The sequence below is a fragment of the Hordeum vulgare genome, chromosome 2H, assembly GCF_904849725.1.
Source record: "Hordeum vulgare subsp. vulgare chromosome 2H, MorexV3_pseudomolecules_assembly, whole genome shotgun sequence".
Taxonomy (NCBI): Eukaryota; Viridiplantae; Streptophyta; class Magnoliopsida; order Poales; family Poaceae; genus Hordeum; species Hordeum vulgare.
In genome coordinates this window covers 649,402,393-649,474,481 of record NC_058519.1, presented here as the reverse complement: position 1 = coordinate 649,474,481, position 72,089 = coordinate 649,402,393, and the positions used below count along the sequence as shown (strand labels likewise).

The 72,089-nt window shown below is 44.8% G+C and overlaps 3 protein-coding genes and 1 long non-coding RNA gene across 4 annotated transcripts; 1 reads left to right on the top strand and 3 right to left on the bottom strand.

Annotated features, from left to right (window-relative positions):
- Window positions 1–36,077: 36,077 nt before the first annotated feature.
- On the bottom strand, window positions 36,078–42,226 carry LOC123428381 (uracil-DNA glycosylase, mitochondrial). Its single transcript, XM_045112579.1, has 7 exons — window positions 41,977–42,226; window positions 41,665–41,885; window positions 40,681–40,839; window positions 39,644–39,674; window positions 37,487–37,622; window positions 37,259–37,342; window positions 36,078–36,584 (listed from the first exon to the last, which is right to left on the bottom strand). Exons 1-7 carry the CDS (start codon window positions 42,209–42,211, stop codon window positions 36,518–36,520), a joined length of 933 nt encoding a protein of 310 aa, XP_044968514.1. The 5' UTR covers window positions 42,212–42,226; the 3' UTR covers window positions 36,078–36,517.
- Window positions 42,227–48,124: 5,898 nt separating this feature from the next.
- On the bottom strand, window positions 48,125–49,768 carry LOC123428383. The gene is made up of 3 exons (XR_006622536.1): window positions 49,188–49,768; window positions 48,872–48,958; window positions 48,125–48,322 (listed from the first exon to the last, which is right to left on the bottom strand). It is a non-coding gene; the product is annotated as an uncharacterized LOC123428383 (long non-coding RNA).
- A 1,474-nt stretch (window positions 49,769–51,242) lies between these two features.
- LOC123428382 (mavicyanin-like) lies at window positions 51,243–52,163 on the bottom strand. Its single transcript, XM_045112581.1, has 2 exons — window positions 51,777–52,163; window positions 51,243–51,685 (listed from the first exon to the last, which is right to left on the bottom strand). Exons 1-2 carry the CDS (start codon window positions 51,949–51,951, stop codon window positions 51,369–51,371), a joined length of 492 nt encoding a protein of 163 aa, XP_044968516.1. The 5' UTR covers window positions 51,952–52,163; the 3' UTR covers window positions 51,243–51,368.
- A 2,915-nt stretch (window positions 52,164–55,078) lies between these two features.
- On the top strand, window positions 55,079–57,589 carry LOC123431216 (pentatricopeptide repeat-containing protein At1g18485-like). The gene has a single exon (XM_045115043.1). The coding sequence runs from the start codon at window positions 55,079–55,081 to the stop codon at window positions 57,413–57,415; it is 2,337 nt and encodes a 778-aa protein (XP_044970978.1). The 3' UTR covers window positions 57,416–57,589.
- Window positions 57,590–72,089: the final 14,500 nt, after the last annotated feature.

Below are 72,089 nucleotides of genomic sequence, written 5' to 3'. Positions count from 1 at the left end.
GGGATCAAGTGATCCCATGGTATGGTAAGCATTGTCCATTACGTGTTTGTGTACTAACCCATGGTCTTTGTGAGACTCCTATGTGGGGGTTAGGTGTGCTTCCATGGACTTGCGTCAAAAGGAAGATCTCATACAACTCATGAAGGATGACGTCAAGTGGTGATCGTCATCAAGATTGTGGTGTGCAAGTTCAAGTGGATCAGCATGAATATATCATTGAAACTATTGTTAATGATCATGTGTTAATAAGGACAAGCTCATGTGCTAACAAGGACAAGATCAAGATAAGCATTCCTGAGCACTACATGCTTGATTCTTGTGGATGTTCACATGGTGGACAAATGAAGATGAATACATAAGCTAGGCTTTCCACATTGTGTATGGGAAAGCTACTTGAAGACTGCATCATGTCTTGCTTTCAACTTGGGCCAAGAAGAAACAACAACATCAAGCTCAAGTGAAAGGGCTAACTCAAAGGTATCAGTCCCTTTGACGTTAGTGGTGCGGAGTGATGATCAGCGAATAAAAGTATACACTCAAGTATGGATCATCGGTACCCCTTTTACAATTCTTGAGTCTTTAGGGATCCCGCACTATTAAGAGGGGATCACAGGTTTTGCGATGAACTTGCTCAAACTACATCTCCACTATTCTGCTCAGACCACATATTCTCTACTCTGTTCCTATCTCAAAACAGGTCTATTGCCTCGGACTTCCGGCTCCCTCCGGACGTCCGAGGGCCGGACGACCAACATGCGTCGGAAATCCAGAGCCCCCCACCAGAAGTATTTGAGTCATATAACTCAGAATTCCGGCTCCCTCCGGACATCCGAGGGCCGGACGTCCGACCAGCTTCGGAAATCCGGAGCCCTGCACCAGAAGAACATGAGCTCTATAACTCAGATTTCCGGCTCCCTCCGGACGTCCGAGGGCCGGACGTCCGTCCCCTTTCGGAAATCCGGAACCTCCCACCAGAAGAAGTTGAGTCGAATAACTCGGATTTCCGGCTCCCTCCGGACGTCCGAGGGCCAGACGTCCGGTCGCTGTTCAATTCACAGTGTTTCCAGTCATAGCTACAGCCCTCGGACGACCGACCCCTGTCGGACGTCCGACCCCTTGCAAACGCCCGGACTTCCGAGAACTGCGGGACGTCCGGACCCTGTGTGACTTAAAGTGTCCCCAACGGCTGTTTTTCTCTCCCCACTATAAATACCCCCCTCCCACTTCGTGAGAGGGTGCCCAACACAGCCTTATCCTCATAAGAACACATTTCTACCTCACACACATTTTCTCACACCAAATCTTAGATCCCAAGAGCATTTGTGAGCCCCTTTGAGAGTTGTTCCAATCAAAAGATAGATCGTCTCCCTCTCCTCCTCTCAACCCAAGCTATTTGAGATTTGAGCAAGTTTTGAGCATTCCCCGTGATCTTGTTACTCTTGGAGGTTGGAGACTCCTAGGCGGTAGGAGTTCTTCGGAGAGGAATCAATCTGTGTGATTTCCCCCGGAAAAGTTTGTGAGGGTTTGGAAGCCACCTCAAAGGCTTACCAATAGTGGTTGAGAAACGCCTTCGTGGTGTTATCTCAAAGGGAGAATGGGGTGAGCCTTCGTGGTAACATCCACCTCTCTAACGGTGACTAGCTTCCCTCCAAGGAAGTGAACATCGGGATACATCTTCGTCTATGTGACCTTGGTTATCCTTAACCCTAACTCCTTACTTGTGGTTTACTTGTGTTACTTGAGCATACATACATTGCATATTGTTTGTGCTCATTATATTGTGTTGGCTATTTCTTGTACAAGATTAATCATTCAAGCATACCCTCTATATCCACACGTTCACACTTACAGCTTTTGATATATCATGTGATATAGTGTGATCTAGTATCTTGTGTCGTTCACCTACTTGTCACGTGATATAGCTCAAGTAAGTTTGTGTAACTTACTTGTTCTTGTTAGTAACTATATTGTGTCCATCTTTGTAGATCGTGTTGTTGATACACGTTGCAGTGCCTAGTGCATTTAGGATTTGTGCTTGACAAGTACCCTCTTAGTTTATTTCCGCATTAGGTTCAAGCCAAATCCAAAGAAGTTTTTAAATAGCCTATTCACCCCCCCCCTCTAGGCGTCATCATGGTCTTTTCAATTGGTATCAGAGCTAGGTCTCTCTTTAATTAGGTTTCACGACCTAGAGAGTATCGATGTCGACTATTGGATTAGTGCATAATGGCACCTTTGACTTTGATGGCACAAATTTTACCCTATGGAGAATCTGTATGCTTCATCACTTTCGGGCCATGGGCCCAAATACTTTACGAATTGTTCTTGTAGGGATTGCCGACAAAAAGGATGATGCATCTTCATCTACTAATGAAATGTATCTTGATTGTGAGGATTTTCTTGCCATTCATCGAACCATAAGTCCTGAAGTGTTTAAGTCTATCTCGACTTGCAAGTCAGCTCATGAAGTTTGGACTAAACTTGAAGATATATATGGTGGGTCCAATCTTGATGAAGACGATATTATGATGAAGGAGTTGGTGCATGAGCTCTTCACTCTTTTCGATCATAAAGAGTCCACCACTACTTCCATATCAGATTGCTTGCACACCTCAGCATCTTCAATCTCACAAGGTAATGACATGGTGAGTGAAGAAATATATGTTGATGAAAATGTCATAGCCTCTATGGACATGAGCATATCTAGCACCACACATAGTGTAAATTATTGTGCTGATAGGTCATGCATTTCACCTAAAGATCCCTCGACAAATGTCTATGGTGATATGCCTGCTCTCCCGTGTCCTCTTGATCAAAATATCTGGTTTCTCCCTAGTTGTTCTATGACTAATCATTTAGGGGAAATCAAGAAATATGAAGTACTTTTGACTAATGAAGAATCTGATTCACCAAAAGAATCATCATCAACTCCTCCAGTTCACATGTGCGTCATGGCAAGAGGTAATAATGAGGTATCATCTTCCCTGTGCAATAACGATGATATTTGTGATGAGGATGATGATGATGACTTGACTGAAAATATCTATGTGATGAGTAAAATTCTTCATAAAGCTAAAAATAACGCTCTTCAAAGGTTCCAAGATGTTGTTGCTTACTTTGAAAATTGTAATGATTCACTTAATCATGAACAAGCTAAAAGTGAACAACTTGAACATGAACTTGAGAAGAGTCATCAAGCATGTAGAGACTTAATATCTTCAAAAGGAGAGATTGAAGTTACTCATGATAAACTTAAAAGGGATTTTGAGGTCCTTCTCCTTGAATGCAAGAATGTCAAGGGAGAGCTCGTCAAAACCTCTAAGATCTATGAGGAGCTTCAATCTACTCATGAGAAGTCTCTAATCGCTACTTACTCCTCTCATATTGTTGATGATACTTGTACATCTAACCCTATCTCTTTTGATGTATCAACATTGAAGGAGAATGTTGAGCTACGTGCTCAACTTGATTTACTAACTAGCAATTATGGGAAGTTGGAAGAAAACCATGTAATGCTCACAAGCTCTCATGCCGATCTTCTAACATCCCATAATGTGCAAAATTTAGCTCATGAGGCTATCATCACCAAGGTAACATCAAGTGAGCATCATGTGGACAATGGCACTACTTCTAGTCAAAGTACTATATTTCCATGTACTAGTCCTCGTAATTCGTCTACTCATAATGTTGCTACCTCGTGTGATGAATTACTTTCCTTGCCTTGTTGCTCTAACATTGAAGCTTACACTTCCTCTAGTACTTGCATTGATACTAACCGTGCAGAGGAAATCGAACAACTCAAGGCCCAAGTCACTTCTTTGAAGAAAGACTTGGAACAGTGTCATGAAGGGATTTTCACACTCAACAACGTCCTGTGTGAGCAAATATCTCTGAATGACAAAAAATGATGTTGGAGTAAACTCAAACAAGAACAAGAGGGGCCTAGAACAAGTCAAGAATTCGGCCAAAATCATTTGCTTCAAGTGCAAAGTTAAAGGGCACCATGTTAGATCTTGCCCTCTCAAGACGAAGTCTCAAAGTCACAAGCAACAAGGGAAGCGGCCACAAACTCAATCACATATTCAGCTACAAGTTGAAGGAGGGCCTCTTCCCAATAATACCCAAGCCAACACTCCCCGAGGTGAAAAATCAACTGGGAAGAAAGCAAAGGGTAGATGTTGCTACTTATGTCGTGAGAAGGGTCACGTCGCTTCGTCTTGCACAAGAGGTAACTTATCCAACCCAATCACTATTGGTGATATCTATTCATTTGGGAAGGATAAGGTTGGCAATGTGTTTGCCAAGTTTGTTGGTACCCAAAATGGTGTCAAGAAAAGAACCATTTGGGTTGCCAAGCCTATTGTGATTAACCTCTTAGGACCCAACGTAGTTGGGGACCAACAAGCTCAAACTTGATCAGTAGGTGACTATGGAGGACATTAGAGATTTGGATACATAATGAAGAATTAAGGGGTCTTCATCATTCATATTATCTCAAGCCAAGTCAGTTGGATTATCGAGTTTCTATCTTATATCCAATGTGCCTTCTTACGGTAACTTATACTTAAACTGTTTACATTGTTAGGTGCTTGCCCCTTTGCATGTTGTGGTTTTGTACCTTGCATGCGTTTGTATATGTTGTGCTTCCAACTTGCTTAACTTGAGTAATCGAGTATGTGTATGTTGGTTTGCATATCATGTACATGTGAGTCTTGTATTGAGCCTTTTGCATCTTGTTTGTATTTTTGTTGGCTCTTGTGAGAGACTAATGGATTATCCCATTGTGGGGGAGTGATGTGCTTTGCACACCTCACAATCCTATAAATGTGTATACATGGGGAATACCACTTAGTTTTGATATTTCAAGATTATCTAGTTTCTATGTGGTATGTCTTACTCATGAGAAATTCAAATTCTATATGGTCCATTAATTATCTCTTGTTGGTTTCAATTTGCCACTTTTTAATATTGTTGGTTTATCACATTATGGGGGAGTAATATGCTATGTGCATATTACGAACCTAAAAAATGTGTACATTTGAGGTGTTGCCACTTAGTGTTGATATTGTAAATTATCTTGTTCCTAGGTGGCATGTTAGCTCTACAAGTGTCATTTGCTTGCGTTTTATGGGTAAAGATGGTCTTGGATATATTTGCGATCTACCAATGAGTATCACTTCCAAAATACTTCTTGTCCTTGACAATTGGTATTCCCATCATGTGATAGGAATTGCTAATCGTCTTTACATTGGATTTTGTGTTTCGTTTGTCTTCCTTGCCTCTTATGGATCTATTTTAACATGTCTAGTGTTTTTATAGATATAGAGAACGTGATGATCCCATCGTGTGCATTTTGTATTTAAATGCAAATTCTATATAATGCACGTCCCTTGGGGGAGCTATCCTATTTTCTTTAGAACACTCTCTTTATTCACCCATCATAAAATCTTTTGATCCCCATCAAGTGTGTGTTGATGGGAGGCAAGTCTTTCTCTTTATGATGCTTTGTGCCATCATGAAAATTTGTAGAGGGCTTGGTTTGTTGGAACCTAGCTCTCTTTTGGAAATTAGATACCTCGTGTTTGTTTTCCTTCAATTGGTTTCTTGTTTCCTTTTATTTGGCATGTGTCAATGGATATCTCATTCCTTGAGGTATCTTTTAGTTGATATCCTTCAAATGATATTTCTTTTTTGTTTAGGATCTTTTTATCACTTGATACCTTGTCTTTTGGTGACTTATCAACTTTGTGTTGAGTTGATTCTTGAGAGTCTTGAGCATGCATATCTACTATATACAACTTCTTTTGCTTGCTTTCCTTCTTTGACCCAATATATAAGGGAAACTCCACCTTGTCATAAATTGGCTAAAGTGTGCATGAAATTCAAATTCATATCTATATTCACATATGTATGTGGAGTTTGTCCTATGTATTGCTGGTTTTCTAACTCTTTGGTCCCAATGAGTTTGGGCACCATTTTGTTTGTTTTGCTGTTCCAGGAACAACTAGAGATGCATTGGATGCTCGGCTCACCTATAAGGAAGGTGTTGAGGCCATGTGATTATTGGAGCCAAGTTAGGATGATCAAAGAACAACTATCTACTACATCAATCCAATGTTGTCTCGGTAACAAGTATCCACTTCATGCATTCTTTTCTTGCAAAGGCCCCAACCAGTCTTTTCTTTTCCAGGTTGCATCATGGCATGAATCTCTTGATTCGTTCTTGAAGTACTTGTTTGCTTTCTCAAAGCATCCGAACGATGATGTCTTACTACTAGTTGGGATTTCTTTGATGTTCGTATGTTGGAAGTTCATATTGTACAATAAGAAAATATTAGGCCATGTGCTATGCTTCCAAGCAAAAGATCTCATTGATATATTTATGACTTCCTTTTGGATATCTAGTTTGTTCCTTCTTGTAACCATTTCGTGTGTACATCCTTCTTTGTGGATATATATCATCATGATTGTCTTCTACTTAGAATCTTTTTACACATGAGAGAAGTTACATCTCTAATTGATATCCTCTTTTCTTTCACATCCATCGTTACATTTCCTTTTTCAGTTTTTGGTGGCTTCATGAAAGGATTGGTTTTGAGTGTGTATCTTATTTTCCTACATCTTGATGCACTCTTTGGCCGTGAAGATTATTTTTCCTCATGCTTGTCTTGATGAGGGTTTTGCCATTTCAATTAGTACCCCTCCTCTTGACAAGGTTCTTACTTCCTATCTTCACAATGGGTTGTCACAAGCGTTGGTTCTTATTTTGTTTATTAGTAAGCTTGTGAACCCATTTTCTAGTATGTGTGTGTGGGAATGATATGTCTTACACTTTGTATCTCATTTCATCAAGACTATGTTGATGAGTAATGCTCATCCTTATATTAGTCTTCTCAAGTGCTTTGCCATGACTCACACACATTACTTTGGTTGAGCCTATTCTCAAGTTGCTTCTTTTACATGTTGCTCAACCATTTGTTTTGTGAAATTGATATGCTTATTGTCTCATCTATCTTCTTGCACTCGTTGTGTGCTTTTATAAATTCTGGGGGAGCAACGATCCTATTTTATGCACCTGTGTCAAATACAAAAATCTTGTATTAGTGCACAAATCATGGGGAGCTTCTCTAGTTTTTGATAAAACACTATGTTGCCTTTATCATAATATCTTTTATTCATGTGGTTCGAAGGACCATATGATTGTTTGTTCCATCTGGAATCTTTTGATTGCTTGCCTCTATCTTTGTATGTCTTTGTGGCATACGATCCTTTTATCTGCAATCTTTGGGTCCTCAATATAGTTTGTTTTCCTCCAACTACTTATCATTGTATTTGTGTATTTTTCTGCACTCATTTGCTGAGAAGTACACACTTTTTGGAGGACCACCTACTATATTGGCTTTCTAAACTTTTCGTCCATTTTGGCAATCGATGCCAATGGGGGAGAAGTTTAGAGAGTTTACTTTGGATATGTTTAGAGGGTTTTGCTTTTATTGCATAAGCATTTACATCTTGCACACATGCATTATTACCTTGTATGTGTGCGCTTGGTTATGCTTATTTCCTTATATAAACTCTCTTGAAGTGGTTGTCTTCAATTACCAAAATGGGGGAGATTGTTAGAGCATATATCTCCATATGTGGTTTTGGTAATTGATGACAATTCCTATGGACTAATGGTTGCCTTAAGTTATATTTATAGGATTTGTCCATAGGCACTTCTTGAAGTCCATCTGTTGGGTTCAAGGAGTTTATATGATGACCAAGATGGTATTCAAGGTATTATCCAAAGAATGGTCATAGAGACAGTAGGTTGATCAAGATCTCAGACAAAGAGTAAATCAAGATGATCAACACACAAAACGTATAAGATGTACCGAGAGGGATCAAGTGATCCCATGGTATGGTAAGCATTGTCCATTATGTGTTTGTGTACTAACCCATGGTCTTTGTGAGACTCCTATGTGGGGGGTAGGTGTGCTTCCATGGACTTGCGTCAAAAGGAAGATCTCATACAACTCATGAAGGATGACGTCAAGTGGTGATCGTCATCAAGATTGTGGTGTGCAAGTTCAAGTGGATCAGCACGAATATATCATTGAAACTATTGTTAATGATCATGTGTTAATAAGGACAAGCTCATGTGCTAACAAGGACAAGATCAAGATAAGCATTCCTGAGCACTACATGCTTGATTATTGTGGATGTTCACATGGTGGACAAATGAAGATGAATACATAAGCTAGGCTTTCCACATTGTGTATGGGAAAGCTACTTGAAGACTGCATCATGTCTTGCTTTCAACTTGGGCCAAGAAGAAACAACAACATCAAGCTCAAGTGAAAGGGCTAACTCAAAGGTATCAGTCCCTTTGACGTTAGTGGTGCGGAGTGATGATCAGCGAATAAAAGTATACACTCAAGTATGGATCATCGGTACCCCTTTTACAATTCTTGAGTCTTTAGGGATCCCACACTATTAAGAGGGGATCACAGGTTTTGCGATGAACTTGCTCAAACTACATCTCCACTGTTCTGCTCAGACCACATATTCTCTACTCTGTTCCTATCTCAAAACAGGTCTATTGCCTCGGACTTCCGGCTCCCTCCGGACATCCGAGGGCCGGACGACCAACAGGCGTCGGAAATCCAGAGCCCCCCACCAGAAGTATTTGAGTCATATAACTCAGAATTCCGGCTCCCTCCGGACATCCGAGGGCCGGACGTCCGACCAGCTTCGGAAATCCGGAGCCCTGCACCAGAAGAACATGAGCTCTATAACTCGGATTTCCGGCTCCCTCCGGACGTCCGAGGGCCGGACGTCCGTCCCCTTTCGGAAATCCGGAACCTCCCACCAGAAGAAGTTGAGTCGAATAACTCAGATTTCCGGCCTTCTCCGGACGTCCGGTCGCTGTTCAATTCACAGTGTTTGTAGTCATAGCTACAGCCCTCGGACGACCGACCCCTGTCGGACGTCCGACCCCTTCCGAACGCTCGGACTTCCGAGAACTGCCGGACGTCCGGACCCTGTGTGACTTAAAGTGTCCCCAACGGCTGTTTTTCTCTCCCCACTATAAATACCCCCTCCCACTTCGTGAGAGGGTGCCCAACACAGCCTTATCCTCATAAGAACACATTTCTACCTCACACACATTTGCTCACACCAAATCTTAGATGCCAAGAGCATTTGTGAGCCCCTTTGAGAGTTGTTCCAATCAAAAGATAGATCGTCTCCCTCTCCTCCTCTCAACCCAAGCTATTTGAGATTTGAGCAAGTTTTGAGCATTCCCCGTGATCTTGTTACTCTTGGAGGTTGGAGACTCCTAGGCGGTAGGAGTTCTTCGGAGAGGAATCAATCTGTGTGATTTCCCCCGGAAAAGTTTGTGAGGGTTTGGAAGCCACCTCAAAGGCTTACCACTAGTGGTTGAGAAACGCCTTCGTGGTGTTATCTCAAAGGGAGAATAGGGTGAGCCTTCGTGGCGTTGGTGTGCCTTCGTGGTAACATCCACCTCTCTAACGGTGACTAGCTTCCCTCCAAGGAAGTGAACATCGGGATACATTTTCGTCTCAGTGACCTTGGTTATCCTTAACCCTAACTCCTTACTTGTGGTTTACTTGTGTTACTTGAGCATACATACATTGCATATTGTTTGTGCTCATTATATTGTGTTGGCTATTTCTTGTACAAGATTAATCATTCAAGCATACCCTCTATATCCACATGTTCACACTTACAGCTTTTGATATATCGTGTGATATAGTGTGATCTAGTATCTTGTGTCGTTCACCTACTTGTCATGTGATATAGCTCAAGTAAGTTTGTGTAACTTACTTGTGCTTGTTAGTAACTGTATTGTGTCCATCTTTGTAGATCGAGTTGTTGATACACGTTGTAGTGGCTAGTGCATTTAGGATTTGTGCTTGACAAGTACCCTCTTAGTTTATTTCCGCATTAGGTTCAACCCAAATCCGAAGAAGTTTTTAAATAGCCTATTCACCCACCCACCCCCCCCCCTTCTAGGAGTCATCGAGGTCTTTTCAGTGGGAGGCACCCTTATAAAGCAGGTCGCAAGATACAAGATAGACCTAGAACAAGGCTAACACCTCTCTACGGCCCGACAGGAGACTCATGGCTCCACGTCCATGCCCCCAATGTTGGAAATATGCCCTAGAGGCAATAATAATTAGTTATTATTATATTTCTTTGTTCATGATAATCGTTTATTATCCATGCTATAATTGTATTGATTGGAAACACAATACTTGTGTGGATACATAGACAAAACACTGTCCCTAGTAAGCCTCTAGTTGACTAGCTCGTTGATCAAAGATGGTCAAGGTTTCCTGGCCATAGGCAAGTGTTGTTAGTTGATAACGGGATCACATCATTAGGAGAATCATGTGATGGACTAGACCCAAACTAATAGACGTAGCATGTTGATCGTGTCATTTTGTTGCTACTGTTTTCTGCATGTCAAGTATTTGTTCCTATGACCATGAGATCATATAACTCACTTACACTGGAGGAATGCTTTGTGTGTATCAAACGTCGCAACGTAACTGGGTGACTATAAAGATGCTCTACAGGTATCTCCGAAGGTGTTCGTTGAGTTAGTATGGATCGAGACTCGAATTTGTTACTCCGTATGACGGAGAGGTATCTCGGGGCCCACTCGGTAATACAACATCACACACAAGCCTTGCAAGCTATGTGACTTAGTTTAAGTTGCGGGATCTTGTATTACGGAACGAGTAAAGAGACTTGCCGGTAAACGAGATTGAAATAGGTATGCGGATACTGACGATCAAATCTCGGGCAAGTAACATACCGAAGGACAAAGGGAATGACATACGGGATTATATGAATCCTTGGCACTGAGGTTCAAACGATAAGATCTTCGTAGAATATGTAGGATCCAATATGGGCATCCAGGTCCCGTTATTGGATATTGACCGAGGAGTCACTCGGGTCATGTCTACAAAGTTCTCGAGCCCGCAGGGTCTGCACACTTAAGGTTCGACGTTGTTTTATGCGTATTTGAGTTATATGGTTGGTTACCGAATGTTGTTCGGAGTCCTGGATGAGATCATGGACGTCACGAGTGTTTCCGGAATGGTCCGGAAACAAAGATTGATATATAGGATGACCTCATTTGGTTACCGGAAGGTTTTCGTGCATTACCGGAAAAGTTTCGGGCTCATCGGTAGTGTACTGGGAGTGCCGGGAGGGGTGCCGGGGACCATCAGGAGGGGTGTCACGCCCCAAGGGGTCTCATGGGCTATGGGAAGAGATAAACCAGCCCCTAGTGGGCTGGAATAAGTTCCCACTAAGGCCCATAAGGTTTGAGAAGGAAAAAACACAAGGTGGAAAGAGTTTCCAAGTGGGAAGGTGGAATCCTACTCCAAGTAGGATTGGAGTAGGACTCCTCCACCTCCAATTTCGGCCAAACCTTTAGGTTTTGAGGCTGCCTCCTCCCCTCCCTCCCTCCTATATATAGTGGGGTTTTAGGGCTGATTTGAGACAACTTTTGCCACGGCAGCCCGACCACATACCTCCACGATTTTACCTCTAGATCGCGTTTCCGCGGAGCTCGGGCGGAGCCCTGCTGAGATTAGATCACCACCAACCTCCGGAGCGCCGTCACGCTGCCGGAGAACTCATCTACCTCTCCGTCTCTCTTGCTGGATCAAGAAGGCCGAGATCATCGTCGAGCTGTACGTGTGCTGAACGCGGAGGTGTCGTCCGTTCGGCACTAGATCGGAGCGGATCGTGGGACGGTTCGTGGGACGGTTCGCGGGGCGGATCGAGGGACGTGACGACGTTCCACTACATCAACCGCGTTTCTTAACGCTTCTGCTGTGCAATCTACAAGGGTACGTAGATCGGAAATCCCCTCTTGTAGATGGACATCACCATGATAGGTCTTCGTGCGCGTAGGAAATTTTTTGTTTACCATGCGACGTTCCCCATCACCCAAGAGGATGACGACATAGAGTGATGCCGCTGCAAAGTCCGAGCAGACACAGGTTTGCACCTAGAGCCATGACAGGACAAGACCCACGATGATGTCTTCACGAAGCAAGTCATACCCATGGACCCCATCAGCACCAGAAACGTGAGATTTGGCTCGGATACTCACCACCACCACCACCACATCGAGGTCGTGTCGCTACTACACCCTTGTCGCTAAGGTCGTGCAAATCATGATTCTGAATCGGATCGAAGCTCCAACGATAGGATCACAAATTTTAGAATCTCGGTTATCAAAATCGAAAAAATGTAGATTCTACTCAGTAAATTCGTAGAAAGAGAGTGGATAGTTTAGATCCTAAAGTCATAGAATCATACAATAAAATCACAATTGTGAGAACCTTGCTTGACGCCCACACGGCCAAGAGGTGAAATCACCACCGCTACCACGAAGACTGCTAGAAAGCCAACCATGAAGCCTGCCATCCAAGACCACCACCCCGACATACGTGTCACGAGACATTGTACACCACACACTTCATAGTGCATTCAACCACGCTAGGGCGAGCAGAGACACCCCCTCCACTCCTAGCCTGGCATCAACCATGGAGTTTGGGTGAGCGCCTCCACATGTAGGAGGCACCCACTCATGCGTTCCCGATCAATCTTGGTGGACCAGGAGGGATACAACTCTGTAGCTGACATGCTACCATTGTTGAGCAAGTCCCTTACCATGGACAATCAAGCTCGCACGCCACCATGTCCGTGGTCACCGAAGTCTATCCATTTGATGACACAAGTTACGAGCCGCCAGAGCAGCCATGGCCGCATCGATGACCTATGCAACCACCTATGGCAACCCAGCTGGACCTCGACCTCACCGCACGGACGCATAAAGTCGTGGTTTTGTCATGGCATATGCCCACGTGAAAGGATTAAGTTGTGAGGCCATCACAACTAGGTGGTAACTTGAACAGGGTTGGTCGGAATCGTTAGACACGAGTTTTACCCAGGTTCGGCCCCTTGCAATGGAGGTAGAAGCCTACATCATGCTTGATTGCTATTGATGATGATGATGATCTCGATTACAAGGGCGTTGTTTTGGTACCAATGACTTGAGAGATTCTAATCTCACTAGTAGAAAAGAGGGCTTTGGTCCACTTGATGAAATCCCATTAGGCACGGTTCACCCACGAACCGGGACCCATGTGGGCCTAGGTCCCGGTTCGTGAGGCCACGGCGCCGGTCGGGCCTCGTGGGCCATTTGTCCCGGTTCGTTTGTCACATTCGGTCCCGGTTCCAGACACGAACAGGGACCAATATGCTTCGCTCCTGGTCCCGGCGTCGTCCATGAGTTCGTCAGCGCGCCCCCCTTCTGGCTGGGCGCGACACCGGAGCAGGAGCAGGCCTACCTCGAGCACTGGAGGTCGGTGCACCTGCAGGCGGAGCGCGCCGAAGGCCTGCGACTCATGGAGCTGGAGAAGGAGGAGGAGGAGGAGCGACGGGAGGCAACTGAGGAGGAGCGTGCTCGCGCTGCTGCGCTGCCACCGCCACCACCACAGCTCGCGCCGGCAGGGTAGACGACGGAGGCGCAGGCAGCTGCGCTCTGGAACTCGACGTTTCCCTGGGCCGGCCCTGCGCCAACACTGGTCAACCTGACCGGCCCCGACGACGACGCCGCCGCCGCCTAGGGCTGTATGGATGCAGTTTTAGTTTTTTTTATTTAATGTAATGCGGACGCGACGCGTTGACTATTGCCGGCCTTCGTGACCAGCTTTTAATGTTTAATTATGTTTAATGTTTTTTTCTTGTCAGCAAAAATAGATCCGGTCAGCGTTGGTCGCACGAGGCGACCCATTTGCCAAAACGGACGTTCGTGTCCGCTTGGACGACCCAAACGGACGAAATCATTGTCCGTTTGGGTCGGCTGGTTGAAGTTGCCCTTATTGTTCATGCTAGTGTGAATTGACGTGCAGTACTGGATTAAATTGGAAGAGATAAACACGCGCATAAGGAAGAGATTGTTAGGATTGGACATGTAGATTAGTGTGTGGAATGATGCGGCTGTTTAGATGTGATCCTTGATTCTATCTGATTCTCTGTCGATCTTCTGGAATGTCATGGTCGGATATGCTGAACTGATTGGTTTGTGGAAAAGTAGTAGTAGTAATAGTACACCAGTTTTGTTGGAACAGTTCCTTAGGTTGCGAAGAAAAAGAATTCAACAGGCCAGGGTACCGTGCTTCTTGGAACATTCCTCGTCCTCAAGTAGACTTTGGCTTCACAATGTTTACTACTATCACGCGTAGACTTCTTGTCATTTTCACCTGGTAGAAGATCAAAGAAGAATGTAAACCATTGTTTATCAAAAAATTGTAATATAAACCATTGTTTTGGAACGGAAATCACATTGCCCATTGTCTTTCTTTTAACTCCTCTCAGCAAAACAACAACGTGGAATAGTCAAGACCAAGAGACGAGTACAACCGACCACTGGCCCAGTGTGATCTTTGTGGGAGGACAAGGAGAAGATCATCCCATGGACGGTAGCCAAGTTAAGGCAGTGGCGGGCACAGACATATTTTTTTAATACTAAACAAATACTACAAACGTTTATATATATGCGCATACATTCGTCTCCATAAATGTACATATGTACTCATATTCTTATGAACACTTTCGCATATCGCCGTACCGTACCGCCGATGCTACATGATGTACGCGCGTACGGCCGCGGCAACTGGTTCCCCGGCCGGTGGCTGCACTCAAAGGCAGTCCACCGAAAGCTACCCGGTTTATGGATACGGCATTTGTACATGGACTGGCAGGTTGTGTAGTACTGCGTCCTAGGGGCGGCGGTATTAAACGCATGTTTCAATTATGTACATGGTACATTTGTTTCAGAAGGATAGAAAAAGTACAGCGTACATCGCGTACGTTCTTTCTCGGATAAAAATACTACTCCCTCCGTCCCAAAATAATTGTCTCAACTTTGTACTAGCTTTAGTACAAAGTTGTACTAAGCTTGAGACACTTATTTTGAGACGGAGGGAGTATTACATTATAATGCACGGGTCGCAGTCGAGCACTTGTTAGTTTGTTACTGATGAAGCGAGTGCTGCAAGGTTGGGGCCGACATCACTGTTTTAACCTTGTGGGTCAACATGTTCACAAACTGAATACGAGACCGAAGTATTTCACGATTTCATCTTTCTTGAAACGTCAAAGGCGGTGACGTTTCGGAACAATATAGAAACGCCGAGTTAGTTTGCGTGTAGAAACGTCGAGGTGGGTCACGTTTCTACATTGGCCCACTGCTAGGCCAATCACGCGTTGCGTGCTGACGTGGCAAGCCAGAAACACCAACCCATGCTGCGTTGCTGGAAACGCGAGGGTCGTTGGCGTTTTTGACCTGGATTAAGAGAGCCGCACAGGTCGCAGGTGTCCAGCCCCCATCTTCTTCCTCACCCGACAGAGACGAACTGCTCTCCGCCCATCTCTCCTCCTCCACCAAATCTAACCCTAATCCTCCATTTTTGCTATCAAAAAGGGCAGATCGGACTGTCCCGAAGTTGCTTGAGGTATTCTCCTTTCGTTCCTTCATTTTTTTCCACTCAAGATTGATTGTTGTAGTGAAACCCTAAAATTGGTTGTTTGTGATTTATTTTTTGCTAAACTTATCATGTTAAACCTAAGATTATTCTTCATGCTGAAACATGATGAATCTTTAGAAATGTATTACGTTGAATCCTAATATTTATGATTTCCTTGTGATTTGTTTGTTGCTAAACTTCTTATGTTAATTCCTAAACTTATTATGTAGGATGTTCGAGCCGGATAAATATCATGGCCTGGATGATTATTACGAGAAGAAGCATCGTGCTGTGCTAGTGGAAAAAGGGGAGGTACTTATGTATCTACATTGTTTGCTTTTCACACTGTGACAAGTTGAGAAAGTAACAAAATTTTGTTTTTGTTTATTTAGGTTCCATGAGTTCTTCGGTTGAGGAGTCACAACCCGCTTGGATCTCTCATGTATGACCGTCGCTACGAGCCTGTTTTTAGAAGAAGGGATCTTCTTCAGTTTGTGCTCAAGTTTAAAGGCACACCACCATGGATGAAATCGGTAGCCATTACTGTTGGAATTATGCCCTAGAGGCAATAATAAATATATAGTTATTATTATAATTTCTGTATCAAGATAATAGTTTATTATCCATGCTATAATTGTATTGAATGAAGACTCATTTACATGTGTGGATACATAGACAAAACACCGTCCCTAGCATGCCTCTAGTTGGCTAGCCAGTTGATCGATGATAATCAGTGTCTTCTGATTATGAACAAGGTGTTGTTGCTTGATAACTGGATCACGTCATTGGGAGAATCACGTGATGGACTAGACCCAAACTAATATACGTAGCATGTTGATCGTGTCATTTTGTTGCTACTGTTTTCTGCGTGTCAAGTATTTATTCCTATGACCATGAGATCATATAACTCACTGACACCGGAGGAATGCTTTGTGTGTATCAAACGTCGCAACGTAACTGGGTGACTATAAAGATGCTCTACAGGTATCTCCGAAGGTGTTAGTTGAGTTAGTATGGATCAAGACTGGGATTTGTCACTCCGTGTGACGGAGAGGTATCTCGGGGCCCACTCGGTAATACAACATCACACACAAGCCTTGCAAGCAATGTAACTTAGTGTAAGTTGCGGGATCTTGTATTACGAAACGAGTAAAGAGACTTGCCGGTAAACGAGATTGAAATAGGTATGCGGATACTGACGATCGAATCTCGGGCAAGTAACATACCGAAGGACAAAGGGAATGACATACGGGATTGTACGAATCCTTGGCACTGAGGTTCAAACGATAAGATCTTCGTAGAATATGTAGGATCCAATATGGGCATCCAGGTCCCGTTATTGGATATTGACCGAGGAGTCTCTCGGGTCATGTCTACATAGTTCTCGAACCCGCAGGGTCTGCACACTTAAGGTTCGACGTTGTTTTATGCGTATTTGAGTTATATGGTTGGTTACCGAATGTTGTTCGGAGTCCCGGATGAGATCACGGACGTCACGAGGGTTTTCGGAATGGTCCGGAAACGAAGATTGATATATAAGATGACCTCATTTGATTACCGGAAGGTTTTCAGACTTACCGGGAATGTACCGGGAATGACGAATGGGTTCCGGGGGTTCAGGGGGGGGGGCAACCCACCCCGGGGAATCCCATAGGCCTTGGGGAGACACACCAGCCCTTAGTGGGCTGGTGGGACAGCCCACAAGTGGTCTATGCGCCAAGAGAAGAAAAATCAAGAGGAAAAGAAAAAAAAAAGGGAGGAGGTGGGAAGGGAGGAGGACTCCCTCCCACCAAACCTAGTCCAACTCGGTTTGGGGGGGGGGGGAGAGTCCTCCCCCTTGGCTCGGCCGACCCCCTTGAGGGTCCTTGGACCCCAAGGAAAGGCCCCCTCCCTCCCACCTATATATACGGAGGTTTTAGGGCTGATTTGAGACGACTTTTCCACGGCAGCCCGACCACATACCTCCACGGTTTTTCCTCTAGATCGCGTTTCTGCGGAGCTCGGGCGGAGCCCTGCTGAGACAAGGTCATCACCAACCTCCGGAGCGCCGTCACGCTGCCGGAGAACTCTTCTACCTCTCCGTCTCTCTTGCTGGATCAAGAAGGCCGAGATCATCGTCGAGCTGTACGTGTGCTGAACGCGGAGGTGCCGTCCGTTCGGTACTAGATCGTGGGACTGATCGCGGGATTGTTCGCGGGGCGGATCGAGGGACGTGTGGACGTTCCACTACATCAACCGTGTTCTCTAACGCTTCTGATGTACGGTCTACAAGGGTACGTAGATCATTCATCCCCTCTCGTAGATGGACATCACCATGATAGGTCTTCGTGCGCGTAGGAAAATTTTTGTTTCCCATGCGACGTTCCCCAACAGTGGCATCATGAGCTAGGTTCATGCGTAGATGTCTTCTCGAGTAGAACACAAAAGTTTTTGTGGGCGGTGATGTGCGTTTTGCTTCCCTCCTTAGTCTTTTCTTGATTCCGCGGTATTGTTGGATTGAAGCGGCTTGGACCGACATTACTCGTACGCTTACGAGAGACTGGTTTCATCGTTACGAGTAACCCCCTTTGCTCAAAGATGACTGGCAAGTGACGGTTTCTCCAACTTTAGTTGAATCGGATTTGACCGAGGAGGTCCTTGGATGAGGTTAAATAGCAACTCATATATCTCCGATGTGGTGTTTACGTAAGTAAGATGCGATCCTACTAGATGCCCTTGGTCACCACGTAAAACATGCAACAACAAAATTAGAGGACGTCTAACTTGTTTTTGCAGGGTATGATTGTGATGTGATATGGCCAACGATGTGATGTGATATATTGGATGTATGAGATGATCATGTTGTAATAGAAATATCAACTTGCACGTCGATGGTACGGCAACCGGCAGGAGCCATAGGGTTGTCTTTATACTAACGTTTGTGCTTGCAGATGCGTTTACTATTTTGCTAGGATGTAGCTTTAGTAGTAATAGCATAAGTAGCACGACAACCCCGATGGCAACACGTTGATAGATGATCATGGTGTGGCGCCGGTGACAAGAAGATCGTGCCGGTGCTTTGGTGATGGAGATCAAGAAGCACGTGATGATGGCCATATCATGTCACTTATGAATTGCATGTTATTTTAATCCTTTTATGCACCTTATTTTGCTTAGAACGACGGTAGCATTATGAGGTGATCTCTCACTAAAATTTCAAGACGAAATTGTGTTCTCCCCGACTGTGCACCGTTGGTACAGTTCGTCGTTTCGAGACACCACGTGATGATCGGGTGTGATAGACTCAACTTTCACATACAACGGGTGCAAAACAGTTGCGCACGCGGAACACTCGGGTTAAGCTTGACGAGCCTAGAATGTGCAGACATGGCCTCGGAACACATGAGACCGAAAGGTCGATCATGAATCATATAGTTGATATGATTAGCATAGGGATGCTTACCACTGAAACTATACTCAACTCACGTGATGATCGGACTTGGGATAGTGTAAGTGGATCATGAACCACTCAAATGACTAGAGAGATGTACTTTTTGAGTGGGAGTTTAGCATATAATTTGATTAAGTTGAACTCTAATTATCTTGAACATAGTCTAAGTCCACTTTGAATATATTTGTGTTGTAGATCATGGCTCACGCGACAGTCATCCTGAATTTTAATACGTTCCTAGAGAAAGCTAAGTTGAAAGATGATGGAAGCAACTTTGTAGACTGGGCTCGTAATCTTAAGCTAATCTTACAAGCTGGGAAGAAGGATTATGTCCTTAATGCTGCGCTAGGAGATGAACCACCCGCTACGGCTGATCAGGATGTTAAGAACGCTTGGTTAGCACGTAAGGAGGACTACTCAATAGTTCAATGTGCAGTCTTGTATGGCTTAGAACCGGGACTTCAACGTCGCTTTGAGCGTCATGGAGCATTTGAGATGTTCCAAGAGTTGGAGTTTATCTTTCAGAAGAACGCCCGGATCGAGAGGTATGAGACCTCCGATAAATTCTATGCTTGCAAGATGGAGGAAAACTCGTCTGTCAGTGAACATGTGCTCAAAATGTCTCGGTACTCAAACCGTCTAGCAGAGCTGGGGATTGAACTCCCGCAAGAAGCTATCACTGACAGAATCCTTCAATCACTACCGCCAAGCTATAAAGGCTTTGTGTTGAACTACAACATGCAAGGGATGAACAAGTCTCCCGGCGAGTTGTTTGCGATGCTGAAAGTCGCAGAGTCTGAACTCCGTAAAGAGCATCAAGTGTTGATGGTGATCAAGACCACTAGTTTCAAGAGAAACGGCAAAGGCAAGAAGGGAAATTCGAAGAAGAGCGGCAAGCCTGTTGCCAATCCGCCGAAGAAACCCAAGGCTGGACCTAAGCCTGAAACAGAGTGCTTCTATTGCAAGGTATGGGTCACTGGAAGCGCAATTGCCCCAAGTATCTGGCAGATAAGAAGGCGGGCAAAGAAAAATCAGGTATATTTGACATACATGTTATTGATGTGTACTTAACCGGCTCTCGTAGTAGTGCCTGGGTATTTGATACCGGTTCTGTTTCTCACATTTGCAACTCGAAGCAGGAACTGCGAAATAGACGAAGGCTGACGAAAGACGAAGTGACGATGCGCGTGGGAAATGGTTCCAAGGTTGATGCAATCGCCGTCGGCACAGTGTCACTTCAGCTACCATCGGTATTAGTGATGAACTTAAATCATTGTTATTTAGTGTCTGCGTTGAGCATGAACATTATATCTGGATCTTGTTTATTGCGAGACGGTTACTCTTTTAAGTCTGAGAATAATGGTTGTTCTATTTCTATGAGTAACATCTTTTATGGTCATGCACCGAATGTGAGAGGATTCTTCATATTGAATCTTGATAGCGATACGCATATACATAACATTGAGACCAAAAGAGTTAGAGTAAACAATGATAGCGCCATATTTTTGTGGCACTGCCGCTTGGGTCATATTGGTGTAAAGCGCATGAAGAAACTCCATGCTGATGGACTTTTGGAGTCACTTGACTTTGATTCACTTGACACGTGCGAACCATGCCTCATGGGCAAGATGACTAAGACTCCGTTCTCCGGAACAATGGAGCGTGCAAGTGACTTGTTGGAAATCATACATACCGATGTGTGTGGTCCAATGAGCGTAGAGGCACGCGGTGGATATCGTTATTTTCTCACCTTCACTGACGATTTAAGTAGATATGGTTATGTCTACTTGATGAAGCACAAGTCTGAAACATTTGAAAAGTTCAAGCAATTTCAGAGTGAAGTGGAAAATCATCGTAACAAGAAGATCAAGTTCCTACGGTCTGATCATGGGGGTGAATATTTGAGTTTCAAGTTTGGTGCTCACTTAAGACAATATGGAATTGTTTCGCAGTTAACACCGCCTGGAACACCACAGCGTAATGGTGTGTCCGAACGTCGTAATCGTACTTTGTTAGAGATGGTGCGATCTATGATGTCTCTTACTGATTTGCCGTTATCATTTTGGGGTTATGCATTAGAAACAGTTGCATTCACTTTAAATAGGGCACCATCAAAATCTGTTGAGACGACACCATACGAACTGTGGTATGGCAAAAGGCCAAAGTTGTCGTTTCTTAAAGTTTGGGGATGTGATGCTTATGTCAAAAAGCTTCAGCGTGAAAAGCTGGAACCCAAAGCGGAGAAATGCGTCTTCATAGGTTACCCAAAAGAGACAGTTGGGTACACCTTCTATCTCAAATCCGAGGGCAAAGTGTTTGTTGCTAAGAACGGAGCTTTTCTCGAGAAGGAGTTTCTCTCGAGAGAATTGAGTGGGAGGAAGATAGAACTTGACGAGGTTGTCGAACCTCTCATCCCTCTGGGTAGTGGCGCAGGGCAAGGGGAAACATCTGTCGTTGTGACGCCGGTTGAGGAGGAAGTTAATGATGATGATCATGAAACTCCAGTTCAAGTTTCTGTTGAACCACGCAGGTCGACGAGATCACGCGCTGCTCCAGAGTGGTACGGTAATCCCGTCTTGTCAATCATGTTGTTAGACAACAATGAACCTGCAAATTATGAAGAAGCAATGGTGGGCCCAGATTCCAACAAATGGCTAGAAGCCATGAAATCCGAGATAGGATCCATGTATGAGAACAAAGTGTGGACTTTGGAGATACTACCTGAGGGCCGCAAGGCTATTCAGAACAAATGGATCTTTAAGAAGAAGACGGACGCTGACGGTAATGTGACCGTTTATAAAGCTCGACTTGTGGCAAAGGGTTTTTCACAAGTTCCAGGAGTTGACTACGATGAGACTTTCTCACCCGTAGCGATGCTTAAGTCCGTCAGAATCATGTTAGCAATAGCTGCATTTTTCGATTATGAAATCTGGCAGATGGATGTCAAAACGGCGTTCCTTAACGGTTTCCTTAAGGAAGAGTTGTATATGATGCAACCCGAAGGTTTTGTCGATCCTAAGAATGCTAACAAGGTGTGCAAGCTCCAGCGATCCATTTATGGACTGGTGCAAGCATCTCGGAGTTGGAACAAACGCTTTGATGAGGTGATCAAGGCATTTGGGTTTATACAAGTGGTTGGAGAATCTTGTATTTACAAGAAAGTGAGTGGGAGCTCTGTGGCGTTTCTAATATTATATGTGGATGACATATTACTGATTGGAAACAACGTAGAGCTTTTGGAGAGCGTAAAAGGTTACTTGAATAAAAGTTTCTCTATGAAGGACCTAGGAGAAGCTGCTTACATTCTAGGCATTAAGATCTATAGGGATAGATCAAAACGCCTGATAGGACTTTCACAAAGCACATACCTTGATAAAGTTTTGAAGAGGTTCAAAATGGAACAGTCCAAGAAAGGGTTCTTGCCAGTTTTACAAGGTACGAGATTGAGTAAGACTCAGTGCCCAGCAACTGATGAAGATAGAGAGCATATGCGCTCCGTCCCCTATGCTTCAGCCATAGGTTCTATCATGTATGCGATGCTGTGCACTAGACCGGATGTTAGCCTACCCATAAGTATGGCAGGTACGTTCCAGAGTAATCCAGGAGTGGATCACTGGACAGCAGTCAAAAATATCCTGAAGTACCTGAAAAGGACTAAGGAGATGTTTCTCGTGTATGGAGGTGACAAAGAGCTTGCCGTAAAAGGTTACGTCGATGCAAGCTTTGACACAGATCCGGACGACTCAAAGTCGAAACCGGATACGTATTTATTCTTAATGGGGGTGCAGTAAGCTGGTGCAGTTCCAAGCAAAGCGTCGTAGCAGATTCTACATGTGAAGCGGAGTACATGGCTGCCTCGGAGGCGGCTAAGGAGGGTGTCTGGATGAAGCAGTTCATGACGGATCTTGGAGTGGTGCCAAGTGCACTGGATCCAATAACCTTGTTCTGTGACAACACGGGTGCCATTGCCTTAGCGAAGGAACCACGGTTTCACAAGAAGACCAGACACATCAAACGACGCTTCAACCTCATCCGCGACTACGTCGAGGAAGAGGACGTAAATATATGCAAAGTGCACACGGATCTGAATGTAGCAGACCCGCTGACTAAACCTCTTCCACGGCCAAAACATGATCGACACCAGAACTGTATGGGTGTTATATTTATTACAATGTAATTCACATGGTGATGTGAGGGCTAGATTATTGACTCTAGTGCAAGTGGGAGTCTGTTGGAATTATGCCCTAGAGGCAATAATAAATATATAGTTATTATTATAATTCCTGTATCAAGATAATAGTTTATTATCCATGCTATAATTGTATTGAATGAAGACTCATTTACATGTGTGGATACATAGACAAAACACCGTCCCTAGCATGCCTCTAGTTGGCTAGCCAGTTGATCGATGATAATCAGTGTCTTCTGATTATGAACAAGGTGTTGTTGCTTGATAACTGGATCACGTCATTGGGAGAATCACGTGATGGACTAGACCCAAACTAATATACGTAGCATGTTGATCGTGTCATTTTGTTGCTACTGTTTTCTGCGTGTCAAGTATTTATTCCTATGACCATGAGATCATATAACTCACTGACACCGGAGGAATGCTTTGTGTGTATCAAACGTCGCAACGTAACTGGGTGACTATAAAGATGCTCTACAGGTATCTCCGAAGGTGTTAGTTGAGTTAGTATGGATCAAGACTGGGATTTGTCACTCCGTGTGACGGAGAGGTATCTCGGGGCCCACTCGGTAATACAACATCACACACAAGCCTTGCAAGCAATGTAACTTAGTGTAAGTTGCGGGATCTTGTATTACGAAACGAGTAAAGAGACTTGCCGGTAAACGAGATTGAAATAGGTATGCGGATACTGACGATCGAATCTCGGGCAAGTAACATGCCGAAGGACAAAGGGAATGACATACGGGATTGTACGAATCCTTGGCACTGAGGTTCAAACGATAAGATCTTCGTAGAATATGTAGGATCCAATATGGGCATCCAGGTCCCGCTATTGGATATTGACCGAGGAGTCTCTCGGGTCATGTCTACATAGTTCTCGAACCCGCAGGGTCTGCACACTTAAGGTTCGACGTTGTTTTATGCGTATTTGAGTTATATGGTTGGTTACCGAATGTTGTTCGGAGTCCCGGATGAGATCACGGACGTCACGAGGGTGGAATGGTCCGGAAACGAAGATTGATATATAGGATGACCTCATTTGATTACCGGAAGGTTTTCAGAGTTACCGGGAATGTACCGGGAATGACGAATGGGTTCCGGGGGTTCACCGGGGGGGGGGGGCAACCCACCCCGGGGAAGCCCATAGGCCTTGGGGAGACACACCAACCCTTAGTGGGCTGGTGGGACAGCCCACAAGTGGTCTATGCGCCAAGAGAAGAAAAATCAAGAGGAAAAAAAAAGGGAGGAGGTGGGAAGGGAGGAGGACTCCCTCCCACCAAACCTAGTCCAACTCGGTTTGGGGGGGGAGAGTCCTCCCCCTTGGCTCGGCCGACCCCCTTGAGGGTCCTTGGACCCCAAGGAAAGGCCCCCTCCCTCCCACCTATATATACGGAGGTTTTAGGGCTGATTTGAGACGACTTTTCCACGGCAGCCCGACCACATACCTCCACGGTTTTTCCTCTAGATCGCGTTTCTGCGGAGCTCGGGCGGAGCCCTGCTGAGACAAGGTCATCACCAACCTCCGGAGCGCCGTCACGCTGCCGGAGAACTCTTCTACCTCTCCGTCTCTCTTGCTGGATCAAGAAGGCCGAGATCATCGTCGAGCTGTACATGTGCTGAACGCGGAGGTGCCGTCCGTTCGGTACTAGATCGTGGGACTGATCGCGGGATTGTTCGCGGGGTGGATCGAGGGACGTGAGGACGTTCCACTACATCAACCGCGTTCTCTAACGCTTCTGCTGTATGGTCTACAAGGGTACGTAGATCACTCATCCCCTCTCGTAGATGGACATCACCATGATAGGTCTTCGTGCGCGTAGGAATATTTTTGTTTCCCATGCGACGTTCCCCAACAATTACCGCCCTTACGGACCTTTGGAGGCTAGAGACGCACTCTTTCCACCTTGCTCTTGGTGAGATGATCATCACTTTGGAATATATTGTGGATCTTCGGGCTACCGATCAAGGGCGGGGCTCTTAACGGGAAGGTAAAGTCTGAGGGGTGGCGACAACGGGTTGCGGGATTGGTTGGGGTTGAACCACCACCGTGGATTCATGAAACCAAAAAGGACCCTAGGCCATCCGGTGGGTTGTACTCGTGGCTACGACAACATTTTGAATAGTGCCCACAGGATGTCAGTCCGGGTGTTGTGGAGAGGTACACCAAGACTTACTTATAGAATCTTTTGACCCAAGTCGTGTTTCCGGATGGCACGGGGGACACAGCCTCATGGACGTTCTTGGATCCTCTCCGTAACTGGGATGTTAAGTGGAGTTGGAGGCCGGCGGCAATAGACTTCTTGTACCGACAGGTAATGCTAATTATGATGCATTTTTATTTTATGAAATATATGTTTGCGTGTGATCGTATAACGCGTGTACAAATGTGTAATTGGACGGAGCATGTATGAGGAGTAAGACGATATCTAGTCTTGGTGGTTTCGTTTGGGCCCTACACATTTGGATCTTGGAGCGTATCCGTGTAGGCCGCAACGTCACCGTCGCTCTGGAAGAACCTTGGGAGTGGCCTTTTGACACGGATGAGGAGTGGTACCCCACTATCGCACACACATGGGCTAATGTCCAAGTGTCAATTACCGCCGCCATGGGGCGATACAAGGCATACACAAGCGAGCTTGATATGCTGAGTTATAATTAGGTAATTATCCAAATACTCTGCCATAATTCCTGATTTTCTTTGTGCATGAGCGAGTACCATGTTGTGATGTAGGTCAATTGGAGGGCTTACATGGTACTTAGGCAGTTCCCTTTGATCAATATGTGCTTTCGTGAGCAACATCTTTGGTGTGTGCGGTTGAGGGAGTCCGAAATTAAGGTGTCCTCAGGTAGTCGGCTTACTACGAAGAGGTCAGCCTAATGGGTTGTGCCTATGATGGGTCGGGTTGTGCGATCATCTCCTATTCAAGGAGGAGAACCCCAAAGACTGGCATGGCAACCAAGTAAAAGTAGACTAGGTTGGTTGCGTCTAACCCTAGGCCATCTTGGTAACTATATAAACCGGGGGTCCTCGTCCATGTAGGCGGAATACTTCACTTGGGGTTTAGTATACACGATCTCAAGGTAGACTCTGTAATCATCATCCACATCAATATAATCAAGGCAGACGTAGGGTTTTACCTCCCCAAGAGGACCCGGACCTGGGTAAACATTGTCTCCCCTTCTCTCCTGCAACCCAACGATCTAAGATCCATAGTTTGGGACCCCATACCCGAGATCTGCCGGTTTTGACGCCAACAGCGGTGCCCCTTGATATGCTTTTCCGCACTCTAGTGGCATCTTCCACATCGTGTTTCAAAGCAATTTGGAGTACAACGCACCCCGTCGGACTATGTTGACACAAGTGTGCAGCTACATAGGTGAGAGTTTTTTTGTAACAGATGTTGATCGATGTGTAACACGAAAAAATAAAACTGATGTATTCTTCTCACGCTTTTTAGGATGACCCGACAAAACAACAAGAATGTCACGAATTGGGAGGATCACCACCTTATGTGGGTGGGCGTGTGGAATGCTCGAGTGTAAAATGATCACACACCCGACAACGACGAGGGGGCATATTTAAGACATTTAGAGTGGCTTCGCAAAGAGTGCAGAGTTACCCACAACAATGTGTGGACTCGTGTCGATTGCTTGGACCTAATGCCAAGTGAGGCTGCTGATGGTGCATTCAACAACTTTATTAGGGATACCATTGGAGCACACTTAGATTATGGCCCTCTGCATGACCGAGTGGTATGTCTATCTTGTGTCTCTCTTTTGAAATATGAACATGTGTCATTTCTTCATGAATGGTGTGTGTGTGCCACACGGTACAGAGCTATGGAGATGTATCAATGATAGTAATGTGGTGCTTGGTCGTGCCCCTGGCCCAGAAACAGACGTGCTTGTTAGGAGTACCCTGCAGGTAAGAGGCCTACTTAATATGAACTCGTTATTTCTTTCATTATAACTAATTTTGCATATTAAAATGTCAATGTATTTCGTTGTGCAAAAGGTCGTGAATCGTTGCCGCACCCTAGCCGCTTTACTTTCTTGCCACTTTGCCTCATGGGCTTGGTATTTAATTTCAACATTATTGAAACAAGTGGCTCGCTGTATAGCTGGCTTGTCTTTTTAAAACTGTAGCCACTCGGCAACCTTCTTCGTATAAATCTCATTGGGAGGCTTCTCACTATCAGCAATCAACTTGTCGATTTCACCGGAGTGCTTTAGAAAATACTCATTTAGCTTGTAAAAAGTATATTCGCTATTGTCGTCACCGGCAACTGACACGCACCCTTCAAGACAAAGTTGAAGCGCTCAACAAGATTGCTTTTCATGTCTCCATATCTCATGCCTCCTTCATCACATGCCCGTGATCACTTGTGTCTCTCATCAATATTCCTTTCTAGGAAATCTTTCCCACCTTCGTTAGCCTTCTCATAGATTTTGTCCAAGCGTGTAGTGAACGACTTAAAAGAGAAGACTACACATGCGGAGTTAAGATCCTTGCAAAGATCCTTGTTCTTACAAGCCGTGTAAAAGTTTGCAACGAAGTGCCTCATACACCATTGGTGGTGAAGCCTCGCATGTCCTGGAATGTGAATATACACAGCCTTCAATATGCCTTTGTGTCAATCGGATATAATGCATGCCTCTCTATTTGGAGGAATGGTCGTGCTCCTCAGAAGTCTCATGAACCATTCCTAGTTGTCCTGGTTCTCCACAGACACCAAAGCAAATGCCACAGGCAAAACCTGATCATTAGCATCATGTGCCATTGCTATCATGATTGTGCCCTTGTATTTGCTTGTCAAGAATATTCCATCTACAGACAAAACTGGACGACAATGCTCAAAAGCTGCAATGCATGGTCCAAACGTCCAGAAGGCATGACGGAACACTCCTTCAATATCTTGTACATACTGGTACATCCCTGGATTTCTATAGGACATCGCTCCCAACAACCGGGGTAGCATGTTGTACACCTCTTCCCATCCACCATATAGCATTCTAAGAGCGACTTGCTTGGCCTTTCATGTCTTCCCGTACTTGACCTTATATCCAAACATATCGTCAACCCAACTCATCAACAACTTCACTTTTATGCTTGGATCCTCGGCTATATGTTTTTGGTATTTATAAGCGATGAATTGCGAGGTTAGCTGACGATGTGTCTTCCGTGCTTCTACGGTTGGCGGTGTGCATTGGTGAGTGGCTTTGTAACCTGTTATCTTCCACCAGTTATCTTTCATGATTATTCCATTGACTTTCCATTTGCATCTTTCTACCTCACATTTCACGGCGTATCGCTTATTGTTGTCCGAGTGAACAACTACGAAAGGTATGTGGTATTTGACAGCATACTCACACAACCACATCTTGAATTCTAGCATGTGCTCGAACATCAAACCTTTCCTGAGGTAAGACATTGAAATCTCGTCGGGCGTACTACTTGGGAACTGTCTAGCCTCAATTGTCTTGCTCATGCCACCGTCGACTATAGCCTTATCTGCAAGGCTGACATCACAAAACAAGGGAACTTTGTGATCCCTACCGATGATTTTTGTGTACCACTCTGCATCTTTCTCGGTGAAGCCATCCTCGTCCAACTCATTCACCGGTCCTTCATCATCCGAGTCATCCACACAAGAACGTTGATAGCTAATGCCGGGATCCATGTCCTTATGCCTTACTTGAGCCTCTACGTCACCAACATTGTTGTGCTGCCTCTCATACTCTTCCTCGGAGTCACGATCATCATCATTAATCGGTGCACAACCTCGAATCTCATATTGGGAATTCTCATTGGCTTGCATTTCAAATTTATGCTCAACATCATCTACCAAGGTTTGATTTAAGTCAACTTGAAAAATAGGAGCGTTGAGCAATTTACTTGCAAACAATTCGAGTGAATTGATTGTCGACGATGCAACAACCTCCTTATATCTTACCCAATGCAAATTGGGCTGATAAGCATTGTCTTCATTCGACACTTCTATGCCGACACAACATCATATCTTCCTACTAATTCAACTTGGTCACTTGCATCAACCCACTTTAATCTTGTCCATGTTTCTTCCACAACCTCATCATAACTAGGACTCTCAAAAAATATCAACACTTTCGCATACTTGTCAACAATATCAACATTCATGAATGTCTCTTTGTTACCATAATGGATATTCACAATATTTTTCATCTAGAAAAGCCAAACATAAGGACAATAAATATGCCACATTGCTAATAAAACCACTTTGTCCATTCAAATTAAGCATTACCCAAACCCTAATCCTAACCCTAAATCTTAACATTAGGGATAACCCAAACAATAAGGTATGTCCACCAACATCACAATGCAACACTATTGAAACAACAATACTCAACCACATCATATTATAGAACCATGTTCAAAACTAGGGTTAGGAACCATATGAACAAAACAATCCAAATAGACAAATCCAACCAATAAAAAATTATGAGGTGAAGGAGATTACCTCAAGGAACGGAAATGACACCGGATCCACGACCAATCCAATCAATCAGCAAGGGTTTGAGTGGGTCCAAACGAGGGGAATAAAAGGGGAAAGGGGAAAGAGCTCCGGGAAAGCCAATGGAAAAGAAGTGAATGAGTGGTGAGTGACTCGTGAGAGCAGCCGACCACAAAAATATCAGCATCAGAAACGCCAACGGTCCTGGCGTTTCCGGAAACGCGGCATGGGTTGACGTTTCTGGTCTGCCACGTCAGTAAGCAACGGGTGCTCGGCCTGGCAGCGGGTCAAGGCAGAAACGCGAACTACCTCATCGTTTCTGTGTTGTTCCAAAACGCCACGGCCTTTGACGTTTTTCAAAATGTCAGATCGTAAAATACTTCCATCTAAGGTTTAGTTTATGAACATGTTGACCCACAAGGTTAGAACAGTGATTTCGATTTGGGCCCAAGGTTGGACTGCAAATCATGCTTTGGGCATTTGGTGCCTGCCTCTTGCGGGTTCCGTGTAAACGTTTTAGATCTTACTGCCGGCATTCTCAGTACTGCTGCCTGTTGGATGCATGCATGCACCCAACCAAGGCGGATGCAGTCGCTGTCCCACGATCCCATCCATCCATGTGTCGAGCCGATCGGCCGGACACCCAAATCTCGAGCAGAATCAAAACCAGTCATGACGAGGGCGTGGTGGATAGGAATTGGATAGGGCCGCCATCAGCCATCAGGTGTGCGTGACGCCGCGGGGCCATGGGTAGGGGACAGGCACGGAGTTTCGGTGTGGATCATGCATCCAGAGCTGGCCCGCCGCCGGGAAACGCCAGCTACTCACGGTCACGGGTGGAGCCACGGCCCGGCGCGCATGGCATGCGGTCGTTGGCCGGGTGGCCACTTGGCTGCTTTGGTTCGCCGGACTTGACCCGCGGTCGAGATCGCGCCGGGATCCACCACCCGTCCCGGCCAACGGCGCCGGCGGGCCAACGGAGCACGTCGACATTGGAAAAAAGATCCGAGCACGTCGATCGATGTCACGTACTCACTCACGGGCGTGCATGCAAATGTGACCTGCACCGGTGCCGACGTGAGACGTACGTCTGCTGGCAAGCAAGCAAGCACGCACGCACCCACCCACCGAACCGTGTGCGTGCATAGGCCTGTACCGCTAGCGGCTGATCTATCGATCGACCGGCCACACGAGGAGAGCAGGTACTACGTGTTTTCAATGACGCCGATCCGATTGTCCGGCTGAAAACCCCGGCAGATTCGGCGTGGACATCACCAGCCAGACGTTCGTCTCCTCGCCGTCGCCCACCCACACCCGTCCTTCTCACGTACGGGACACAGTGGAATAGACGGAGACCTGCCGTCCATGGCTGCCGCGCGCGTTTCAACCGCGGCGAATTTTCCTTCTAGTAGTAGATCGGAGGCAGCGTACTTGATTTTCTCTTGAGAGTGCTGACGCTTTGAAGACGGGACCGCGTGATCGCCGTGCAAATGCACTTGTCACGCGGAGATCTCACGACTAGGACTGGGCACGGTGGGGTGGGCATCCCAAGAGAAAAGCAGCGATGGGGACGTCGATTGTGACCAAAGCGCGTGCATGCATGCATGCACCGGTTTGCACCCATGGAGTCAGGGTGAGATTTCTTCAACTTTCTTCAGTAAATCTAGATTTTACTCCGTTTGTTAGGGTAAAAACAAGGACCAGAGGTGTTACATATGCAATGCAACCATGGCAGTGTCACTCGTGCGATGTGCAAATGGAGCTCAGCTGCTCAGGTGTCCAGTGTCCTGCGTGTCTTCTGGAAGCAGGCTTGGTTTGTGCAGTAGTCGTCTGTCCAGGATGCAACCACCGGCTGTACGAAAACACAACAAACACGCACGTACTTTAGTTAAGGGCGAGACGCGTACGCCATTGCCACCATAGTCCATAGCCAAGTATACATTGCTACTAGCTACCAAGTGCAACGAAGGAGATGAGATGTATTCTGATTGGTGATGTATGTAGTTGTCTTGCTGCTAAGGACTATACGTCTCCTGATCAGTGGGGTTTGATTTCGTAGATCTTCGAGTTGGTGGCTAGTCCAGGAGCAGATCTACCAAGGATCGGATGGGGGCGAGTCTCGCTTCACCGTAGTTAGTTACTTCCTTCGTCCCATAATAGAAGAGCATACTCAAGATCAATGAATATGTGGTTAAAGAAGCACATCACACGTCGATAGTTATGTGTAGACACACCTAGATGTGATATGGTTATTGCATATTTAAATGACTAAATCAAGCAAAAAAGACATGAATCTTCACGTAAGATCAATGAAGTAGGATTTAGATGTTCAATACTTATCTCACATGCAGATATGTTTTAGCAAAACCGTTTGCCAACATTAGCTTCTATTACGACCGCTATTTCGTTGTATAGGCGAGGAGGTTACGAGCACCGGCCGTTCGATGTGTTGCTTTATTTGATAAAAATATATTTGTTTATTTAAAAAGTCATTTATTGAATTTTTCTAAAGTTCCAAGCTCCCCAAGAATGTCGGTTCTTAGTGTATCGGGTCTTTGAGAGACGTCGGTGGCCCACCTTATAAGCAGGTATTTTGCATGTTTTGGTTGTTTGGGCTCGTTCACACGCTATGTCGCGCGTGTCAAAAGTTATTAGGATCGATGGGCAGCAACGACGCCTGTAGGTTCTCCCTCACCAGCAACAAAGAACCAGGAACGCCGACAAAAGGCTGCTTCGAAACGCGGGTGCGAGCCGGCTATGGCATGGTGTGGTCGTGGTTCGGACGGCCTTGCAGGAAGGCGACGCTGATGAGTAAATGGGTGTACATACCGGATGGCGACTGAGATGTGGGGGGGGGGGGGGGCAAGGGAAGAGAAAAGTGGGTTATGTCCCCAGCGGACAGGCTAGGGGACAAGGACGTGTGTTTCGTCCGTCCGCGCGTGTTCGTTTAAAATGCAAACGAAAAATGAACGTCTTCCATTTGCACCTGCGTGTTGGGTCGAATTTTATGTCCGTCTATCTTAAACACACGCGGCCGGATCATTTTGGGTCGCGGTGCGATTGGAGTTGCCCTTGGTTCTAACTTGATGTCGTGCCATGAATAAGACGTCAGTGAGCGCATGCCGGGGCTTCGTTGGTTCGTTTGGTCTGGGCGTGGGCGGATGGGACTCTGGGTCGCCGGGGGTTCGCCGGACTTGACCCGCAGCGGGATCCACCCATGCATTAATCCGGCCGCGGCCCAACAAAACGATACCGAGGCACGGGCAGCTTGCACGCCGAGTCGATCGATGTCACAGTGTGGATGGCAGCGACCTGACCTGATCCGACCCCGCCGTCCCCTGACTAAAGAAGTGGAGGCACTTGTCATTCGGTCCCAGGAAGTATTTGTCTAGATATGAATGTATCTAGTCACGATTTAGTATTTAAATACATCCATTTCTACAAAAATCTAAGACAAAAAATTTAGGACGGAGGGAGTATATCTTATCTTATCTTATCTTATCTTACCTACTAATAAAACAAATAGTGCTTCTTCCGTACGTCATCCAAATTGCCTTTAAAGTTGACTAAAATTACCCACCAATGCCACCTATATGTCATAATCTTACCTACTAATACTAATAAAGCAAATAGTGCTTCTTCCGTACGTCATCCAAATTGCCTTTAAAGTTGACTAAAATTACCCACCAATGCCACCTGTATGTCATAAAAAACGTTTTAAACAGGAAAATCTCCTGACTCGGCCGGCCCATGTAAGCACCTCCTATATTACGCTCTGGGCGTTGAAAAAGATGGAGCACACCTGTTTGGGCCGGCCCATGCGTGGGCGCCTTTTTTTTAGTTTAGTTTTTTTATTTTTCTTTTCAGTTCCATTTTGTTTTTCTACTTTAAATAATCTAGAACTTCAAACAACTTTTCTCAATTTTAAGAAACTGAGAATTTGGAAATAAAATATTCAAAAACTTTTTTTTTTTTAGAATTCAAAAACTACTCAGGAGTTTTGAAAAATGTTTGCATATAAAAAAATGTTTAAACCTTGAGAATATGTCCATAAAATAAAAAAAGTCAACGATTTTAAACAAAAGTCCGTGTAAAAATCTTAAAAACAGTTCGTGCCTCTGTTTTTAGTCTCATTTTCTATTTTCATTTTTCTGTTCCATTTTTTAGTTTAAATAATTTAGAACTTTGAAAAACTTTTGCAATTTATAAAACTGGGAATATTGAAATAAAAGTTTGAAGAAAATATGAAATGTTTGTGAATTCAAAAAATGCTCAGGATTTTTGTAAAAATATTCGCATATTCAGAAAAATGTTCATAATTTTGAGAACAATGTTGGTGAAAACAATAAAAGTCCATGATTTTGAAAAAAAGTTTGTGTGTTATTTTTTGAGTGCAACTGAAAAAAATGTTTGCTAGTTCAAAAAATGTTCATGCATTTCAAGAAATGTCCTAAAATTTTAAAGACATAATATGATCAGCATCATTGGAGATTATAATTGTTTTTCTTCCGTTGCAACGCACGGGTCCTTTTGCTAGTAATACTAATGTAAATAATCTCAGTGTGTGATATTATTTTTATAATGTACAATATCATACTCCCTCCATTCCTAAATATAAGACCTTTTAGAGATTATACTATAAACTACATACGGATGTACATAGATAAATTTTAGAGTATAGATTCACTCATTTTACTCCGTATGTAGTCTTCTAGTGAAATACCTAAAAGGTCTTATATTTTGGAAGGGAGGGAGTATTTTAGTATTACATGTATATTTGTTATCATACAAGACACATAATACCATATTATTTAATATAACACAGTATTATGATATGATATTTAACCCTTCCTTTCATTTTTTTTTTTGAAACTTCTTCATTTCATTATTTGATTCTACTCCCTCTGTTCCTAAATATAAGTCTTTAAAAAGGTTTCATTAGTGGACTACATACGGATGCATATAGACATACTATAGAGTGTAGATTCATTCATTTTGCTCCGTATGTAGACTTCTAGTGAAATATCTTAAAAGACTTATATTTCGGAACGATGTTACATCATAAAATTATTTAGTTGGCATGAATGATATTATATACTTCCTCTGTACATATTTATTGAAAATTTTAGTCTAGTTTTCTTTAGATACGAAGGGAGTATAATACTTCTATTACGATCAGCATAAATATGACAGGGAGCTAACAGGGCTGCAATACGTTTTTAGTGGGAGGAGACGTTCCCGTCGACGACGAGGTGTCTACGATGACCTCGTAAATTTCAAGATGACACCGGCTCAGTCTCTCGAGGGTGCTCATAAGTATAGGGTGTGCATGTACACGTTTATAAAAATGAATGTGTGTGCGTGTATATAAGCGATTGCGTATCTACTATGTTATAAAAAAACTAAGGGGACCGGGCTTAATACACAAGACGCTACTGTTGTACTACTACTGAATGTTACCGTGCCGTCCTACTCAGCTCAGTCACGGGTGCGCCTGCCTGCCTGCCTGTACATGTGCCGTACCGGTGCCCCCGACGTGACACGTACGTTTGGTAGCACCGTGCACCGTGCATCATGACCAAATCGATCGTTAATGGCGGCCGGCCGTAGCCCGCACCAGCACCAGCACCGGCAGGAAGCAGTACGTGTTTGGTTTGAGTGGCGCTGATCCGGTGAATCCTGAAAGAACCGGCTGGCGCACAGCGGGAGAGAGAGAGACCGACTTATCCATCATCGACTACGGCAGATGGACTTTGGAATCTGATGAAGCATGGACTGCAGCTGGGTTTTTTTTTTTCTTCTTTCTTCTAGAACGGTGAACGGAGGCCGACTCGATCGCTGCTTTGCTCTTTGGCAGCTGACGATTATTTCAAGTCTGAACCGCGTGACAGTACGTAGCAGTAGGGCTGCGGCATGCGTCTCGTGGCAACGTTTAGTCTTGGCTTGACGCGACGGCACGGACCCCATCGGACCGGCACGACTCGCTTTCCCAAAGGTTCAAGTGGAAACGGATCCGCTGGCCGGGCGGCGAATGTAGCTTCCACGCGGAGGATTGACCACGACGAGGCGAGGCGACCAACTTACTACTCCCTCCGTCGTTAAATAAGTGTTTCAAACTTAATACTATAATTTTATATTAAAGCTAGTATAAAATTAAGATATTTATTTTGAAATGGATTTAGTGTCCTGATCTTCTTTCGAGAAAGCAAAACCAAGTAACGCTCTTATATTTCTTCACGAAGAGAAGAGAGTAGTGTACAGAGAAACGGGTACGTTAGATGGTAGCTAAGCACGCAAGGAGAGGTACTGTACTACTTGTCGCGATGCCAAGGACCAGACAACCTCTCGATTAGTGGGGTTTGATTTCGTCGGGTCTACGAGTTGGTGCCTTGTCCAGGACCAAATCTAAGAGGGATCGATCGATCTCACTTTATGGTACTACTACTAGTACAAGTTAATTAATTAAGCACCCAATAATAAACAAGGACAGCACGGCTGAGTTATGTGATACTACTACTACTACTCCAATTATACGTCCGTCAGAGCAGTTGCACGTACTACTCATACACGACAACCGAATCGGCCAAAACCATTTGGAGGAGCCAACATTTGGTACCAGCAGTACATAACGTATCTAGCACTAGTAGTAGATCGTCATAGGGTATGGCCCGACCCGAGTGCGGCACTTGACTTCACTTCCAGCAGCGGCACCGAGTTCAAGTTGCCTCCAAAACCAAAACCATGGACCAAGACGACCAGGCAGCTTCCATAAAATCATAATGGTGGCTGGTTATCAGTCAGTCGGGCAGACATGTCACATGGTGCCTTCCTGTGGTTTTCCTCAGAGCTGCCAATCGATGGTGGATAGCCCGAGCCTCTCCAGGATCTCATTCGTCTGCGAAAAGTGCCTGTTCAAGATATGCACACAAACAGGCCAAGTCATAATGTGGGTATCTATCAGTGTTCGGAGAATCCTTCAAAGATAACCACCACATGGAAAAGTAGCGTTTGATCTGCTTGGATCGGCCGGCCCCATCAACAGGCCATGAGATGCCGAGATCTAATTGATGTTCAATATTATGCAGAGCCATTAACAGCAGTGAGTGAAAAGGTGAAAGTGATATCCAGTTGCAAAAGTATAAGGCAGGACACTGGCAGGCGAAAGAAAGCGACGGGTGTTCATCGGCTTGGACGGACAGTAGCATTAGGTGATGGTGCAGGTAGAGTTAAAGGTTTGTTCCCGGGATAAATTCATTATAACCCACTGGCCACTACTAGAGAACATGTACGGTGACACAGATGCGAGACATTAGTGGGGTTTCGTACTGCCTGGCCTCACTCAAACAAGTGGTGATAAATATAGCAATTCAATATTGTCAGTGGTAATCGTCCTTTGTATTCTTGTGGCCACCCAAAATCTCCCCTGGTGGCATACCGACATGCAACTGGGAAATCTTTATCATTTCTCTCTAATCTTTCCATCCTTTTCAGTTTTTAGCTTCGACGGGTGGAGTTGAGATTTCATTCATACCCAGGAAAAAGACACCGAAAAAGATTTACAAAGATTGAAAAGAAAACAAACCTGCATCCAAAGAATCCTCTGTTTGCAGACAGGCCTGACGGATGGGCGGATTTTAGAATGTGATGTTTTGTTTCATCAATCAATCTGCAAAAGAGAACAAGCATGTACTATGAATGTCTGGATTGCTAAAGGTCATAGAGATAACAAGCATGTACTCCCAATAGTCTATTTTTTGTTTCGGCATGACTGTTTTACAGTCTGCGGAATTCCAAATGAAAGTAAGCACACCTTATCTTTGCTTGGGCTGAGTTTCCCCACAGAATAAAGACCAATCCTGATTTCTTTTGTGATATTGTCTTGATGACAGCATCAGTGAACTGCTCCCAACCTTTCTTCGCATGTGAGTTGGCTTGGTGTTCCCTCACTGCTCAGAAAAAAAATAAAAGCTATTTAGCAAGATATAACTCCCATACATTTCACAGATTTCTGACTTGATTGTTTTCTTTTTGCAGCTTTGGGTTAGTCCTGGAAGTCAGACTGCCTATGAAAAGCAATATTTTGACAGTCATCTTGCTCCATTTTATAGGATCGAGCAGATCTTTTCAATTCTCATGGCTTTGCTTTTGTTCAACTAGATGAACATTTGTTGCAGATTATATACCCAACTTAGTTACAGCATAGCAACCAACATGCTTGCTGCGTTGTTCTTAACCTCTTATCTAACTTTCTTTGTCGTGTTCTACGTTTTAAAGTGACTATTGCAGTGAGTTTTTTTTTGTTAGTTACTATTTTGACTGCGGCTTGTATTAGCCACTACCGCATCTGACCAGCCTGAAGCTCCTACAATAGCAAATGACAACAATTTCAAATTGCTATTTCAGATTCAGAAAAAAGTATGGAATCCAGTCATGTAAATTTTGCACTGCAACTACTTAGTGGTTCTAATGTCTCTTTTTAATTGAAAAGATTGATGATGTACGTGCCAATTATTCTGGATCGACAATATCCTTGTGTCAGATCCCAATTATATGAACAAGATCAGATAAGTATATGGGTGCAACTCGAGGGAAATATCGGGGAAGAACTGGCCGAATCAGGAGGTCCAGATCTGTATTAAAGTTAGTGTATGGGTAAAGTGTTGTTCTAGGCCAATGGCCAGAAAGAAGAATGATTCTCCATGCCCAATCTCAGCCACAACCTGGCTGTTATGTAGGTTCAGTAGTGACCATGGTGAAAGTAAATAGTACTCCCTCCGTCCGGAAATACTTGTAGAATGGATGTATCTAGATGTATTTTAGTTCTAGATACATCCATTTTTATCCATTTGTGCGATAAGTAATTCCGGACGGAGGGAGTAGTTGTTTCGACACATCTCACCCGTCGAGTGAGGATTGACACGAGCGCTGATGGCCGTTGGATCCAGCGAAGCGTTTATGGGCACACTACACCTAACTGAAGAATTCGACACTAGACCAGGTTCAGCATCTGACACCTTGGCTGATATCTGCCTAAAGCCACTCAGTACAGATTGTGCTACTCAAAGTGTTTTGCAGGTGATGACTTTGTAGTGTCTAGTATGTGCTCTGTATATGACATTAATTTGTTCTCTCTAGAATCTATATAATCATTTTCGATCGTTATATTCTTTTCCCTATGTGTACTTCTGAGCAATTATATTAAAATGGTGTTGCGGTATTTTCAGCTGGATCCTAAAAAGCATGATGATTTAGGTATAGATCATGCTAAATTTTGCTTTGAGGTAAATAACTACAGTTGAAATCTCTTTTTCTGTAGAAATTTCCTTTTTTTTGTTGCAACACAGACCTTTGTAAGCTATTGATGAATTCACACTGAACAATGAATATTGTGATACTGGTTAGGTCTGTCAGCTAGTTGCATCTAAGAACTAAACAATATCTGATGTATTGCAGCATTACAGTTCTGAAGAGATAAATTCAAATGCTAAAACTAAAAGTTGAAAAGATCAATAATTGGAGCATACAATAATCTCAAGGTCATACTTCCACACTAGCAGGAGTAAACGAGGCACTGTAAAACAAGTCCTACAATCGTATTCAGCATTAAGGCCATGGGAAGCTTTGATAAAAAATAAAGATTTTTTACCGGGCACACACATAACATAGCTGTCAGAGATTTCACAAGATACCCCTTATCCTTGCAAAGACAACTCTAGGTCTACAATGCTAAAAAGAAAAGGGTCCACAATTTGCCACCAAGCTAAAGTAAGCTAATAACATCAAACACAACAAAAAAGAAAAATACAGCTGCAACTACAAGAATACAGTGAAGTACAGCTAAATAGAACAAAAGATAACATAGTTTCTGTAATCAAAATTGAAGTGCAGAAAGTAATTTAAATCGGTATGCACGAATAAGAGCTAACGAACAACAAATGTTTCATCCTGATGAGAAAAACAGGCTTACCTGTTAGCACGGTATTGAGCATAAGAATACCCTGCAAGATAAATGTTTTTTTTCTCGAGTTAGTAAACACATCTCCAAAGAAAGTTAAAAGAAAACTTATGGTGTGCTGCTGGGAAATGAGGAAAGAGAACAAATTTGGCTATAGGCAGTAGCAGGCATTGTTTTCTACTCCTATATTAGTATATTTCTTCTCATGAAGCTACTTTGTTTCAGGTTCATCATGGCCTTGTTGCCCATTCAAGTAGATTTTAATTTTTAGAACAAAATATAGTGTATCAAGCCAATTGCTTCTCTGGTATCCTATATAGGATAAATGGTAAGAAAATGTAAAATTACTTAGTTTAGTTGATAACTGTAGTGACATGTTGGCATAGATTTGGCCAAAAATAGAATATAAATGGTAGTGAAATTACACAAAACTGTTTTTGTGGACTTCTAGAGTGAAGGCACATGATTTTGCGGACTTGGTAGATATCCGCTCTGCTAAACAGCTGCAAGACTGCATGAGTCCTTCGCAGTTGTAACATGTAAAAATATGCACATTGTTTCATGGTACATTAATACATATCGATCCTAGTATTGCAAGGGCGATTAATATTAAGGTAAACTAGAATATAAACATGTTGTTTGAGTGCATATACTATTTACTCTTGTTAAGCTTCATGGACTAGCCAACGCAACCAAAAGTCCAAACTGATGGAAAGGGCTAGACAATCCACATATATACTTCAACACCCCCTCTCACACGTGATGCGGAAAGTCAACACGTGGATAGACTCAGAGGTATGGCTCAAGAGGCCTATACGTCGACAAGGGGGGGCACCAATTTTTGGATAAATTGCGAAAGCCAGGACTTGAACTCAAGACCTTAGACTCTGATACCATGTTATGAAAGCAACTTATCTCTATTGAAGCCTCTCATACCATGTTAAGCTTCATGCACTAACCAGTGCAACCAAAAGTCCGAACTAATGGAAAGGGCTAGACAATCCAAATATACACTTCAACAAATCTAGCGTTTTATCAAACAATTTTACCTGCACAGCCCATCTTTCCAAATTCCCATGAGATGGTATAGTACACCCTACATCTTTATGCAGCTCTTTAAATATGTTTTGTAAGCTGGAAGGAATTTTGATCCCCTCTGGTACTGAAAACGACAATCCCATGGCCTGACCAGGACCATGGTATGGATCCTGAAAAGTAGACAATCTGCAACATGAGACACTAAAAACAATTGCTACCAATGAATCTACACTTTTACAATAAACAAATCAGAAACTTAGTCTGTCATCATTAGGCAGCCACCATTAGTTATTCCGTTATGTTAAAGCAGAAATAAAAAAAATAGACTGTAAACACTGAAATCAGAAACTTACTGCATGATACAGATGCATAGTAGGTTCAAAGACAAATGAAGACCATATGGTAAATACAGCAAGCAAATAAGGATCACCGACTAATAGCTGAATGAAAGGCATATATATGTCAGGCATATTTTCAGGCTACAAAGTGTTGTGGCAAATATGCCAGACACCACAATATGATCACACAAATAAAATAGCCTCAAACCAGTTATTCTGGCGTGATAATATGAAAATGCAGAACAGCAGCAACAGTTCCTGTCCCTGCATATGGCACTGCCAAATTATACTATCCATGTTTCAGTTTAATGTCATTACTCCATACAGCAGGCAGCACTGTAACTACAGATCAGTTATTCTAGCATAATATGAATATGCAGAACAGAAGCAACAATTTCCATTTCTGCATACGGCATTGTCAATTTTTTTTAACCATATTTCAATTTGATGGCCTCACTCCATACAGCAAGCAGCATTGTAACAAAAAGAAATTCCAGGCCAAAGTCAGACCAAATGGCAAAATCTTTACATAAATACGCGCTATATGATCCTCAGAATGAAGTTAAATTAGCGAAACTGTCGCGCATTTCTTCACAGTGAAGCAGCAGGTGAACAAGTACAGGATTCGTGAACTTCAGTGACTTGGTATTTGGGTACCTGGCCGATGATGACGGCTTTGACGTCGTGGAAGGGGGTGGTGTGGAGCGCGTGGAAGACGAGGTGGGGCGGCGGGTAGACGGGCACCTTGGCGTGCAGGCGCTCGTGGGCGACGAAGCGGCAGAGGTCGAGCGCGTAGGGCTTGCGCAGCTCCCCGGACAGCGCCTCCAGCCACGTCTCCTCCACGAGCAGCTCCTCCAGCTTCGCGGCGCCGCCGGCCGCTAGATGCGAAACCCCAACGGTACAGTTATTAGAACCCTAACCAGGGTCGGGAGAACGGGGGGTTTGGACTTTGGAGGGAGAGGGGGGTACCTTTGGACTCGGCGAGGCGGAGGTTGCGGCGCGCGCGGGCGAGCGCGAGGTTGGTGTCGGCCCTGCGGCGCTGCTCCGGCGAGAGCGGGGAGTGGTCGGAGGAGGGGGAGAGGGAGGCGGCGGGGACGACGACGGTGGCGGCGGCGGTGCCGGCTGCGCCGGAGCGGAGGCGCTTGGCGGGGCGGACGAAGAAGTCGGCGATGGTCTTGGGGGCGGTGGGGGGCGACGGCGCCATGGGGGTGGGGGTGGGGAACGAGCTTCGATTGGGGTTTCGGTAGGCCGCGCTGTTGCTGGGAGGGGGAGGAAATGGGCGCGCGACCGCGGGATTTTTGGGCGCTCGCCGCCGGGACCTCCTATGTGACGCTCGCTGCGTCTAACAGAAGCGATCCGCACAGGGGCGAGAGAACCCGGCCCGGCCCATTAACCTGTATCGTGTTTTCTATCTTCGTACGCATGTAAGCAAGCATGTAGTACGTCTCAAACAAAACGTCGGACTTTTTAAAAAAAAAATGCGAACACAAAACAGAAAGGTAAATGCTTGCAGCCGGAGCACCGGCCAAATCGTTCGGCCGGTCGCTCGCAGCCCGCGCGCGCTGACAAACAGCCTTGCAACATTTTTTCGCTCAGATTTACTGCAACCATGTATAAATTTAATGCAAACGTTTGTCATTTTGCTACATTTTATTCATTTAAAAAAGCTACATCCATGCTTGGTTGTAACTCGAGTTCGTTGAATTTTTGCTAGATCCGACGTTTTGACTTTTGCTACTTTTAGGCGGTGAAGAAAAAATTGAAAAATGGCGGAAAAAAAATAACTTCTCAACATTTTTAGAAACCCGGAACAAATTATGGAAATGAAATATTTTTCCAGACTTGCCAACTTTTAGGAAAATCACGAGCATTTTATGAAATTAGGTACAAAATTGATAAAACATGAACATATTTTTTATCAACTGAGCAATTTTTTAAACCCAGAATAAATTTTCGAAAAGGCAAACATATTTTCAAATGGGCAAACAATTTTTGAAAGTCACAAACATTTTTAAATTTCTAAAAAGTATTTTTTAGAAACAAACAAAGACTTTTTTTAAAATATGTACAACATTTTGAAAATGCAAACATTATTTAAAAAATTAGGAACATTATTTGAAGTTATGAACAAAACTTGAAAATGGGAAACAATTTTCAACTTCTGAATATTTCTAGAAACCGAGACAAAAAATACAAAAATGAATCATTTTCCAAACATGGAAACTTTTTATGTAAATCACGAACATTTTTATTAAATTATGAATAAAATTGAAAAAATATGAACATGCTTCGAAAATCTGAGAAAGTTTTGAGACCGGAAAAAAAGTTGGGAAAGGCAAACATTTTTTAAATAGGAAAACAATTTTTGAAAATGACTAACATTTTTTAAATTTGTAAACAAAAAATTAAAACAAAGAAAAATCATAAAAATGAAAAAGATCCGAAAATCAAGAAAATTTGAACTTGAAAAAGAAACAAAACATAAAACAAAGAAATGGAAAAAGAAACCGAATATATAAATGAAATAAAAAACAAAGAAAATAAAAAGAAAAAACAAACACAAAATAAAACCCCCAAAACGGTAAAAAAACCAAAAACGGATTTGGGAACCTTGTGGAAGGTTCCCAAAACCGGTTGCCTCTCTATGAGGGAGTGGGTTGGCCCAATTTTGCGCTAGGGAACCGCTTGTGCAAAGCCGTGGCAATTTGACGCAAAGAACGGTAAATAGGGAATTCCCTCGTCGTCGTCGTGGACACCGAGGCGATTTTTCTGCCATGTGGAAGGTGGGCTCAACTGCGCTCGAAAAGAATGCCATAGCGAAGGCCTCGAACGCTTGAAGAAGCAGGAATCTCGCCCAAAAGTGGTGCACTGACTCACCCAGCCGTTGAGTGGTCGAGGACGGGTTTGAACCGAACCCCATTCTCAAGGGATGTTTAGGTTGGGTGACAGGTGGGTTTAATTTTTGGATTCCCATTGGGTGTGCTCTCGCCAATTCGGTCGTCGGGTCCTTGACGGGACTGCGTACCGAACCAGCCACTTGGCTTGAATTGTTCCCGGGGCTGGATAGAAGCTCCAAGTTGTTGAGTTTGTCCGAGAGGTCGACGACTAGGATGTGTACCGCTCTTAGTTTCGATGATTGGTACGAGGAGCCCTTGACTGGGCGTTCGACGATACTAACTTGATGCGTGATGGGCGGGATGTGGATGTCCCTGTCGTCAGGTTTGATCCCGATCCGACCATAGATCGTGCCCTGACCATTAGTCATGCTCAAAGCCTGGATCTGGTCGAGTAATATGTGCAATGTTGGGGTTTCGGCAGTGCTTATGCCGCATAGGTGCTCGGGGGCAGCTGGTGTTCCTGATCCCTCGACGGTACCTGAGATCACACTTTGGGAGAGCTCGACTGACGCGAGTTCGGACGCCCCGAGCCTGTCGGGCTTTAAGGCCGGATCAGGGATGAAGTTTTTCTCAATGATTGGGTTCACGGACTCGGAGGACAAAGCGTCGAGGTCCGTGCTCTCCTTTAATGGGGTGGAAAGCTCGATTAACACACGATCTCCCCGAGGGTCGGCGACGAACTCTAGGCTCCCAAACCTAACTTCATGACCGGGGGCAAATTTTTCATATCTGATCGAGGTGGCCGACCGAATCAGCGTGCAGAACGATGCTTCCGAGCGCGAAGATTTGTCCGGGGACGAACAAGTCCCTGTTATGGACCTCCTCGCGGCGATCCCACAGTGGAACTCTCAATGAAATCGCCAATGTCGGTGTAAAAACCGGCAGATCTCGGGTATGGGGTCCCGGACTGTGGACCTTGGATCGATGGATTGTAGGAAGAAGGGGGAGACATCGGTTTACCCAGGTTGTGGCCCTCCTATGGAGGTAATATCATACGTCCTGCTTGATTGTGTTGATGAAGATGATTACAGAGTAAATCTACCTCGAAATCATTTATGCTAAACCCTAGATGATTCAGCCTCTCCCTACACGGATAGGGGCCTCTGGTTTATATAGACACGAGGGACCATAGGGTTTACAAGTTACCGACTATTAGTCGGGGATAGATGAGCCGACCTAGTCCTTCTAAACTTGAAGTACACGCCAATCCTCGGAGTCGCCCTTCCTGCGTACGGAGTTATCAACTATCAGGACTCTAATGATTCGGTCCATGGGTCGGCGTCCCGAGGTCCCCTTAATCCAGGACTCCCTCAGCAGGTTACGTAACTTTTCGTACCAGCTTCGTAGGTGTAGGATTAGTGTGTATTCCAAGCATCATGTTTCGCTGTGCTAACCATATGGTTCACAACATAGTAAAGAAAATGATTATTTATATCAAAAACTAACAAGTAAGAAATAGATCGCACGAGCAAGGCACACCATGACATTGCGGAGATCTTGCCAAAGGAAAGAGATGGCGATAGGAAGACATAAATCAACAATGTAGATTAGGTGTTAGTCTTATAGGTTACTAGATCATGATTGGCGCGCGTTGCTACGCCCGTTTAATTTTTCAATAGAGTAATAGTAATTTCAAAAATAGATAGACATGGAAGAATTGGATTCCTATTTTCATGAAAGAACTTATGAACCTACACCAATATTTATTATTTTATATATATATCATGTTGTATATTTTCCGGGTCATGTTGACCATCCTCTTAGTTCCATGTCTACCAAGTTTTTTCTAGCATCTCATATATTGGATAATAAATTTACAACATAGGCATTTCATGACCATGAAGTGCCAAGAAGTGCCGTGCAAGGAAAGTGGAAACAAATGGCATTTCATGAAACTGATCACTATAGTAATCTTGCCAAAGCTTCTCAGCAAAACACATTGAAATAATAGTGGTGTGACATCCTTGCAAAGGCCTATTTTCTCTTAGTTACATGTATAAGTGACATCAACAATACAATTAAAGGATGGAGTATATGGATTAATGTGGAAAGCTGCAATGCTTTCACTGGATGGGTGAGCTCCTCAACCTTTGGTGTACTCCGAATACTTGCGTCATGTATATTTGTAAAGGAAAAAAGATGTGGAAATACTACATATACGGAACCAAAATACAACCGTGACCTTTCTGTTTAGATCAACACAAACGAACATTCTGTATAAATAACAGTCCAAGACACAACAAATAATGTTTGGTGAGCCATTTGGCCCCACTTGTTTATGGACATACATTACAAACTTATAACTATATAAAAAATATACAAAGATGAGCGCACTTTATTTTTATCTAGGATGAAACTACACAATCAATGTTAGCTTTAGTTGGTTCAGTGCATGTATATAAATCATCGACACTTACGGTCGCAACGGCATTAGTCTCCATCAAATCTAATGAACAAGAACATGAACATATGTGAGGACTAAAATGGACTAAATTAAATATGCACCATAAAGAGAACTATCATTACAAATTTGTACACAACCAGATAACCGATGTAGATGTTTCAAATAAGACAAACATATATAGTAGGAGGATCCATTTGGCAAAAAAAAAACATAAAATGTAAGAGCTATTTATTCTAAAGTATAATGTAAGGAAAAGATAATTCGAGAAATGAAAGGACCATACAATTTGAACAACTACTCATCCAAATACCTTAAGAATCAGGGAATTCTTTATTGCAAATACTAACATAAGAAGAAATAAATGGTGCCTAAAATTCTTTATTCCAAATCATAATGCTAATAATTTGGCATATCATTATTGTACTGCAAGATGAAGCGGCAAAGTAGAGTGATCATGGTCATTCCATCGTTGTCTATCAATGTTGAACTCTAAACACACAAATTCCTTTCTAAATCATTTAGCAAACTCTTCTTCAATTTTATACGCCACTTTTCAAGTGTATCAAGAAGTACTTTATTGCAAGGAAACATGGCACCCAATTCAGGCGGGCATGATTGCCGGCCATACGAAGCATTACTCTTCCAACACTTTTTTAGTGTGACGAGTAGTCTGGACAAAAAATAGAAAAATTGACATAAATATTTGTCACAAAAGATACACACTTTACCTATATATTGTAACCCATAAGCCTAACATGTCTGTAATTTAAAATGTATGGCTACCATATTATCTTATTTAGAGAAACCAAACAACAAACTGGGTTCGTACTTCATACATACATACTCTACGATAATAACAATAAAGGAATAAGACATGAGAAGTCGAGCGACATGGCTCTTATTCCTTGGAGAACATAATAGATATTTATTCAAAGCTGAGATGATCTACTGGAAAGAACGTCCACAAGGAGAACACCGAATTAAAAGAGCATTCAATATTTTGTAACAAAAATAATATAGAGCTGGATATACATTTGCATGAAGAATTGTTTCACCTGATAGAAAATCAGCAACTTGACATCCCTATCCTATTTTGCTCGGTTCAATAATAGCTTGTTGGACATCACTGCTGAAAGCTGTGCGATTCCGTGCTGAAGTGTGTGTTTCCTGTTGCTTGAGAGAGCCCAACCACATGAATACATGAGCAACGAAATAACATTTCTTGCAAAAACGGATAACCTGCAATCTCTGCTAAAGCAGAACGACTAAAATCATGATCATAGTAAGATGATATTTTTCTAAAATGAGGAATCAATCTCCGAGCACCTCCTTTAGAAGGCAGCATTTCGCAAAATGTCTCGAAGTCCACTTAGCTCTAAAGAGACTACTCATAGCAGCAACCCATTGGTACAGATCAAACCTGTTTTTTGTGATCCATGAAGATAAATTTCGCTCCATGGAGGATCATATCGAAGGGTAACATAATCTGCAGAGTCGTATAGACACATGTTGGTCCAACGCTGACCCTCTCGGATAATGTTCCGTCGCACTGAAAAAATGCGATAGGGCACATTCTTTTTATTGAATTGAACCACACTGAGGCTTGCAAAACAAGGATTAGCTAAAAAAGAGATGCACATAGGTAGGACGCAGAGATCAGGATAATAAACCAGGCCTATACATGGTGATGTGAGCTATATATGCTTACGCTTTTTCAGGAAAGCATGAAGGCAACATATGAAGAGTATCATCTTCTATTTTACGAAGAGCCTCTATATGCATAAATTGAACAGTGGATGTGCATTTTTAAGATTTCTTGGTTGATCTTGTCTGCATCACCAAGCATGGCACTGCAAGCAGGGTCCCAAACAATCAATGCACAACAGTGGGCCTGACCATGCTCCTTACATACATTGACAGAGTGTGCCTATGACTTCAACAAATCTCTTCATGAGAAAAGCTCCTTCCAGAAATACTTCATTCCTTTGTACGCATTAACGCCCTCAGAAGCATCCTGCCATGGGAAAATGCAAACATGTATAAAGATCTTGTTTTCTTTCCAGTGAGAACGAACATGAGAAAACAATCATTTATAAAAATAGCTCTATTAAATTAATATAAATTACTTGCTCGAAGGCCTTAAAACAAACAAAGTTTGTTGGTTGTCAGAATAACATCTATCTGAAGCCAAAAAAAGAACTTGATAGACCATGGTAAATGAGGCATGCAATAAATGCCAACAACTTTATGATAACTAAGAATGAAGTATCGACTGTTAAAATAGATAAATCAAAGATTGAATCTTAGCTTCATTATTCAGCGGTAGATCATAATCATATTTGTTCTAAAAAAAACTAAAAGATCCAAAGTATGTACCTAAATAAAATAGCAAGATGAATGAACTGGTATACTGACCAGCACCTGCTGTGTGCAGTGCGCATCATGATCGCCAGTATATGACAGTGCCACACCACACACACCCAAACCTTTCCTCTTCAATCATGCTAAGTAATCAATGGAGAAAGAAAGCATGAATGCGTTCCATTCATAAACGTGCTCGTACCTCGGCCAAACGCTGCGAACCAGCCCATCTGATGGGATCCCTCTAGCAGCTCCAAAGATAATGGCGGATGCACGCTTGCTTGCCTGCCTGCAGGGTAGATTGATTCTGTTCTAAACTTTGGCATGGGTTTACATAATTAGCAAGTAGTACAAGTAACAGTTGCCGCTAGCTTCATTATTTTCTACATGATCGATGGGGTTAGTAGTTCCAATTTCCAAACCAAGAGGCGTCTGTTGCATTCGATCGAGTTTGTTTGATAAGTAGAGTAGTAAGATATTTCTGGAGGAAGGAGTTGGGAACCAATTTTCTTGCTCACCTGTGTCGTCTCCTGCGACCTTAGTTGGTCAACGGGCTCTATGTCCTGGACCTTTCCTGGTAAGAAGGTCCACTCAGCTGCCCAACTCTAGGGGACAGCTCTGAATTTTGCTCTCTGCTTTGCCGCCCAGATGCAGTACTTCCTGATGATGTGTGGCGGCTGGAGAATGCAATCCTTACATACTATGCCATATGCATTTGGTCATGATTAAATTAAGTTTGGCTCAGAAACCATGGCTAGATCATTATGCCGTGGAGTAGTTCAGTGGGTGGGTCTAAATCTGACATCCACTCTTTTCATGCTAGGAACACAAACATTGTCAAACCGGTGTCAAACAAATTTCTTACGGCATCGCTGCCCAACCAACAATATTTTAATGTACTCGGCATCGACCACGTCGATTTAGGAAAAGATCGAACCTGTAGAAGACCTCGTTCTCTTGTCCTCCGGTTCCAGATCGAATGGACCATGGCGTCCTTGTTCCAGATCGACTCTTCTTCCCATCCTCCCGTCCTCATCCTCTCATATTCCTCTCACCATCGAAAGGCACAGAGCAGAGGGACAGGGAGGCGGAGATGAAAGGGAGCATATAGAAAGAAAGGATTGAGCCCCTGCCTAGCTAGGTGTGGAAAGATTGAGAGAAGGGGAAGGCCCTGCTTGAGGTTCCTAGCGGCGGCGCTGCCGGGGTCATGGGGCGGCTGTTTCGCTCAGGTGGCTTGGACGGGAGGTCTCAGGAGAAGATATCTGATGTGAGAGAGCGAGATGGGCTGGATCGAGAAGGACAGGGCCGAGCGAGGGGTTTGTACGATACGGGGCCCAATTAACCACATAGCTCAGTTTTTTCTTTCGAAGCAGCAGCCCCTTAGGATAGGAGATCTGATGGCCAAAAACGTTCAGATCCTAAAAATGAACGGCCAGAAATGCAAATCGTTGAGAGAGCTCGTTTTAGGCTCAGTTTTACTGTCCTAAATAGGCAACTCTAACGATTTACAGGTTACAACGGTGCTGATTGTACGCATGGCAATATATGTGATTAAATAGTCCATTGCTACGAAACCATGTGTCAATCATAATAAATGTAGATGGAGTGGATGGGGTAAAGAATTAGGTATTTATAATTAATTAGTCTTTTGTCATCATCATTGAACAATCTCAATTATCATTTAGAATTGAATTTTCCATGTCAATTATTTTTTAAATAATCACATGATTTCCTTAGTCTTGAGAGTTTTCTTGAGTATAAGTTTTAGACCTTTAGTTATCACATTTTCAATGTTCGATGCATCCGCTTTTCAGTTTATTCATCCCTATTTTTCTTTAGCCTTTGTATTTTTTAGATGGCATGCCATACCTGCATGCCTATTGAAGGTTTGTGCCTTAACAAGCATGCAAAGAACTCATCTTCCTTCGTTCCTTTATCGAGCCCGTTTGAATCATATTACTTTCTCCTAGTTACTCCTACACCATAAAAAGCTCTTACAATATTCAATTAGGGACTGTTTGATTTGAGAATAACTTAGGTGGGTGTTTGATTTAAGTCACGCCTTAGGCAAGTCATATTAGGGTCCCACATCACATACACTTGAAAAGTCTGGCAAGATTTCTTTGGGCATGCCAACTTGTGGCTTTCATTTTAAAGAACTAACCTTAGACATGTGTGACAAACATCGTGTGGCAAAGTGTGGCATTGCTGGATATAGAACCAAGCAACCCCTTTGTTTTCCTTCTCATTCCTCATTTCTTAACAAACATTTATTCAGTAGGCAATCTTCCTTTTTAGTCTTACTCTTGTCTCTCTTTCTGCAGTCTCTATCCTCGTTCTCGAGACAGAGAGCCGGGTGAAACAGATAGAGCTTGTAACATCGGTGCACGAGGTTTGACAACCTTGTCCAATCCTTCATTCCTTTATTCTTGAGTTTAAGCCCATCATAACTTTTTTTTTATATTTCAGTTGGGTTGCAATATAAGCAATATGATGTGGGTATCCTCTACTTAACGAAAATGAAGAACCGGGAGCTTATAGGATGACAACACGGAATTGGAAATTAATGAGTCGATCAACAAGTTAATCACATGTTAAATACCACAACGAAAAACAATTTACTAAGCACGCTCACATTATCTAATGAAGCTGCAAAAACATTATGGATGTCCCGCCGGCCCGCGCTATTTAGTCAGTCATCAGATACCACGCATGACGAGAACAGGCAAGAGCATCGCGACGGCAGTGATGGCGGCGGCGCCGGATCCGATGCTGGGCGGCGCGGCGCCGCTGGGGGGCGCGGGCGGGGGCTCGTTCTGGCCGATGACCTTGACGACCATCTTCTGGCCGCGCTCGCAGTGGCCCGTGACGCCGCTGATGAAGTAGAAGGGGCCCGGGCGGTCGAGGCGCACCTCGGTGTCGCCGTTGTTGGAGAAGAAGATGGGGTGCGTCGACCCGCACTTGTCGTACTCCTCCTGCGTCACCTCCATCACCGAGTCCGCCTTGTACTTGAAATCTACCATCAATCCATCACGCGCATCACGTACGTACGTGTTAACCAATCGGGTGGGTGGATCAAAAGCGAGCGGGTGGAGAGCGAGCCTTACGGACGCTGTCGCCGACGAGGAAGCGGTTCTTGGACGCCCAGTCGTTGTACGTGCCGGAGCCGCCGGCCGCCGGCACGACCCACCCGGCGTCCGCGCCGACCTCGAAGTCGGTGGCGCGCGACGCGCCGAAGAGCAGCGCGAGGAGCGCCACGACGGGGAGGAGGCTGCTCGCCATGGCCGGACGACGACAACACGGTCAGCTCCGGCCTGATCTGATCTGGTCTTTGTTTCCTCCGGCCCGATCGATCTGATCGACGGTCAGCTCCGTGCGCGAAACTGCAGGTTTACGTCCGATGGATCGGCGATGGCGGGAGCGAATTAATAGGGAGGGAGTGGGGTGGCGAGCCGAGGAGGAGGGCGGTTATGGGCGGCGGGGGAGGTCGAGAATGGCGGAGGCGTCGGGTACGTGGTGCGTCATGGGTGCGCGCGCGGGGGCGGAGTTGCTATTCATGCATGTAGTTATAAGTTACTTTTTTCTATGCAAATTCAAGAATTTTTTCTAGGTAATTAAACAAAACATTTATAATGATTTTTGTATTACCGTTAGTTTTCTAACATTTATCCATATATTTTTTAACAAATTTTTCACAGCAACGCTCGGTGCATTGTCTAGTATATAAAGAAAGTGTATCATTTATTTTAAAAAGTTCACCATGTATTAAAAAATGTTCAAGATGTATTAAAAAGGTTGAATGCATATATTAAATAAATTCACCCCTTGAGTACTACATTTTTTTCATCATGCATTAATGAAAGAAAAGGAAAGAAACATGCTCTCCAAAAAGAGTAGAGTTCTTGGTCCGTCTCGTGTCTCCGGTGGCTCTAGGACCATGGAGACGGTGGATTCCGACTCTTACCGGTGACAAGTCTCTATTTTTGGATGTTTCTTTGATTTTTTTATTAGGGTTTGTGTCATGTTCACGAAGGCGAGATGACGACAACTCCATCAAGATGAAATAAGGTTCTTCCCGCCTAGCTCCATTTCAATGGTGCATTTAGAAACGTCGGAGGACGTGTGGAGGTGTGTCTCCGACTGATCTCACATGATCAGTCGGCGGTTGTCTTTAGTGACTCTGTTCGGATCTGGTCTTTGTTTTTCTATGTTCGAATATCTTTAAGTTCGTTCCTTTCGATCTATGTGTCTCTTCATTGATGACGGTTGTTGTTCTATTGCGGTGGTCCTATGAGGCCTTAGGGCATCTTCAATATGGACCCTAAAAACCCGCATATGTCTGCACCGGGAGATTCAGACGCACTTTTTTATCCAACGCTATTTTATATCGGTCCGTTCGACAATCCGGACGCACTTTTTCCGCAATCCAAAAAAAATGAGTGGGGCTTTCCTCCCGACCAATGAAAATCACCACGTAATCTCGTTTGCGTTGAATGGCGTAAGACTGCTGCTATTTATCGAAAGGAAAAACAGCTCTATTTCACCAAAATCAACTTCACTTCATCAAATTCACTTTAGAGCAGTTTCATATAGCTTCGCTATAGCAATGACAAGAGAATATTTGGCTTCCATCTAGCTCCAGCTGCAAGGATAGAAAATTTGATGGGAAGAATCTATTTGATTGGTTAAGGAGGAAGGAGGGTGAAGGGGTATCCACTTACTAGTGATAATGGTGGATAATTTTCATTCAACTCCAGCTTCTAGAGTTTTTTGGAGCATCCTCTGAAGAGCTTCATAAAAACTTTGAAATTGTACCTTATTCTAGTTTTTTTTACGGAACGGCATATCATGGAGCTATCCCGTTTGGCTTTTTTTTGGAGCGGGACTAAATTTTAAGGAGCAGAGCAGTTTCAAACATGTTTTAATAATGGATTAATATAGTTGTTTGACGGAAGGCTACAAGGTACTCCAGACCGAAAAACCCGAATCATTGTCTTCGCAAAGACACATACACATTTGATGGTGGTATCTTCGCCAATGCGAGATATTCATCTGTGTAGTCGTCGAAACACCATATGCGATCACTCTCATGCCGCTGTCATTTTTTGATATGCACTAAAGCCAATCAAAGTGTGTGCATTCCTACGCCGAGTCAAGAATCGATAGTTTTGCTCGCAAGCCTCGACGATGCAGACGATAAGTGACCTATGCATTCGATATCGCCTACGGAAGAGGTGAGCCAGATATGTCGATACCTCCACGAAGTAGTCCTTCATGGGCATCTTGTCGCCGAGAGCTCGGTTGCGGGGAATGCATAGCCGACCGACCGTTGATCCACGCCTCTTTTTCTTCGACCCCGCCTCAAATTCGTAAATGAGATGCAACAACACTAGGTTGCCGTCATCGTCGTCAAGGATCAAATATTCTATGTATGTATCATCAGATGAAGATCGACGAGGACACACTCGAGTCTATCTACAAAATGCACACAAAAACGCCATGAATTTCACCCGAACCTACTCCGGGCCAAATCGAGCATGAACGTGCAGGTGTTGGACATACCTCGCCTGAAGCAAAGCCGCGTTGCGCCGCCTTTTTCTTCTCCCCGCCGTCCAAATTGAAGCCGCGTCGCGCCACCCCTTTCTTTTTTCCTGCCGCCCAAAGCAAAGCCAAGCCGCGCCGCCCCTTTCTTCTCTTCACCGCCCGGATCAGTGCCGCGCCGTCCTCTTCCCCTGACGCGCCCCGTCCATAGGCGCCGGAACCACCTGCACCCGCAAGCTACGAGCCCACGCACCTAGCTCCTGGGCGGATCGATGGCACTGCCAAAACTAGGTGGAATGGATGTGGCGTCGGGCTGTGGAGCTTTTGGGCGGTGCGGGGCAACGGATCTTTCAGGCGGCGTGGGGCAGTCGGGGGCAGCACCAAGGGGCGAGGATATGCGGTGGCGGGGAGTGGATGTGGGAAATAAAGCCCACGGAAATGGGTTCGCGTCAACGAAAAGGGGAGTGTACAAAAATGAACGAAATCCCGCACATAAGAAGGAACTGGGTTCGCGGATTCGGGATCCCACAAATAATTGGGATGGGCCAATTTGGGGTATCTGTTCATACAATATTTATTGCAACGAACCGACAGTTATTATAACGAACGCCCCGGTAGAGATGCCCTTACGAGGACGACTTTCCGACTATTTAGTACAACACGTCTTGCCCGACTTCGGCGAGGAAGGGACGATGACGCTGATGCGTCTTCGGCTCACTTTACTGTTTGTAGTCGTCGTTAGGTAGTGTACGAATCTGGTTGTAATTTTATTATTTGAAGCTTTCTTGCAAAAAAAAAAAGATAAATCACCAAAATGGTCCATTTCTTATTTGAATCTCGGGAACAGAGGAGCGAATCCCCAACCCCTATGCAGCCGCGCGCTCCCGCCGAGCGCTCGACAGCCGCGGTCCTGCACGCGCACGTCCTCCACCTCCACCAATGCGGCGGCGCCGGCAACCTCCTCCGCCGCGCGCACGCGGCCGCCCTGACATCCGGCGCGCTCGCCGCGTCCCTGCCCCTCGCCGGCGCGCTCATCCTCTCCTACGCCGCGGTCGCCGACCTGCCCTCCTCCCGCCGCCTCCTCCTCCACCACCCGCTCCGCCTCCGCTCCGCCTTCCTCTGGAACTCCCTCTCCCGCGCGCTCTCCTCGGCCTCCCTCCCCGCCGAGGCCCTGCGGGTCTACAACCTCATGCTCCGCTCCGCCGTCAGCCCGGACGACCGCACCTTCCCCTTCGCCCTCCACGCCGCCGCGGCCGCCGCTGCCGCGCACGCGGCCAAGGGCCTCGAGCTCCACGCCGCCGCGATCCGAACCGGCCACCTGTCCGACGTCTTCGCGGGCAACACGCTCGTCTCTTTCTACGCTGCCTGTGGCTCCGCCCGTGACGCGCGCAGGGCGTTCGATGAAATGCCCGCCCGGGACGTCGTCTCGTGGAACTCCCTCGTCTCTGCGTTCTTGGCCAACAGGATGTTCGATGACGCGAGGCGCGCATTGGTCAGTATGATGGGGAGCGGGGTCCCTGTGAGCGTGGCAAGCTTGGTCTCGGTTCTGCCTGCCTGTGGCGTGGAGCAGGAGCAGGGGTTTGGGTTGGCTGTGCATGGACTCGCGCTGAAGACTGGGCTGGTCACCGTGCTCAATCTTGGAAATGCATTGGTTGATATGTACGGGAAATTTTGTCAAGTGGAGGCATCGATGCAGGTGTTCGATGTAATGCCAGAGAGAAATGAGGTTTCTTGGAATTCTGCCATAGGTTGTTTTCTTAATTCAGGGCTTTATGGAGATGTGCTGGCCATGTTTAGGGAAATGTCAGAGCGTGGAGTTACGCCAGGGTCTATCACATTATCAAGTTTGCTACCTGCTTTGGTTGAGCTTGGTTATTTTGATCTGGGGAGGGAGGTACATGGGTATAGTATAAAGAGAGCAATGGACTCTGATATTTTTGTTGCCAATTCACTTGTGGATATGTATGCCAAACTTGGATCTCTGGACAAAGCCTGCACTGTCTTTGAAAAGATTGAGGTACCCAATGTGGTGTCATGGAATGCAATGATCGCTAATCTTGTGCAAAATGGAGCTGAGACTGAGGCATTCCGTCTTGTTATCAAGATGCAAAAGGATGGGGAACGGCCAAATTCAATAACTCTGGTGAATGTACTTCCAGCTTGTTCAAGGATGTCCTCTCTAAAGATAGGGAAACAGATCCATGCATGGTCGATCCGTACAGGATTAGTATTTGACTTGTTCATATCGAATGCTCTGATCGATATGTACGCGAAGTGCGGGCAGCTGAGCTTGGCGCAAAATATTTTTGACTTGTCAGAGAAGGATGATGTGTCATACAACGCGTTGCTTCTGGGTTATTCTCAGAGTCCATGGAGTTTTGAATCTCTTAATCTATTTAAGGAGATAAGGTCTGTGGGAATCGAGTATGATGCTATTTCTTTCATGGGTGCTCTGACTGCATGTACCAATTTATGTGCATTTAAACAAGGGAAAGAAATTCATGGTGTTTTAGTAAGGAGATTGCAAAGTAATCATCCCTTTCTGGCTAATTCACTGCTAGGTTTGTATACTAAAGGTGGAATGCTTGATACTGCAACAAAGATCTTCAATAGGATTACAGAGAAGGATGTTGCTTCATGGAATACCATGATCATGGGATATGGAATGCACGGCCAAATTGATGTTGCTTTCCATTTGTTTGATCTGATGAAGGACGATGGTGTTGACTATGATCATGTCTCTTACATTGCAGTGCTGTCGGCATGCAGCCATGGTGGGCTTGTTGAGAAAGGAAAACAGTACTTCAGTCAAATGCGTGCCCAAAATTTAGAGCCACAACAAATGCATTATGCTTGTATGGTTGATCTTCTTGGGCGTACTGGACAACTGACTGAATCTGTTGAACTAATCCTAGACATGCCTTTTCATGCCAATTCCGATGTGTGGGGAGCACTGCTTGGGGCTTGCAGAATACATGGAAACCTTGAAGTAGCACAATATGCAGCAGAACATTTGTTTGAGTTGAAGCCAGAGCATTCGGGTTACTACACACTGCTGATAAACATGTATGCTGAGGCTGCTAGGTGGAATGAAGCAAACAAGATCAGGAAATTAATGAAATCCAGGAAGGTACAGAAAAACCCAGCCTATAGCTGGGTACAGAGTGGCGACAAGCTACAAGCTTTTCTTGTGGGGGACGGTTAGCTCCGCTGCGATAAGTTTAAATTGACTGGCAATGTAACAGATGGTGCACAGATGGAGTCTTCCACTACGAATGAAATGTATATAGCACTATAATATTGCTTGTTCAACAAATCTGATAAGTGTTGTCGCTGTAATAGTGAAGGAATGCGATGAGGAGTGCACTGACTTTTAGAAGACCGTAGTCGTCGATGGCTGCACTGTATGACCTGACAAGAATCACATAAAGATGAGCAATATTAATTGGCACTGCCGCGGTCGACATATCTTTGCTAATGGAGTTTAGCCTAGTGATGGAAGAGAAGGTAATCATTCTTAGACAACTTGTCTCTCCATAAAAACAGTGAGCAGTTCTGAACTTTCCTCTGGAAATTATCTCCTGTAACGAGCCATTCCTAGTTTAGGGCAAATCTCCTTTGCCGCTGAAAATTTCAGACAGTGACTTTTCTGTAGTTCTTCTGGAACCTCCTTTGACACTGAACAGTTCAGATAGTGACTGTTCTGTAGTTCTTCTGGCAAATCTCCTTTGGCAAAACCTACCGATAGTTCTGGGAAATTTTCCTTTTGGCAAAGCCTGCCTATAGTTCAGCAAATGTCCTTTGACAAAACTACATATAGTTCGGCAAATGTCCTTCGGCAGAACTACCTATTCTTCTGATCTCCGTCGTTACATATGCTTTAGCTTTAGCTATAGATTGCTATCTTGGCACATCCCCTTCGGCGCTAGGTTTAGCTTCTGTCTTGTCTGGGAAAATCCCCTTTGGCACTAAATCTTACTTTTGCTATCTGGCAAAATCTCCTTTGGTGGTTACTGATACTGTATGAGGGAATTCTCCTTTGGCATTAGCATTAAGCGTGCTGTCCATTCATATTTGTCCGAACATTAACCTGCTGTTCAAAGACCGTTCTTTAGTTTATCACATAACACGGTTTATTACAAAAAGGCAGGAATGGATTTAATCTAACTGTTAACAATATTAGTTGTTTCATATTTGCAGGGTTTGTAAACATTGATTTGTCTGCGACTGACTTGGACAGTGAGTCATACAATGGAATGAGTGACAGTGAGGACCAATAAGAATGTGAATTTACATACAGCAACCATGCGCAGAGCATCGTTAAGATTGATGATTTTCTTACTTCTGAAAGAGGGTTTCTTCGTAGGGACATAGTCTGCCCTGTGTCTGATCCCTCGGGTCATTTGGGCGGCATTGTTGGGGTTATAAGGCATGTGGACTTGGAGACAAACTCTGGTGACATAATAAAAGATGTCAACACCAAGGAGCTTTCAAGATTAAGATCCTCTGTCTCTGGTGATTGCATGGTTATGGGACCAGGGATTGGACGGGTGATTGCCGTTGTGTTCAGTGATGGGGTGAAGTGTGAAATGCTGGTAAGTGTTAAGGAACTCTGAGGTACTGAAGCACATTCCTCCGACCATCTTTCAAGATGCACCTTTTCACTATCCAAGTCAACGTGTGAGGATTGTCCATCCCACCGCGTCCCAGCCAGCAACGTGGTTGTCTGGATCATGAAGGGCAAGTCGGGATGGCGTTTTTTTTTTTTTTGGGGTGGGGGGGAAGAGATGGCGGTGTTGTATCATGTATTGGAGGGTATTGCTGGGTGAGGTATGTTTCTAGGTACGATGGCGGCTCTGTAATCTTCAGTTTTTGTCGTCATCTTTACAATTGCTCAGATGTACTTGAAGCTGAACTCATGTCAATCAAAGAAGGCTCTCCAGTGGCGCAATCAGCCTATTGATATTGAATCGTACTGCAAGGAGGCCGTTGCTATGATCAAAAGTAGAGAGAAGAACAAAATCAAAGTATGCTTTTATTATCAAAGAGATCAATTTCAGTATGGGGATGTGATTCTTGCATTACATGTATTTGTCGAAGCAGAGATAGGGCTAGTCATTTCATGGCAATTTCGGTAGGTTGCATGACTGAACAGCTGTTTGGCTATGCTTTGGCCCAGACGATGTCCTGGAAATTGTTGGATGGGATTGTAACACTTAATTCTGAGTAATGCAAGAATTAGTTATGCCAAAAAGGACATGAACTTTATCAAGTTGAAACTTTCATCTAGATACCACGACACCATACGAACCATGAATTAGCTGTGAAATGTGGAAAATTAATGATATTATTATTTTCTATTCTATCTCAAAAGTGATAATGTATATTTGTGACGCAGCGTACAGCTCTTCATATCCCACCGTGGCAATCCTGAGTTTGTCGTCATACAAAGAAGCAACCCCGAATATATATATACTCCATCCGTCCCAAAATTCTTGTCTTAGGTTTGTTTAGAAATAGATGTATCTAAATACTAAAATGTGACTAGATACATTCATATCTACACAAATCTAAGACAAGAATTTTAGGACGGAGGGAGTATATTTTTAGAAAAGACAAGTCTTTATTATTGCTCAAAGGTCACAGAGTTTGGAATAGAAAAGAATCAATAATGCTAGACCTACAAAAACTTACAAAGGTTTACTTAACCTTCCAAACTAATTCTTCTCTCCTCTCTTGATTTTCAGTGGGGGTGGGGCCCCTCATCCCCCAATTATCAATCACAATCTTACACATCAGTTTATCGTAAAATCTTTAAGTAAGACTTTGTAGGTGTAACATTACTCGAAAAGAATCGTGAGGTTGTCCCAGCCAAACATACCGCCCCGGTCTAAAGACTGAGAGTACTTGGCTAACGAATGAACTTCGAAATTACAAGCTCGACCTTCAAAAGTAAAGGTACAGTTGAAGTTTTCTGCTCGATAAGCTTGATTTTGGCTTATAATCTGACCATAGCTTCCATTGCAACCCTTTCGTCATACAAAGAAGCAATCTCGAATAGTTAAAATGCAACATTCTCTGATCCAACATATGATTAAAAAAAGTACATAGCTCATGCAGTAGTGTTACAAGCATGCATGTGTCACAGATTAACAGTAGGTCCGTTTTCATCTGTCCAGAACAGAAACATGTAGGCAGGAAACCAAGCAAGCAAAACAGCTAGGCAGCGCTCGCGTATCTTGATCAGAAGTTCAGAGCCAGGCCGTCCCGATTAATCAATCTTGCACCGAGGCGAGGTGGCCGCCGCCGCGGCGCGCGCCATGAACGCCGGGAGGCCCGTGATGTGCCGCAGCAGAAACGCCATCTCCTCGTCCTCCTCCTCCTCATCCATGGAGTCGCCGCCGTTGCCGCTATCGTAGTGCACGACCGGCTCCGGCTCCGGCTCCGGCTCGTCCTCGCCGAGAAACTGCAGGAAGTTGGCGAGGACGTCCCCCTCCAGCCACTTGACGCCGGGAAGCGGCGCGGCCGCGGCCGCGGCCTTCTCCGCCTCCTCGAGGAACTGCAGGTACTCGGCGAGGACGTCCCCCTCCAGCCAGGCCACCGGGAGCGGCGACGGCACGCCGACGATCTGGACGTACTCTTGCCTCGGGGACGCCATGTCGCCGGCCGGCTGGCTCCTCTCGCTCGTCGAACCGTATGCAGATGGTGGATAAGCTAGGTGTTTGTGCGTGCGTCGAGAATACAGAATCAAGGAGGGGCCATGCTCTGAGCTGAGACTATATATATAGACCGGCCGGGAACGCGACTCCCTCCGACCGACACCAGCTCGGCATCAAACCGTGAAGCGGCCTACTGAAATGTAGTCGGGGTTCCTGCTCCTAATCGGACTCAAATTGAAAGGGAACGATCAAGATTTTCGTTGTGTCGTCCAAGCCGCGCGTCTGCGATAGATCGTACATTTCCGGCTGCCCCCGGTTCTCGTCGCGATGCTAGCTGGTGGTCGACGTGGCGACCGAGGAGCACCACATATACCATCTCCAAGTCAGGGTCGACCAGGAACGTGCTCCCTTGGATCCGCTGGCCAAGGTCTTCAAGATGAACGGTCTGGCCTTTTATAAGAGGAGCTTCATTAAATAAACCGTGCGTTTAAAAACCGGTAATATAATGCGCATACCGACGAAAGCAGCGCTCAAGCGGCCGCACAATAATGCCGCGTGCGGTCTGGCGCTGGAAGAAACTCCATCACGCGTATCATATTTGGTTCGCCCGCTAGCACGCGAGACAAAACAATTCACCCGCGTAAATCTTCAAACGCCAGCCGCCGCGCCCGCCTTCGCCCCTCCCCGCGCCTCAGCCGGCGATGGACGGTCGCGTCGACATGCCCCCGACCGCTCGCTACGCCTGTGACCCATCGGCCGCCGCCGGCTCCTCCTCCTCCTCCTCCGCCGTCGTCGCCATCGCAAACCCTTGTGTGGGGTTGACCTCCGGTTTCGTCACCGGCGCAACACCGGCTCCAAGCACGATCTCGCGCACGGACTTTTCATGGCGCCACGGACAAACCCTCAAGGTGGCTTCGCACGGCGCCCACCTTGAAGCCACAGAGCTCCATCATCAAGCGCCCACACGCGACGGCTGCGGCTGCGGCGACAACGTTGGTGCCGCCGACCCAGAAGAAAAATAAGGTGGCTGCAAGGAAGAGACCGACAGTGCCCCTCGCCCCGCCCCGCCTCCGCCTTCACCGCCACCAGAAGCGCCTAAGGAGTCGCAATTTGGTGCGCCAGCGGCCGACGCCCAAATGGTGTTCAATGAAATGCCCGCAAGGTAAGATTTTTTCTTCTTGTTGTTGTTGCTAGAAATGTGTGCATATGAATAGCTTCACATAGTTTTCTTATCATAGTTTGTAGTGAATACTTCAATGATGACACATATTTCTCAACTATGGGTGTCGGCTCCAACAATTTTCATTGGTCTCAAACAAATGAAGTGCATCAAAATGATCATGAATATGAAGTGTGTAAGAGCATATTTCTCCATGTGCGATTTTGGTAATTGATGACAATCCCTATGGACTAATGGTCGCCTTGAGTTATATTCGAAGGATTTGTCCATAGTCATTTCTTGAAATCCATATGTTGGTTTCAAGCAGCTTATATGGTGACCAATGTGGTATTCAAGGTATTATCCAAAAATTGGTCATGTGAGAGTTGAGCTTATTGCAAGCATGTCTTGAAGAAGAAGATTGTGTGAGCATTCTGTTGGGGAACGTTGCATGGGAAACAAAAAAATTTCCTACGCGCACGAAGACCTATCATGGTGATGTCCATCTACGAGAGGGGATGTGTGATTTACGTACCCTTGTAGACCGTACAGCAGAAGCGTTAGTGAACGCGGTTGATGTAGTGGAACGTCCTCACATCCCTCGATCCGCCCGGCGAACCGTCCCGCGATCAGTCCCACGATCTAGTGCCGAACGGACGGCACCTCCGCGTTCAGCACACGTACAGCTCGACGATGATCTCGGCCTTCTTGATCCAGCAAGAGAGACGGAGAGGCAGAAGAGTTCTCCGGCAGCGTGACGGCGCTCCGGAGGTTGGTGATGATCTTGTCTCAGCAGGGCTTCGCCCGAGCTCCGCAGAAACGCGATCTAGAGGAAAAACCGTGGAGGTATGTGGTCGGGCTGCCGTGGAAAAGTCGTCTCAAATCAGCCCTAAAACCTCCATAAATATAGGTGGGAGAGAGGGAGCCTTGCCTTGGGGCTCAAGGAGCCCCAAGGGGGTCGACCGAGCCAAGGGGGGAAGGTCTCCCCCCCAAACCGACTCCTACTTGGTTTGGTGGGTGGAGTCCTTCTTTCCTTTCCCACCTCCTCCTTTTTTTTCTTTTCTCTTTGATTTTCTTCCTATGGCGCATAGGGCCTTCTTGGGCTGTCCCACCAGCCCACTAAGGGTTGGTGTGCCACCCCAAGGCCTATGGGCTTCCCCGGGGTGGGTTGCCCCCCCGGTGAACTCCCGGAGCCCATTTGTCATTCCCGATACATTCCCGGTAATTCCGAAAACCTTCCGGTAATCAAATGAGGTCATCCTATATATCAATCTTCGTTTCCGGACCATTCCGAAAACCCTCGTGACGTCCGTGATCTCATCCGGGACTCCGAACAACATTCGGTAACCAACCATATAACTCAAATACGCATAAAACAACGTCGAACCTTAAGTGTGCAGACCCTGCGGGTTCGAGAACTATGTAGACATGACCCGAGAGACTCCTCGGTCAATATCCAATAGCGGGACCTGGATGCCCATATTGGATCCTACATATTCTACGAAGATCTTATCGTTTGAACCTCAGTGCCAAGGATTCATATAATCCCGTATGTCATTCCCTTTGTCCTTCGGTATGTTACTTGCCCGAGATTCGATCGTCAGTATCCGCATACCTATTTCAATCTCGTTTACCGGCAAGTATCTTTACTCGTTCCGTAATACAAGATCCCGCAACTTACACTAAGTCACATTGCTTGCAAGGCTTATGTGTGATGTTGTATTACCGAGTGGGCCCCGAGATACCTCTCCGTCACACGGAGTGACAAATCCCAGTCTTGATCCATACTAACTCAACGAACACCTTCGGAGATACCTGTAGAGCATCTTTATAGTCACCCAGTTACGTTGCGACGTTTGATACACACAAAGTATTCCTCCGGTGTTAGTGAGTTATATGATCTCATGGTCATAGGAACAAATACTTGACACGCAGAAAACAGTAGCAACAAAATGACACGATCAACATGCTACGTCTATTAGTTTGGGTCTAGTCCATCACGTGATTCTCCTAATGACGTGATCCAGTTATCAAGCAACAACACCTTGTTCATAATCAGAAGACACTGACTATCTTTGATCAACTGGCTAGCCAACTAGAGGCTTGCTAGGGACAGTGTTTTGTCTATGTATCCACACATGTAAATGAGTCTTCATTCAATACAATTATAGCATGGACAATAAACGATTATCTTGATACAGGAATTATAATAATAACTATATTTATTATTGCCTCTAGGGCATAATTCCAACAGTCTCCCACTTGCACTAGAGTCAATAATCTAGCCCTCACATCATCATGCGAATTACATTGTAATAAATCTAACACCCATATAGTTTTGGTGTTGATCATGCTTTGCCCGTGGAAGAGGTTTAGTCAGCGGGTTTGCTATATTCAGATCCGTGTGCACTTTGCATATATTTACGTCCTCCCCTTCGACGTAGTCTCGGATGAGGTTGAAGCGTCGTTTGATGTGTCTGGACTTCTTGTGAAACCGTGGTTCCTTCGCCAAGGCAATGGCACCCGTGTTGTCACAGAACAAGGTTATTGGATTCAGTGCGCTTGGCACCACTCCAAGATCCGTCATGAACTGCTTCATCCAGACACCCTCCTTAGCCGCCTCCGAGGCAGCCATGTACTCCGCTTCACATGTAGAATCTGCTACGACGCTTTGCTTGGAACTGCACCAGCTTACCGCACCCCCATTAAGAACAAATACGTATCCGGTTTGCGACTTAGAGTCGTCCGGATCTGTGTCAAAGCTTGCATTGACGTAACCTTTTACGGCGAGCTCTTCGTCACCTCCATACACGAGAAACATCTCCTTAGTCCTTTTCAGGTACTTCAGGATATTCTTGACCGCCGTCCAGTGATCCACTCCTGGATTACTCTGGAACCTACTTGCCATACTTATGGCTAGGCTAACGTCCGGTCTAGTGCACAGCATTGCATACATGATAGAACCTATGGCTGAAGCATAGGGGACGGTGCGCATATGCTCTCTATCCTCATCAGTTGCTGGGCACTGAGTCTTACTCAATCTCGTACCTTGTAAAACTGGCAAGAACCCCTTCTTGGACTGTTCCATTTTGAACCTCTTCAAAACTTTATCAAGGTATGTGCTTTGTGAAAGTCATATTAGGCGTTTTGATCTATCCCTATAGATCTTAATGCCTAGAATGTAAGCAGCTTCTCCTAGGTCCTTCATAGAGAAACTTTTATTCAAGTAATCCTTTATGCTCTCCAAAAACTCTACGTTGTTTCCAATCAACAATATGTCATCCACATATAATATTAGAAACGCCACAGAGCTCCCACTCACTTTCTTGTAAATACAAGATTCTCCAACCACTTGTATAAACCCAAATGCTTTGATCACCTCATCAAAGCGTTTGTTCCAACTCCGAGATGCTTGCACGAGTCCATAAATGGATCGCTGGAGCTTGCACACCTTGTTAGCATTCTTAGGATCGACAAAACCTTCGGGTTGCATCATATACAATTCTTCCTTAAGGAAACCGTTAAGGAACGCCGTTTTGACATCCATCTGCCAGATTTCATAATCGAAAAACGCAGCTATTGCTAACATGATTCTGACGGACTTAAGCATCGCTACGGGTGAGAATGTCTCATCGTAGTCAACTCCTTGAACTTGTGAAAAACCCTTTGCCACAAGTCGAGCTTTATAAACGGTCACATTGCCGTCAGCGTCCGTCTTCCTCTTAAAGATCCATTTGTTCTGAATAGCCTTACGGCCCTCAGGCAATACCTCCAAAGTCCACACTTTGTTCTCATACATGGATCCTATCTCGGACTTCATGGCTTCTAGCCATTTGTTGGAATCTGGGCCCACCATTGCTTCTTCATAATTTGCAGGTTCATTGTTGTCCAACAACATGATTGATAAGACGGGATTACCGTACCACTCTGGAGTAGCACGTGGTCTCGTCGACCTGCGTGGTTCGACAGAAACTTGAACCGGAGTTTCATGATCATCATCATTAACTTCCTCCTCAACCGGCATCGCAACGACAGAGGTTTCCCCTTGCCCTGCGCCACCATCCAGAGGGATGAGAGGTTCGACAACCTCGTGAAGTTCTATCTTCCTCCCACTCAATTCTCTCGAGAGAAACTCCTTCTCGAGAAAAGCTCCGTTTTTAGCAACAAACACTTTGCCCTCGGATTTGAGATAGAAGGTGTACCCAACTGTCTCTTTTGGGTAACCTATGAAGACGCACTTTTCCGCTTTGGGTTCCATCTTTTCAGACTGAAGCTTTTTGACATAAGCATCACATCCCCAAACTTTAAGAAACGACAACTTTTGCCTTTTGCCATACCACAGTTCGTTTGGTGTCGTCTCAACGGATTTTGATGGTGCCCTATTTAAAGTGAATGCAACTGTTTCTAATGCATAACCCCAAAACGATAACGACAAATCGGTAAGAGACGTCATAGATCGCACCATCTCTAATAAAGTAAGATTACGACGTTCGGACACACCATTACGCTGTGGTGTTCCAGGCGGTGTCAACTGTGAAACAATTCCACATTGTCTTAAGTGAGCACCAAACTCGAAACTCAGATATTCACCCCCACGATCAGACCATAGGAACTTGATCTTCTTGTTACGATGATTTTCAACTTCACTCTGAAATTGCTTGAATTTTTCAAATGTTTCAGACTTGTGCTTCATTAAGTAGACATAACCATATCTACTCAAATCGTCAGTGAAGGTGAGAAAATAACGATATCCGCCACGTGCCTCTACGCTCATCGGACCACACACATTGGTATGTATGATTTCCAACAAGTCACTTGCACGCTCTATTGTTCCGGAGAACGGAGTTTTAGTCATCTTGCCCATGAGGCATGGTTCGCACGTGTCAAGTGAATCAAAGTCAAGTGACTCCAAAAGTCCATCGGCATGGAGTTTCTTCATGCGCTTTACACCAATATGACCTAAGCGGCAGTGCCACAAAAATATGGCGCTATCATTGTTAACTCTAACTCTTTTGGTCTCAGTGTTATGTATGTGTGTATCGCTATCAAGATTCAATATGAACAATCCTCTCACATTGGGTGCATGACCATAAAAGATGTTACTCATAGAAATAGAACAACCATTATTCTCTGACTTAAAAGAGTAACCGTCTCGCAATAAACAAGATCCATATATAATGTTCATGCTCAACGCAGGCACTAAATAACAATGATTCAAGTTCATAACTAATCCTGATGGTAACTGAAGTGAAACTGTGCCGACGGCGATTGCATCAACCTTGGAACCATTTCCTACGCGCATCGTCACTTCATCTTTCGCCAGCCTTCGTCTATTCCGCAGTTCCTGTTTCGAGTTGCAAATATGAGCAACAGAACCGGTATAAAATACCCAGGCACTACTACGAGAGCCGGTTAAGTACGAATCAATAACATGTATATCAAATATACCTGATTTTTCTTTGGCCGCCTTCTTATCTGCCAGATACTTGGGGCAATTGCGCTTCCAGTGACCCATACCCTTGCAATAGTAACACTCTGTTTCAGGCTTAGGTCCAGCTTTGGGTTTCTTCGTCGGATTGGCAACAGGCTTGCCGCTCTTCTTTGAATTACCCTTCTTGCCTTTGCCGTTTCTCTTGAAACTAGTGGTCTTATTCACCATCAACACTTGATGCTCTTTACGGAGTTCAGACTCTGCGACTTTCAGCATCGCAAACAACTCGCCTGGAGACTTGTTCATCCCTTGCATGTTGTAGTTCAACACAAAGCCTTTATAGCTTGGCGGCAGTGATTGAAGGATTCTGTCAGTGACAGCCTCTTGCGGGAGTTCAATCCCCAGCTCAGCTAGACGGTTTGAGTACCCAGACATTTTGAGCACATGTTCATTGACAGACGAGTTCTCCTCCATCTTGCAAGCATAGAATTTATCGGAGGTTTCATACCTCTCGATCCGGGCGTTCTTTTGAAAGATAAACTTCAACTCCTGGAACATCTCAAATGCTCCATGACGCTTAAAGCGACGTTGAAGTCCCGGTTCTAAGCCATACAAGACTGCACATTGAACTACTGCGTAGTCCTCCTTACGTGCTAACCAAGCGTTCTTAACATCCTGATCAGCCGTAGCGGGTGGTTCATCTCCTAGTGCAGCATTAAGGACATAATCCTTCTTCCCAGCTTGTAAGATTAGCTTAAGATTACGAGCCCACTCTACAAAGTTGCTTCCATCATCTTTCAACTTAGCTTTCTCTAGGAACGTATTAAAATTCAGGATGACTGTGGCGTGAGCCATGATCTACAACACAAATATATTCAAAGTGGACTTAGACTATGTTCAAGATAATTAGAGTTTAACTTAATCAAATTATTCGCTAAACTCCCACTCAAAAAGTAGACCTCTCTAGTCATTTGAGTGGTTCATGATCCACTTACACTAGCTCAAGTCCGATCATCACGTGAGTTGAGTATAGTTTCAGTGGTAAGCATCCCTATGCTAATCATATCATCTATATGATTCATGATCGACCTTTCGGTCTCATGTGTTCCGAGGCCATGTCTGCACATGCTAGGCTCGTCAAGCTTAACCCGAGTGTTCCGCGTGCGCAACTGTTTTGCACCCGTTGTATGTGAACGTTGAGTCTATCACACCCGATCATCACGTGGTGTCTCGAAACGACGAACTGTAGCAACGGTGCACAGTTGGGGAGAACACAATTTCGTCTTGAGATTTTAGCGAGAGATCACCTCATAATGCTACCGTCGTTCTAAGCAAAATAAGGTGCATAAAAGGATTAACATCACATGCAATTCATAAGTGACATGATATGGCCAGCATCACGTGCTCCTTGATCTCCATCACCAAAGCACGGGCACGATCTTCTTGTCACCGGCGCCGCACCATGATCTCCATCAACGTGTCGCCATCGGGGCTGTCGTGCTACTCACGCTATTACTACTAAAGCTACATCCTAGCAAAATAGTAAACGTATCTGCAAGCACAAACGTTAGTATAAAGACAACCCTATGGCTCCTGCCGGTTGCCGTACCATCGACGTGCAAGTCGATATTATCTATTACAACATGATCATCTCATACATCCAATATATCACATCACATCGTTGGCCATATCACATCACAAGCATACCCTGCAAAAACAAGTTAGACGTCTTCTAATTTTGTTGTTGCATGTTTTACGTGGTGACCATGGGTATCTAGTAGGATCGCATCTTACTTACGCAAACACCACAATGGAGATATATGAGTTGCTATTTAACCTCATCCAAGGACCTCCTCGGTCAAATCCAATTCAACTAAAGTTGGAGAAACTGACACTTGCCAGTCATCTTTGAGCAACGGGGTTACTCGTAGAGATGAAACCAGTCTCTCGTAAGCGTACGAGTAATGTCGGTCCAAGCCGCTTCAATCCAACAATACCGTGGAATCAAGAAAAGACTAAGGAGGGCAGCAAAACGCACATCACCGCCCACAAAAACTTTTGTGTTCTACTCGAGAAGACATCTACGCATGAACCTAGCTCATGATGCCACTGTTGGGGAACGTCGCATGGGAAACAAAAAAAATTCCTACGCGCACGAAGACCTACCATGGTGATGTCCATCTATGAGAGGGGATGTGTGATCTACGTACCCTTGTAGACCGTACAGCAGAAGCGTTAGTGAACGCGGTTGATGTAGTGGAACGTCCTCACGTCCCTCGATCCGCCCCGTGAACCGTCCCGCGATCAGTCCCACGATCTAGTGCTGAACGGACGGCACCTCCGCGTTCAGCACACGTACAGCTCGACGATGATCTCGGCCTTCTTGATCCAGCAAGAGAGACGGAGAGGTAGAAGAGTTCTCCGGTAGCGTGACGGTGCTCCGGAGGTTGGTGATGATCTTGTCTCAGCAGGGCTCCGCCCGAGCTCCGCAGAAACGCGATCTAGAGGAAAAACCGTGGAGGTATGTGGTCGGGCTGCCATGGAAAAGTCGTCTCAAATCAGCCCTAAAATCTCCGTATATATAGGTGGGAGAGGGGGAGCCTTGCCTTGGGGCTCAAGGAGCCCCAAGGGGGTCGGCCGAGCCAAGGGGGGAAGGTCTCCCCCCCAAACCGAGTCCTACTTGGTTTGGTGGGTGGAGTCCTTCTTTCCTTTCCCACCTCCTCCTTTTTTTTCTTTTCTCTTAGATTTTCTTCCTATGGCGCATAGGACCTTCTTGGGCTGTCCCACCAGCCCACTAAGGGCTGGTGTGCCACCCCCAAGGCCTATGGGCTTCCCCGGGGTGGGTTGCCCCCCCGGTGAACTCCCGGAGCCCATTCGTCATTCCCGGTACATTCCCAGTAATTCCGAAAACCTTCTGGTAATCAAATGAGGTCATCCTATATATCAATCTTCGTTTCCGGACCATTCCGAAAACCCTCGTGACGTCCGTGATCTCATCCGGGACTCCGAACAACATTCGGTAACCAACCATATAACTCAAATACGCATAAAACAACGTCGAACCTTAAGTGTGCAGACCCCGCGGGTTCGAGAACTATGTAGACATGACCCGAGAGACTCCTCGGTCAATATCCAATAGCGGGACCTGGATGCCCATATTGGATCCTACATATTATACGAAGATCTTATCGTTTGAACCCCAGTGCCAAGGATTCATATAATCCCGTATGTCATTCCCTTTGTCCTTCGGTATGTTACTTGCCCGAGATTCGATCGTCAGTATCCGCATACCTATTTCAATCTCGTTTACCGGCAAGTCTCTTTACTCGTTCCGTAATACAAGATCCCGCAACTTACACTAAGTCACATTGCTTGCAAGGCTTGTGTGTGATGTTGTATTACCGAGTGGGCCCCGAGATACCTCTCCATCACACGGAGTGACAAATCCCAGTCTTGATCCATACTAACTAAACGAACACCTTCGGAGATACCTGTAGAGCATCTTTATAGTCACCCAGTTACGTTGCGACGTTTAATACACACAAAGTATTCCTCCGGTGTTAGTGAGTTATATGATCTCATGGTCATAGGAACAAATACTTGACACGCAGAAAACAGTAGCAACAAAATGACACGATCAACATGCTACGTCTATTAGTTTGGGTCTAGTCCATCACGTGATTCTCCTAATGACGTGATCCAGTTATCAAGCAACAACACCTTGTTCATAATCAGAAGACACTGACTATCTTTGATCAACTGGCTAGCCAACTAGAGGCTTCCTAGGGACAGTGTTTTGTCTATGTATCCACACATGTAAATGAGTCTTCATTCAATACAATTATAGCATGGACAATAAACGATTATCTTGATACAAGAATTATAATAATAACTATATTTATTATTGCCTCTAGGGCATAATTCCAACACATTCATGTTTACCTTCATGACATCATCTTTATGAAGAGAGAAGATAAGATACAAGGTTGATCAAGACTAAGTCAAAGACTGAATCAAGTCGATCAACACATAAAGCGTATAAGATGTACCGAGAGGGATCAAGTGATCCCATGGTATGATAAGCATTGTCCATTATGCTTTGTGTACTAACCCATGGTCTACGTGAGAGTTCTGTGTGGGGTTAGACATGTTTCCATGGGCTTACGTCAAGAGGAAGATCTCATATGACCAATGGAGGATGATATCAAGTGGTGGTCGTCATCAAGGATCGCGGTGTGCAAGTTCAAGTGGAGCATCACGAAGAGATCATTCTTGAAGCTTGATGTACATTATGGTGACAATGGACTTGTGAGATGTGTCGAAGAGTGGCTCACCCACAGTGGAGTATGTGGGAGTAATCTACTAGCCTTCATCGAGCTAGTACAATCAAGAAAGGTGGTCCATCTTAAGAAGGACAACATCGTCATCATCTAGCTCAAGTGGACTATAAGCAAGGCAAAGGTTTTCCCTTGATAGGTATTATATTTTACGGTCTCATGGTGTTAGTTGGGAGACTGGGTTATAGGATCGATTGTCGTACTATTAAGGGGGGGGCTCTCAAGTGAGTAGCTTGATCTTGTCGTTCTTTGAGAGCTCAAACCATTGCATTCTTGGTATCATCATCGTTCTT

Excerpts from the sequence above, each read along its gene's own strand:
- LOC123428381 (XM_045112579.1), bottom strand. The coding sequence starts at position 42,211 with ATGGCGCCGTCGCCCCCCACCGCCCCCAAGACCATCGCCGACTTCTTC. Across the intron at positions 41,886-41,976 it reads CCGCCTCGCCGAGTCCAAAG|CGGCCGGCGGCGCCGCGAAG; the intron begins GTACCCCCCTCT and ends TTTCGCATCTAG. Across the intron at positions 37,623-39,643 it reads GCTCAATACCGTGCTAACAG|TGAGGGAACACCAAGCCAAC; the intron begins GTAAGCCTGTTT and ends TTTTCTGAGCAG.
- LOC123428382 (XM_045112581.1), bottom strand. The coding sequence starts at position 51,951 with ATGGCGAGCAGCCTCCTCCCCGTCGTGGCGCTCCTCGCGCTGCTCTTC. Across the intron at positions 51,686-51,776 it reads CCTCGTCGGCGACAGCGTCC|ATTTCAAGTACAAGGCGGAC; the intron begins GTAAGGCTCGCT and ends GATTGATGGTAG.
- LOC123431216 (XM_045115043.1), top strand. The coding sequence starts at position 55,079 with ATGCAGCCGCGCGCTCCCGCCGAGCGCTCGACAGCCGCGGTCCTGCAC.